Source organism: Papilio machaon, chromosome 25 (genome assembly GCF_912999745.1).
Source record: "Papilio machaon chromosome 25, ilPapMach1.1, whole genome shotgun sequence".
Taxonomy (NCBI): Eukaryota; Metazoa; Arthropoda; class Insecta; order Lepidoptera; family Papilionidae; genus Papilio; species Papilio machaon.
The window spans coordinates 3,249,235-3,321,323 of NC_060010.1; the positions used below are offsets into that span (position 1 = coordinate 3,249,235).

A 72,089-nucleotide genomic window follows, 5' to 3' on the forward strand; every position below is an offset into this window, starting at 1 on the left:
GTGTACTAGGTCCGATAAGATTCAGTAAGGTATACTAGAATCCGTAATAACTTACTCGTTACTACACTTTCTGCGGGAATTCAGAGGTGGTGGTGGAAACTTTAGGCATGGTATCTCCGTCTCTAAAACAATAAAAAATTGTATGTTTAACATTCTCTGTGTAGTGTAATTTTACACATTTATTTTTCTTCATCTTGAAAACTTTAGTTTTTAAGTTGAAGTAAAATTTCTTCCAAACTTCCATTCAATTTTTAAATAACAAAGTTACAAAATAATAAAATGTGAAAATTGTAACGTTATGGTATGTTTTTTTAGTAGTTACTTACGTTTTAAAGATGTCTCATTCCCACTAGACCTAAAAAGTAAAAATAAATTAAATAAGATTGAGAGATGAATGGATGAAATGAAGATTATGGACTACCGATTAAGAGGTCGTTGGTTCGATTTCCACAATTCGACTATCGTGAACAAACTTGGAGCTTAATTGGAACAGTTATCAGACGAATATTAGGAAATTTGAAATAAGTATGTAAGACATGGACATTGTTTCCTTATGAGTTAAGAATAGCATGTGATAATGAAGTTTTTGGTAGGACTTATAAAATATGAACGTACTCGTAATAAATGAAAGTTATCAAAAACAAAAAATGATAGACTACTGAGATTATATAAAGATTGATTAAGAAGAGTGATGCAAAGAAAAGTATCTTACTCTGTTGAAATAAAGGTGGCAGCAGAACTAAGATAAATCCCACACAATAGAACAATCGCGTATAAATACATATTTGTAATCTGTATTACTATAGTGTTCGTCAACTAGAGTTCCAATTAGGTCTGAATCCTCAAGTGTGATTCAGTATTATAAATACTAAATGTTATCTTTATTACGTGTGGATATTCCTACAACCCAATCTTTCCCATAATTGTTGTTATCAACAGTACAGGATTCTTTAATGAATAATTCTGGCATTATCTGTTTGTTTTTAATTTATTTATATTAAACAGGGTACAAAATACAAAGTTGCAATAAAAGTGCCTATAAACCCATCGTGGGTTTGTCCAGATACTTCGGTACTGTCCTGTTTGTAAAGTATAAGATTTTTTTTTCATTCTATATTAGCTTAAATTTAAATAACGAAAGATTTTTAGTTGCTTCTTCTGAAGAAAATACAGTAGAATTCGTTTATTATGACATCGAAAGGAATTGACAAACACGTCATAATAAGCGGACGTCATACAAAGCATTTTATGGAAAAAAAACCGTTTTTATGTAACCCAGGGCAGCTGATAGGTATTCCTTTGTTTCTTATGATTTTAAACCAAAAAATAACTGACATGTCACTGTAAGGAAAGTCATAATATCCGACTTGATTATAAGAATTTTATATGGAAAACAAACTTCCTAGTGCAATTACGTCATAATAATCGGTTGGTCATAATAAACGGATTCTACTGTAGTTGATAGTGACAAAAACGTAGACGATAAAGATATGCCATCGCTGATTGCTGTAAACTTTGCTTCTGTGGAAAGTACTTTAAAATTAATTCTACATCTTTAAACTCTTATTTTACACAAACGAAGTCGCAGGAATAAGTTATCTACAGAAAATTATATCAACATAATTTCTTATCTATTATTTTAATGTAATTGGTATACAGTGATAGTTTTAAAGTTCAAATGTCAAGCAATTGTTGTTTTTATCTTAAACTATACAATAACAACATCGACAGTGGGTACTTGTTTTACCCAAAATAACAGGAAAACCTTTGTTTATATTGTTTTTATAAGGAAATGTTTCGAATGTCGACTCTATAATTAAATTATTTGAATGTCTTTGACTGATTTCTATACACGATTATAATAGAATTTTATTTGGGGTAACAATATGTAGATAAAAAAAGTAGAATTATGGATAGAAACCTGAAGTACTGGAACTTAAATTTTTCGAACAGTAACACTTGTCATATATTGTTGTAAAAAATAAAATGAGCCATGAGAATATTTATTAATATAAGTTTAAAATAAATTATACCCGCTATCGCTTATCAATATAACCTCGGCCTTACGTGTTCTCGCTAAACGACACACAATAGGGATGACCAGGCGTTAAAGTAATATACATTCGTCATAACTGACTCCAGTTACGACTTTGTTTACAAAATATTTTATAAAATACTTTATGATTGTGTTAATTATATTTTTAAGTGTTAAATGAATATTGCAAAGTTGGTTTTTGTTAAATTGTTTGTTAAAATTAAATAAAGTGGAATTTAATTGTGAAATGTAAGGTATTCATTTGTATATTCAACAAAAAAAATCTTCCGATTTACAACTTAATACATATTATTAGGTATGTTTATTTTTAGGATTTGAATTCATATATTTTGATTTTATTCGATTGTAAATTAAAAATATTAATAAGGGAAATGACGAAAAAAAGATATATTCTTTTTCTTGCTAATATTATAAATGAGAATGTTTAGATGGATGGATGTATGTTATAATTTATCTCCAGAACAGATAAACGAATCTTGCTGTAATTTGGCATAGATGTAAAACATACCGTTGGGTCCTGAGAGCAAAATCTTTGCATAAAGTATATCATCTCTGTCATTATCTTTGACAAAACAGAGACATTATGTTTTAAACGGAGATTTTGGTAACAAAAACCCACGGATACTCAGGAAGAACACAAAGGCTTCTGCTGTATTTTCTTTCTTAATTTGGCGCTGAGGGAGTCGCGGATGACATCTTGGAATATGTAATTTTAACAGTAAATTCTTGTCTCTAAATATAGGTTAGAACTATATTACTATGTCAGATTTGATTACAGTTTTAAAGCTTTTGAATTAACCTAAAGGTTATATCACGTCAAAGGCTGTTATTAAATGTCTTGATGGGAAAGGTTAGGGTGTAACTCTATCAAGATCTACCATAGCATAAGGTTTGATGGATCTTTAATTTAATATTAACGCAGATAATTTCTAATTTTGCAATTTCTTATGAGGTTAATCTATTTAGTGATTTAGTAAAAACCATACTAAAATGTAACTTCATAATTATTAAAAAATATATAAAGCCCAAATTACTACAGGAGAGAATATGAATCGAATTACATCTCAATCTTTAACATTGTTTTCATATTAAATAGAATGTAAGCGTAAAATTCCACTGTCGGAAACATGTATAAAAATACACGATTTTAGAGGCAATGCAAAGGATGAAAGTAAGCTTCTCTTACAGGTGTTTGAACGTAAAAGCTCATGGTATTGTTATTCAAAACAAGCAAATGACTTTAGAAAAATACTTCCCGTTTAAAAATAAACATGATCGAACAATAGTAGTCGCAAACTTTTTAATTTACCCTATTATTCGGAATTTTAACAATAGAATGTCATCTCGTCATTGTTTTGTAAGCAGGTGATAATGATTATCCATTATGTTTTTATTGTAAGTTATTTTAAAATTACGAAACTACGTGCGTTTGAGACCTAATTTCTATTAAACAGACATTCCGTTTTATTAGGGTGACAATGTTACTGTCACGGATACTACGACCACGGTAGTTTTTTTTTAAATAAACATATTATTTATGACTGTTACCCAAAGGGGTAGGCAGTTTTTGTTTAAAATAATTAGGTCTCAAATTTTTAAACATTCAATAAAAGTTTCATCAAAATATGTCCAGATTGTACGAGTCATCGTATCATGTTTCGACGTTGCATTAAGTAAATTAGTGCAGGTTAGCCATTCGGCGGAATCAGTCGATTTACATTCAACTTCCTTTCCCCTATATCACGACATTTTTCTATCGTTCTGACATCTATCAACTATCACCTTATCATTAAATGTAGAACACAATACACAGATTTTTAGAGCTTAAGACATAGATACGTTTATTTTTATTTATATAATATATTAGCATTCGTCCGCGACTTCGTCAGAGCAGAATTAAAAAAATTAAGCCTAAATTATTTCCGAACATTAACCTTCCCATCAAAGTCTCGTTAATCTTGGCCCAGCCGTTTTGGACATAGTTTGGAAGAAACGCGGACTTACGTACAGATAAAGATTTTTTTTATAGGTAAAGCAAATACATCTTGTTCAACAGACACATCAATTTTATCAATTGTATAGATAATTAGCTGTCGCCTGCGAATTCGCCTACTTGCTATTATAAAATATAATCTCTCTATCTCTGTCCAAATTCCAGGCAGATTCGTTTTAGCTGTACTGAAGTTACGTGTTAAGAACCATCCATACATCCAAACTATCGATTTTAGTATGATTATTAATGTTTATGGAAAGCTTAATTTAAAGACTAAATACTATTAGCGCATTGATCCAACAAAGCAATTCTCAGATCTTTACAGTGACATGAATATGTTATACGACATGTTAATTGGTTCATGTGTGGCAGACAGTGTGGACCGACCCTTACTTCGTTCCATTTGCACCTTTTTGTGTCGTAAAAATCTTCGAGCGATATTAACGTTATTTAACATCTCCAAAAGCTTGATGTAGTAGCTCAAGTATGGAAAACGTCATTCCATAAAATATCTATTTTACAAAAACTGACTAAAGACTGACAAAGTTATCTGACCCGGGGAGCTTAAGTCAAACTAAGTTATTATAGGGTCTAGTGCCGCCATTTCAATGTCAAAAAAGTGTCACAAGATAGCTGTCTTGTCATGTTGTTCTTTGTCCTTTTCTGTGACAAAGTAGGTTTTATATATCTTCAGGCAGTGAAAAAAATTAAAGATTTTATTTTGACAGGTCAAATTGCATTAGTTTTTAGTTTTCGTTTACTTAATATAGTCTATAGAAAGTTTCTTAACTTTGAAATGTTATTTTCTATAAATTCTACACATCGGTCAATATTATCTATATATAAATAGGAGCAAGCTACAACCGGTCTTGTATCCAATTAGTTGATATTCTAAATTCAATAAATATTTCGGATCAATTAGAACTTGTTTATTTGATTTATCGACAGTTTATATTGTATAGTGAAACAAGCTTAATCGTATCTGGGCCGGTAAAGGGGGCGTTGCTACGCTGTTACTTATATAAGAAATATGTCAAACCTACACAAGCACAAAAAAGGACGTAGAAAACAACGAGACAGTCAGAGTACAATACGAATTTTGGGCATTTTGTTTCATCCGCAGAACCCCAGTGAGCTATCATGATTTAGTTTTTTTTTTTATAAGAGTAAGGAGCAAACGAGCAGCGGGAACACCAAGCTGTTCATCGACGCACATGGACATCTCCAATACCAGAGGAATCGCAGATGCGTTGCCGGCCTTTGAGATGGTGATACGCTCGCTTCTTAAAGGACCCTAAGTCGTAGCGGTTTGGAAATACCGCCGAGGACAGACCATTCCACAACGTGGCGGTACGCGGTAGAAAGCTACGCGAAAACCGCTCGGTTGTGGATTGCCAGGCATCGAGATGGTGTGGATGGAACCTGGCGGTCTGTCGTGTCTTCCGATGACGGAACTCGGCGGCAGGAATTGTTCCAAACAATTCTTCTGAGCACTCCACGTGGTAGATACGGTAAAATGCGGTAAAAAAATTTTGACTGATGTCCACCGGGTCAGATAACTTTGTCGGTCTATAAACAAAATATAATCTTACTGTGGATTTTGCGCGTAGTGATACATATTATTTTTGCCAAATAAAAATGTTCGATGCAAAACGGAGAAAACTAAACACAAATCAAAAAGAAATTATTCTCTCGAGTATTAAGTTGTGATTTATTAATGTAAAATATAATCTTGTATAAAGTTAAAAGCAGGGCTAAGGTAAGCCCACTGGCAACCGGTCGGAAGGCGATCGGACAGACGGACAGACCTTTTAACGGGCCCCCTTTAAATAGCCCACCCATTAAGATGATAGGATTACTTGTGACTTCATATTTTATATTCCGTTTACGCTATTGCGAATAAAATCAGTTAAGTTCGAAGCAAATGGTTTAATAACGCAAATTATTGTTTAAGAAAAACGACTGAACCGGGTTTTGCGAGGCCACATTCTAACCCCAATTTTGGATAAAGTAATAAAAAATATTGTCCTACTTCCAAAATATGTGATTTGTGGCGTTAAAATGTGGCCTGATAATCTCCGAGTAAAAAAATACGAATTGAATAACCGCAAAACCGAGTTCCAAAACTTTTTTTTCTGCACTGAATCTTTTTTTAAAATATTCGTTTTTAAATGCAACCACTAGATTGTTATCTCAGCCATTGAAACCGATATTACTTTTTTTTCCTAAAGGAAGATGTCAATATTGTTGTTATAAAGGTGACGGTGGAAACTGAGTTGTATGGAATTAATTAGTAGATTAGTAGGTTCTATTACATTAGGCATGTACATGTACAATCTGATTATGTTATTTTTCAATAATAATTAATTATAACACTATGGTAGTTAACAATATTTTTCAATTCGGTTAAAAAACTACCTCTTATCGGTTAACAAAGAAAATAAGTATTCGTCACCTGCTTGTTCGACTGGAGTAAAGAGAAATATTAAATAGCTTTTTACATTAACTTCTTTAGTCTTTGTCGGCGTTGACTTCTTGTAAATATTTCCACATGTAAACTCTAACGGCGTGATGACATTTAGTAATTTTCTAGAATTGATCATTTCATTTCTAGAAAATTACTAAATGTCACCGTAAGTTATAAAAAAAGATATTTCGTTAATTAAAGCCGATCCTTTGAGTAAATATAACAATGCTATTTCGTAACCAAAACGGGATATCGTTCTTTATATCTTAACGATATCCGGACCGGATAAGTCCGGTGTAATTATTGCCGGTACGAATGATGTACCTGGAACTGACTTCAATTAAACATAATTATATACTAACAATGTGTAACAGAATAATAAAAAAAATATGATCCTTTTGAATGTAATCACGAATTCGGAGGATGTGTTTATTTCATTGTAGTCTTCTCAGAAGACATACATACAGTTTAGAAATTTTCGTTTTGTTATTTTATTATTTCTTTACTTGTTTATTTGTACTATATTATTTAGTCAAACTTTTTAGCAATTTGGTGGCGATAGATAAATTTACAATTATAGACTTTTTTAATAAGAAATGCTGTACGAAATATTTTGAAAATTTTTACATTTCGATGATTAAAAGTTGATTTTTTAAATTAATTTTTAAGGGCCTAGTAGGAATAATTCCGACACACGCCTTCGTAATATCATCGAAAAAATATATCAGAATTTTTTGAAGATTTTTTTTGGTGTACTTTACGTCCGTTAGAGGCGCTGCACAAATTTTGCCGATGACGTTACGAAAATCCGTGCTAGACCCTCTGCTTGATGATTTAATTCAAATCTGGTTTAATGTCATCCATACATTTTAAGGCCTGGAAGACATCTTTATTTAAAAAAAAAATTAAGATTTCCTGACATGAAAATAGGTATATCATACGTCTTTCGCAGTACCAGCCACCCTAACTAATAAAGCATTGATGGGCAAAGCATACTCTTAAGACGAATCCCACTGTTTGGGGTAAAGTTATGTCTTGGGGTTGTTTTACGATCAATTTTGTTTTACAGTTGGTATAAGAAATGGGGGAGCGTTGGTCAAAGTTTGTTGTGTTCATCTCTACTCGTATTATGATTGTGTTTACTTGTATGCATTTCACATTTTTAAAATTGCGTAATTCAAAAAATTACTACTTATCTTAGAATTATGTTGGATTTGATTGGAATAGCTTATAGCAGAAAAACAAAAAAAAAAATATATAATAAAACAATTTTTATAATTAACAAATTAAACATGTAAAGTAAATGTTTAATTTACCTGGCCTAACCATATAAAGCTTTGACGGTGTCAATTACATTATAGTATATGTAAACCCTTTATCGCACGCTGATATTAGATATTACCAAACTTATCCTACCTTGAAAACCCTTAACAAATCTTGACTACAAACTTTATCATATCTTAACTTTAATTTTGAATGAAAAAACATGTAAGTCGCACGCCCCAACTATTTCCGTTTCACGATTTTATAACATCTCATCAGAATGAGGGTTTGATATTATATCCCAAGGTGTAATTTGTGTGCGCCCCTCATTCAAATATATAGAAATGCAGCAAAAAATAACCACCTACCCAGCCACCGTGTCCAATTTGAACTAGTGAAAAATGAACCTTTATTATCCTTACTAAATTGTAGGACAGACCCCTACCACGATATTCTCATCACGATTTAATGAAGAAGAAATTTTAATGTATTTTCTTAAACTTAGCAGTATTTAAACATCACGAGAAATTCATAAGCGACGGTCAAAAAGAAAACAAGCGACATTTGCAACAAAAAAAAAACATACCATAAATACATAATTAAAATTTTAAAAACATTTTTCTATCGTAGTAAATAGTTTATTGTTCTATTAATATTACTTATGTTGTGTACTGAACTGTATTAAAACAAAACAATAACTTCCACTGAATGTATTGCTCTAGTAACGAATGGAAATTGAATAACTGTTACTTCAAAATCTGTCAAGTCGTTACAGGTAGTAGAAATTGATCCAACCTATATACATATACGTACGCACTCTCGTGTCACTTTTTTTTTTTTTTATGGCACAAGGTAGCAAACGAGCAAACGGCCACCTGGATTCGCCACTATAGCGAGGCGATCGTTGCCCATAGACATCCGTGAATGCAGATGCGTTGCCTACCTTTAATCAACGGAGAAGGGGACGCACAGAAAGAAGATATTTCTCCTTCATTTGTGTCCCCTCTTCCGCCAAATCCACTTTCCCTTCCCATCCTTTCCTAATAAGAAAAGGGTGGGAAGGGAAAGAGGACTAAAATTAGGCCTCCGGTACCACACTCATCAGACGAAACGCGGAATTACTCCCACTTCACGCCTGTCTTCTGTGTGGTCGTGGTATTGCACCGGTCGATCCGGCCAATTCATGCACCCAACAAATATTGTTGTTGCGGGATCTACCACTGTAAAATGCATTTGTTACCACTTAGTTAACAAATGCTCTCATCTAATTCCACTTACGTATTATTCGTGAATTATCCAGAAATGAAACAAATAGTAGGGGTCCCGTGGGGACCAGGGCCAGACATCGTAACTTTACGATTTCAAGTTTACTGCAGCGGCCCTGCAACGGCGGGGAAAAAATAAATTGGAAACCAACGCCCCCATGATAGTGGAGCTACATTTTACGATTCCAAGACTACAGGCCCTTTTGTTGAACTGTAGTCTAATTATAAGCCATGCTCGCATTTCGTCTACAAGACAATAAATAAGACACTTTAAAACAATTAATCACAGTGAAATGAAACACTTTTATTCACTTACTATTTTATACACATTATTGTAAGGACTACAAGTGTACCATAAAATATGTTAAATGTATCTTTTATCCATTATACTAAGCTAATAAATACATGACAAAAATTGTTGGTTCATATTTTTTGCACACTGTACAAAAATTGGTCCCTGGAAGTAATATCATGGCTAATGTGACGTACGAGTCTTACTATTAATTATAAATTAGGTCTTGTGGTGTGTTATATAAGTACATGTAAATAAAAATATTAATACTCTGGTTATTGTACATATTTTGATTTCATAATTAAATAGCTGTCGCCCGCGAGTCCGTCCGCGCGGGATTAAAATAAAACTTAATATGTAGCCTATGTGTTCTTCGAAACTATGTTCTAAATCTGTGCTAAATTTCATCAAGGACCGTTGATTCGTTCCTGAGACACCTTCAAACAAACATCCATCCATCCATTCATCTGAACATTCGCATTTATAATATTAGTATGATTATAGGGTTTGGAAATTACGCTTTTCTTTTATTTTGTACACTGGCGACGAGGTGAAATCTACTAAAGATTCCTACGTATTTTACAATGTAGGTGAAAGGCAAAGGCGCTGCAATCCTTGAGCCTATTTTTAGTCCATACAAAATGGTTGAACATTATAACGTATCATAAAATGGTTTTTAAGTAAAATTTATCTTATAATTTTTAACGTATTTACCGAGCATTCACGATATACTAAGCGGCTTACGGACGCTGAATCGTAAACGGAATTATCGTGTTTTATATATTTTATTGCATAAAAGATTATTTTATAAGCTATCCATTTCTCGCGACCTAATGTCAAGCAGAAAGTTGCAAATCCGATGATGAAACGAAGTAAATAATATTCCGTTTAGCATTTTAAAAAGATTTTCAACAGACTATCAGGTTTCTTGGTATTTAAAGTTAACCATCGTTAAAGAAAAAACATGAATTTTACAAAGAATAATTAAAAAAATGTCTCAATGAAGCACCAGTGTCTGTCTTATACAGCTCATTTAAATTAAAAAAAAAACATGAGATTGGAATTTTTATAACGACATGACAGATTGATGATTGAGTAAAATACTGTACAATCAATGACACAAGTGATTTGAATCACGACAATTTTATTATTATAAGAAATATTATTTTGACTTTTTATGACGTATGGCTTAAAGTGTTGTATCTACAGTGGAGATTAAAAGAATATTAAGGGAAGAAATTTATGTCGCAAAAGTGAGTAGTACAGTGTTGTATGGATTGTCTTAGACCGAGGATGATGAAAGATTACGTAACGACTTGTTTATCAAACAATTTTGATTTTGTGATTTTTGGGAATGTTTGTTAGAAGTACATAATAATTTTTGTGGTCTTGCCAGGTGCCATTGGTTCACCAACCTTGTCCTAAACGAACAAAACCATTATAATTCATTAAAATGTACACCGTTTACTCTTATTCGCTGTCGAAGAATCCACAGAATTTCTTTGCCATGTCATACAAGTGTCATGTCACGGACATGTAGTCCGTCCGCACGGAATTTAAAAAAAAAACTTAATAAGTAGCCTATGTGTTCTACCAGACTATGTTCTACATCTGTGCCAAATTTCATCAAGATCCGTTGAGCCGTTCCTGAGATACCTTCAAACATCCATCCATCCATCTAAACATTCGCATTATAATATTAGTAAGATTGTATTTTGTAGCGATTGTGTGTATTCGTACTAATATTATAGACTAGCTTTTACCCGCGACTCCGTACGCGCGGAATAAAAAAATAGCAAAACGGGGTAAAAATTAACCTATGACCGTTTCCTGGTTCTAAGCTACCTACCCACCAATTTTCAGTCAAATCGATTCAGCCGTTCTTGAGTTATAAATAGTGTAACTAACACGACTTACTTTTATATATATACCTATAGATATAATTAACTGTCACGTAACATAAATAGGCGCCAATAACATAAATTCCAAGCAATCGCCTATTCATTTATAAAGATTAGTCAGTCGAATAGATTATTCTGTAAGATTAAACAATCAATAACAGAAGAACTCAAGTACATTCAAAATCAACATTGTTATAATGCAACTCTACAATATCATGCAGTTACTTTTATTAGACCTCTCTCATTCGAACATCATTTCAGTGCAAATATTATCTGTAATGTTATGTCTTTTTAATAAGTGTGTTGTGATGACAACGACATTTATATTGGCCAGTATTATCTTGATAAACTGGCCGGCTAAATTAAAAACTATTGTGCAAGTATGATTTGTTTTGTTGTATAGTTATTCCAAAATTAAAACAAAAAATTGTAAACAAATAAATAACCAAAATATTTGTATTTGGAATTAACTATAAAACTTGATTATTTGGTCCTTTCCTGAGTTTTAAAAATCGATGAAATTATGTTAGCAATGTAAAGTTTTGAAAAACGAAACAAATGAAGTTCTTTATTTCAAAAAGTGAAATAAAAAGTTAACGTAAAATAAAATTTTAAACATATAATTCAATAGAGTAAAATGCCGTTTATTTATTTAACAATATGAACTATTTAATCGAGTAACATAATAAGCACCGATTTGAATGGAATCCGAACAAATTATGAAATCCGATCTTTTCGTATACAAACGATCCATCAAAATTATGACAGTAGGAATGTCTCGTCGGGTTTGTTTGAATAGTGGGACAAAACAGACGGGAATAAGTTAAAAAAGTTAAGAATTTATTTTCTTGATTCTATTAACTTGAGTCTATTATAACTTTTAAAATGCAGATGCTGCAGATTTAAAGACCTATGATACCAAGCGTGTTGACAAGGATTAAGGTAGAAAATACAAAGACAAAATTTTTGTTATATAGCAAACGAGCAAGCGATTACCTGATTCGCTGAAATAGCGAAGCGACCGCTGCCCGTATGCATCCGTAATTGCAGATCCGTTGCCCATCTTTAATCAACGGAGGAGGGGACACACAGGAAGATAATATTTCCCCTTACTATAAGTCCCTCCTTACGATGGGAAGGGGAAAAGGACTTAAATTAGGCCTCCAGCATCAAACTAATCAGACGAAACGCGGAATTACTTCCACTACTTTGTCTGTCTTCTGTGTGGTTGTGGTATTTCATCGGGTGAGCCGAACCCATTTATGCAACAGATGTTGTTGCTGGCGTCTACCACTGTACCCATACCTAAACGGCTGGACCGATTTTGATTAGTGAGGTAATATTCGATTAGTATACTCTTCCCCTAAATAGTAGTCACCATGACAAAAAGTTTTAAGTAATCAAGTTTTCTAGTACAATAAATTATTACTTTTCAAAAACACACCTATAATCATTTTAAAGCATAAACTTTGTCAGTGAATTCATTCATAACGTACATTGAAAGAAACTTATAATTTTCGCAAAGGAACAGCTATAAATATCAATTTAAGGGGAACAGTAAAATTACACCTTTAGTCACCGGCACTAAAGTGATTTATTAACTTAACTTAGTTTTATGTTTCGACACGACAAATGTACATTTGCGTATTGTAATGGAGTTTTTTCAAACTTCTAAAGATATTTTATTTCTTGTATGAAAATAAATGTATGATTACTTCAATTTAGTTAAGGGTAATAAAATAATTTAACAGTCGTGAACATGTTTTATTTGAAGTAACTGAACATTCGTAAAACGTCTATAAATAATATATGGTACGCTCAATTATTTAAGAACGGCTTAACTCACGTGCGATCATCCGGTGACAGCACCGTCTTCGTTTCGGACCCGTCGGAGGTCCATCTTTAGGGCGAGTGTCGAGGTTGCGAAAACCTCAAAATAAACACTCATCCTGAAGATGGATCCCCGTCGGGTTTGAAACTAGTCGGTACCGGCACCGGAAGATCACACGTGAGTTAAGCCATTCTTGAATAATTTATTATTATGTCTCACGAAAGTTTAAACAATTTATGGTACGCTTAATTGTATTGTGTAGAGCACCGGTTATGCGAATCGGTCGTGAGCTTTCGTTCAGAGCTTTGTTATTTTAACAATTACGTATAAGAGACTCGCATAAAGATGTGCCACTATTCAAACATAAATCAAAGAAGAAAATAAGTTTAGAATAAACTATTTACTGCCACCCTGAGTGGAGACTAAAGGACTGCTTAGATAACCTGTCAAACCCAACTACGTTCATAACTTTTTGTATATTTAATTTATAAAAATACGCTATCAATTCTAGTACATTAGAATAGAAGATTGTAAATTAAAAAGAAGAGTATTTTTTTAATACAAAAAAACGGACAAATAATCGTGGGTTTTTGAGACCATAATCTCTGTATATATTGTTTTCTCTGTCATTATCTTTGATAAAACAGAAATAAAATGTTTTAAATGGAGCTTTTGGTCTTAGAAACCCACTGTAATTGGGTCAGCTGATATTAGATAATCAGCCTTTTCTTACAAAAGCGGTAAGTGGATTTGACGGAGGAGAGAATGCATAGGTTTATCCTCTTTCTGTGTCTATCCTTCGTCGATTGAAGGTAGGCAGCGCATCTGCAATTGCGGATGTTACGGCGAATTCAGGTGGCCACATGATCTAACTTTTTTAGCAACCGTATTATAAAAAAACTACTGAACATAGGCATTTGTAGTTAATTGATTTTACAATTACATATATGCAAATGTATAATTACCTCTCAATTTAATATTGCAAAGTAAAACGCAACAATGTGTAACCGGCTTTATATCGCGCTTCCTATACTTAAGTTGATCAAGAAATAAACTTAAGTACTTAATATAAGTTTATTGCTGTAATTATTATCAATAATCATAGTGTGTTGAAGTTTTAAAGTTATTAATAATGTGCTGGGAAATGAGTTACTGGAATATTTAATATTTAATTAATAAGTTAAGTTGTGTAAATTAAATATGTTAAGATAATTTAAGAACTCATGTGAGGCAAAAATTGTCGGTATAGGGGCGCGGCAGTGCCCCCGCCAAGTTGGCAATATTGTCGTAGTTATCTTATTGCAAAGGTACAGGGTGTTTGGAATATTGTTTTCCGATTTTTCAGATAATTAATAAAACAAATCTATGTTTTTTTTATTAGTTATCTGTTTTTATTCAATTTTATAATAATGTTGTCTTTATAGATCATGTATGACGTTTAATATTTGTTTCTATAAGACCAAGGTATTTTAGAAGTTAGTTTTTATGAATGAGTATTTCAGTCTTCTTGTTAAGGAAGTTCTAATAAAGTTATAGTTGATATTTTTTTTACATTTTTTATCTAATATTTTATATGAATCCAAAACACTTGACTACGAAGTTATCGTAAAATTGTCGTCTAACATTTAATGTGTCTGTAACGCCATATTGCGGCTAGTAGCGATAATAAACTCATGTTATAATATCCCTTTTTAAGTAACCATAAAAATGCTTTCGCGAAGTTTTACTTTTAACAATAAAGTGTTTATTGGCTTTTTACTTTATCACCACGAAGATGGCACATTTTTTTATTTACGCACAACGTTAGTGTTGGAGTACGTAATAAAAGTTTGTACGTAATAACTAAGCTTCTATATATGATTCTCACAAGTACTATAGAAGCTTCAAATTTAAACCACTTATGTATAAGTGAAATCGTTTAATCTTACTAATATTATAAATGCGAATGTTTAGATGTATGGATGTTTGTTTGAAGGTATCTCCAAAACGGCTCAACGGATCTTGATGAAATTTGGCACTGATGTAGAACATAGTCTGGCAGAACATATAGGCTACTTATTTTTTTTTAATTCCGCGCATACGGAGTCGCGGGCAACAGCTAGTACAACATAAATTTAAACGACACATTGGTGATAACAACTAAAAAGATCGTAAAGACCATATTGAATTCATTTTCATTGAATTTTATATAACGCATTAAAAAAAATATATTTAATTAAAAACTACATTTCACGTGTCATTAGTTTGCAAACGCTTATTTATTTGCTGGTGAATACATTCAATTCTTATTGGGTTTTAAAAAAGAAATCTTGCCAAACATTTTCATTGAAGCTTAAACGGAACGTTTGTTCGGGGTAAATAAAAGTGATGAATCATTGTATGACGAATACTTAAACGTTTGCCGAAGGGTCATGGGGAATTGCGATGACCAATTTATTGTCATTATAAAATGAATTCAAAGAATTTACTACAGGTTTGATAAAGTTATTTTATTAACAATTTTGTTCTTGCATTGAGTTTGTATCTAAACCATTTAATTTTTCAGTCGTGATTTATTAAAAAGAAAAATTAAACATTTTTTGAGAAAACATTAGGAACAGATCTAAGGAATGTAGACACATAATTTCTTAGGATTTTCCGTTTCAATTTGACGCATCAAAAATAAGTTCTATAATCTTACTAATATTATAAATGCGAACGTTTAGATTTAGATGGTTGGATGGATGCTTGTTTGAAAGTATCTCCGGAACGGCTCCACGGATCTTGATGAAATTTGACAGATGTAGAACATAGTCTGAAAGAACATATAGGCTACTTAATAAGTTTTTTTTAATTCCGCGCGGACGGAGTCGCGGGTGACAGCTAGTTATATCATAGAAATAATAAATCGTGTGGTCAAACAAAATTAGATTTTAATCCATTGTAACAAAACTTATTTTTCAAGCGCAACGACGCTTGAAAAATAAGTTTTGTTATTTTTTTAGTTTTCGGTATTTTTTTAGTTTCGACATCGCTTTCTTATATCGTCTTCCTGTTTCGATAACGGTATTTAGGCTAATTACCTTTAATTATTGCTTAAGACACATGTTAACTGATTATATATGACTAATAGACTTTTTACAATGCAACTTTGAACGAACTTTTACGAATGATTTCGTATTCGTCGATCGTTTATGTCTTTTTCTAGTCATAACTTAGCGAGGAGTTAAGTTATTTATTTATTCATATTGTATCTCCTTTTTTGAAAGACGATGAGATGGGATGACTATATGTTTAACATTTCAGACGTAGAAACAGTTAGACATAACAAATAAACATAGTAGAGTTAGAACACTATTATTCTGAAGATAATCGGTACTAATAGATCTTTATTATTAATTAAATATTAAATAAAAAAGGAGAAAAATATTATAAACATTCGCATTAACATATAAGGAATCAAATTGTTCATTAAACAAGGGTTGCTAGTATGAAAAAGTTATAAAAAAAAGGTACAACAGTATAGTAGGAGCTCTCAAAGCTTTCCAAGTATACTCGTCTGCGGCTAATTTATATTCTGCGCACACTGGAGTGGGTTGTTGACGTGCTAATTAATAAAGAGGTTACTATATAATAAGCCTCTGAAACTAGTTGATATTTATGTGATCATTTTTTTTTTACATAAATTGTGTCAATAATATCTATACAGCCAGTTTCTTTACTTATAAAATTGCGAATTAAAAAAAAACTTGAAACACTGATGTTATCTGACCAGGCATAAGATATACTAAGCGATAGCTCACTGGCGCCCTCTTGCTAATGTCAAAAAAGTGTTCTTGTCTTACTGTAGCTGTTTGTTATGTTTTTTATTTTATGTAATTTCATATGCTTATGTAGGTTTTATATCTGCTCTGATAGTACTTATCGCGGTAGCAGCGGATTACACCGGCTCAAATAAACTACTACGTGCTATACCTCTATGATTGAAGAAGTTTACGAATCAAACAGTACTTCGCTTTTTGAAATTGGTTAAGTTTTTTAATCTTCTAACATCGTACTATTAAACAGACATACCCTGGAAAACCTTTGGCCTCCTTTCTGACCAGTAGGGTAAAAATATGCATGACTAGATTACCTACTAGATTACCTACTAGATTACCTATGCAAGATTAAAATATCGTATCTACCTTTTTTCATATCTTTGAACAAATTTCCAGTTCCATCTTAATTACATCCACGTTTAAATTCCAGTAAGGTGAACAGATAACCTGGTCAAAGTTTTTGTGGTCCAACATTTTTTTATATGTAACCGTTCGGTAGATTCTTAACCATTTATGTTCTACTGAAATCTTATAATTATCAAACTTCTTCTAATTTTAATAAGATAATAATATGTTAATGCGCATGGTCAAGTCAAATTGAATCATCGTGTAGAACCTGTTTCCATTATATCAGCAGAAAGCGGCCCTTTCACACGTCCGCATCAATATTGACACGACAGATTTTTAAGTAATTGCCGTACCTTAAACAGTCTGTTAGCGTGTGAATGCCTTTAACACTAATATATAAAGCTTAACGGAATTTTTTAAATACGTGATATTTGTTAAGTTTAAAAGACTTTTTATTTTTTCCGGGGAAACATACTTGATGTGCGAAAAAGAAAACATACTATAATACATTTTAAACTGCTTTTAACTCTATCATTCTTTTATATATTACTAGCTGTAGCCCGCAACTCCGTCCGCGCGGAATAAAAAAAACGTAATAAGTAGCTTATGTGTTGTTCCTTCCAGATCTACATCTATGCCAAATTTCATCGAGATCCGGTGAGCTATTCTGGAGATACCTTCAAACCAACATCCATCCAAACATTTGCATTTATAATATTAGTAAGAAGTAAGATATATTATTCTACTAAAATTGTAATTATTCAGAAGCTTCAATAGCCTAAATATTAAGTTTAGGGTTTACGAAGTGGGTTCGAATCCGCCATTCGAATGTCTACTATTAAAAGTCCTTTTCAGTTAACATTCAATAAAAATGCATCTGCATAACTAGAATGAACTACATCCAAAAAAAGTGAAAGCAAAATCGATGGTAAAGTTACAATGAACTTTTAACTGCGTACAATCTCGTATGCAGTTAAAAATGAAAGCGAATACGCTTTGATTAATGAGTTCACTATCACAAGTCTAAAGGTTTTTCAAATCATCAAAGTAGTAGTCGAATGGTTTAATAAAAGATGGATTGAGTACATAAATACTTTTCCTTCAATCGGCCTAATTGTACACTCTTTTGTTTTTAATTTATTGAAAAACATTATAAGATTTGAAATAATGTAATATTTCTTGTGACAATTCCAAAAAAAGCTTAAAACTTGTTTAAAAATATCGTTCACGACGAATGCCAGAATTCGAATTCATGATCGCTAGATTGTTAATAATTAATATCCATAAGTATAAGGCTTTTGGCGCAAAAAAATCGTTTTAAGCAATAGAAATAATATTCTTACTAAAATTGTAGTCTACAAAGTTACTAAATATTGAAACCAAACAATATTAAGTTAAAAAAAATAGTATTACTTTAACTTAAAATCATGCAGCTGTGCAAAGTTACGAAGTTTGCGCGATCTGTACACAACAGTTTATTTTTAAGTTATGCATTGAGGGAAATACTTAGTAAATTATTGTTCAACGAAGAAAAGAACATTTCAATGAAGCAGTTTCCGGTTGTTTGATTTCTCAAGTCGGGATAAATACAAAAGAAAATTATTGATTTTTCGGAAAAAAATAATAACTGTTGGTTTCTGAGACCAAAATGTCTGTATAAAACATTTCATTCCTGTCATCATTATCTTTGACAAAACAGAGATTTTGATCTAAAAAATCCACGATATGACCTTCAAGCCCTACCCTAAAATATATTAAACGTGGATGTGATATATGAATTTTGTTGTCTTTTTACTATTTCTCTCTTCTTACAATAAAAATTAAAAATTATATAACATAAATATCTCAAAGAGCACACTACTCGTATATGGGTTAAATGAATTTCACTTTACGTCCACTTTCATGCTTTACTTTTCCACATTCAGGATGTAAGTACTCCATTATATTATATGCTTTAAAAAATAAAAATGAAACATAAAATTGTAGTTAAAATAAAAGTGATCTTAAGACTTGCTTTTGCAGAGAATTCTTAACATTTTGTTTGCAAAATTAAAAATGAAAAAAATGTAAAACTAAAGAGTCGTTTGTTTGTTTTTGTGTAGCTCGATTGCGACTCAAAGTGACCCACATGATGAATTCTCATAATCCTCTAGCAAGCACTCGTCAGACGTGCTTCATAAGAATTACGCTGTAACCCCCATCTGACAACATGGATGACATAAACAAGGACCCCTTCCCCCCATTTAAACAAGTTGAATGCGCTCCCCGCAGCCTCCTCGCACGTGCACCCGGGACGCAACCCTTTACACGTCCTCTCGTGCTTGCAATTAAAACGAAAACCAGAATGAAACGCGAGAAAGGCGAAACGCGCGGGTGCGAAAGGGACACCCTGCCTCATTTACCGGAGCACTTTTTATTTCCACTTGCACTCGACAGAGGTCGTCGGCCAATCAACGTACTCTGTTTCGCCCGCGCGCATTGGCCGGTTTGAATAGAGAGCGGTTTTTGAAAAATAACAAAAGAGGGTAGGTAATAGCGCGTTTTGTTTGCGACGAGTGGCGTTTTTGATTTGAGTGCCGCAGCTCGCGGGGAGCGGACGTCTTCAGAACTTAATTACTTTAGCGGTTTGCATTGTTGGGCTGCCTGAAGAGCGCTTTTGCTAAGTTGGCACTTCATTTCATTTGTCAGATGATGTTTAACATTGTTATTTATTGCACGCAGCCCGTTCCACGGTTCTCGAGTCGAGATATTGCAAAACAAGCAAATTAACTATGTTTATTTCGCTTTAACAATCGTTGTTGCTACATGATGTAGGAACCGCGCAGTTGGCTGCTGTTTGCTCTCGTAGGGTGCGAGTGCGTTGGCAAAGGCTTGATGTCTTACGATGTATATTATAGAAATCTGTTAGCTTTTGCTAATTACTTACGATCGGTACTTGTGTTTCGTACGCTTATATAGATTTCAAAAAGACATACTAATGAAAAATATTATCATAAAGTGTTTAAAAAATATTATAATTTTTCGGATCAAGGAAAACAATTTAATGCCCTTTTGTCATAACTGAACATGAAGTGAATATCCGGTATCAAAAAAATTAAGTCTTTTTAATACATAATACCTCATAAGTTGAGTGCTTGGAGATATCAGATTTAAAATTGAAGACAATGCATTCGAACAAAGCAGGCAAAAAATAAACACATATATGTTTCTTAGTAAATTTATTAGTAAATTGGAAAGCAACTGCTTACTTTACCAACAAGACTATTTTCGATCTATTTTCCATCTAACTTTAATTGTTTCTCTTCTTTAATTTTTAAGATTCTTTTCAGTAGTTCATCGTTCTTTAGCACTGTAAAAATGCATTTTTGTTAACAGGAACCTGGCGGTACCAAGCGCTCCCGCTCAAGCAGGCAACTCTTCGCTGGAAACCTTTACGACGCTGCAGAAGGAGAGCTGTCATAGGCTGGAATATCTCGTTGAGCGACAAAAACAGCTCTGTCTACTCTCTGATAGAGTGTTACAGGTAATAAATAATTTAGTGTTTAATACTTTAATCGGAGATTATTGTGGTCAAGTGCTAGAATATTCCTTATTTTTTTAAGAATCAGTACAATATAGTGTATAAAAGACTAGTAAACCCAACAAATACTTATGAAATTGGTCAAGATGTTGGAGCTAGTGGAAATTATAATGAAGTTAAATTAGTCGAATAGTAATATTTTTTTATATAACCTAGTTCACACAGGTGACTAAAACTATTATAAGAGTAATCACAGAACCATATAGTATTCATTTTTTTTTAATAATTATAATTTTATGAAGTAAATGAAATTGTACAATTTACTGACGAAACTTCCTTGCCGTACTTAATTATTCGTTATAAATCTCAGTACTTGATGTTGTTGTAAAACAGATTCCTAACGATGAACATAATTATAGATAAAGTTTAAGATACGCTTTAGAAAGGCTTATTACAAATTTAATTAAATTAAGTTACACTGTAAAAAAATACTGTTAGACACTGTTTAGTTAAACACGTTTTTTAACCGTTTTATTACCGCTGATTAATATTATTAACATCAACATGTTTATGTGTTTAACCATAGATATGTACTCAGTAACCATGATTTGTCCATAATCCGCGCTGGGCTCAAGAGTCACGGTATAAAAGGGAAGGTTGACGTGTGTTTAAGGTAAAATATATTTGAAACACTGTATAAGTGTTTTATACTAAGGCCCATAGAGTTTTATTTAGGATATGATGTCATATTAATAATTGAGAATATATAAGTTGTTTTGTACTTTTAGTAGATAAATATTTGGCCATTTATGTAGTATAGGTATGGAGAAATATAAATATTTCAAATGTCTTAGTTACGTAGAATATTATGTGCACATAAAAATTATTTACGATACATAAATAATAAGCTTTTGTTATTGCTATTTTATGATAATAAAGCCTATTTACCACGTTTTTATAAGTGGCAGCTATAATGTGTCATGTATTGTTCCGTTATGCGGGTTACATTTTACTTTACTTGTTGTTGAATATATATCATTTTCCTTTTAATTATCGCCTTACATTATTCGAAAATATTATCGAGTAATTTTATAATATGATCCGTAAAGTTCAGTTCAAATACGATTACTTTACCGTTAGTTTTTGATACTAAAATCTCTGTATAAAACATATCGTCATCCCTGTCATTATCTTATACAAAACAGAGATAACAATATTTTTAAACGGAGATTTTGGTCTCAGAAACCCATGGTTAGTCTTTTGTTTTGTCCTAATTTTTTTTGTTGAAACCTTGACTAAATCTTATAGATATAATCGTGTATGTAAGCTCTGGTGACACAGCCTGAACAAATTAATCGATTTTAATACATAGCGTTAGCGATTGAGTCTCATAGCGATTTTGAAAGTCAAAGAGCGAGTCTGGCAGCTCAGTGTTTAAGTGCAGCAATACAGGTCCCACAAAAGTTGTGTGTGAAGTCAACCAACTCGTACTGGGCTAGAGTGGTTGACTAAGGCCTAGTTCCTAATATAGGGTATACTCGATCACCTCATTGGGGTGTATGATGTGACGACATTACTTATTTTTTTTAAATAAATTATGATGTGGTGGTTACAGGTGCTGCAGACGGGCGCGGGGCAAGCGGTAGAGGAATGTCAGCATCAGTTCCGCCACAGCCGGTGGAATTGTAGTACCGTTGCTAATTCCACTGATATCTTTGGAGGAGTACTTAAATTTAGTAAGTTCTTTAACCTTGTACTTTTTTTCATTGTTCCTATCAGCTGTTTTAATTAAAATAACTCCCTTATTTCATATATTTATCTATTGTCACAAAATCAATACTTTCTTAGGTCTTACTTTACCTTTGTAACTACATTCAAGCCCAATATTTTCGTGTTTTTCTACATTTTAGCAAGTTTTTGTTAGGTTGTAGGTGATGTAGGTGATCTTCTACATATTTCCAAAAACACTCCACAGTTACACATTCAAGGTCATAAATATCGGGAGACGAATTGTGGTGTGATTTCTGTTTTTTTTTTCGAACTTAAATTAACTTCATTATAACTTAATGTAAGCGTACAGAATTAACCGTGGATTTCTGAGACCAAAATCTCAATTTAAAACATATTGTTATCTCTGATTTGTCAAAGATAATAACAGGAGTGACGATATGTTTTATACAGAGATTTTGTTATCAAAAACCCACGGTAAATGTTCTAATAATAGAAGTAAAAAATATAGTTATATAGTTATTGTAATGCACTTCTGTGTTCTGAGCATATGTTCTTTGATGTGGATGTTACTCAGCAATGGAATCAGTCGTCACTCCATACTTGTGTTTATGTTACAATCTGAGGGCATGACAAGCAACGCTACCACAGAACTACAAATATAATTGACCTGGCATTGAGAAACATACACTCCTAAGAGGCAATATTCTTTGAAAGTTACATATAGTATCTTGTCGTATTTATTTCATTGTTTTTTTATAATCGTATTTTACACAAATAGTGAGATTTTTGCAGCTCCTTAATTTTGTAAGAGCAATGTAAGATACCACGTGATAATATTTTGATTCTTTTGATATCATTACGTTGAAATAAAAGTTTAAATCTATCCCGTTGTCTCAAAATGTATTCAACATAAACATTGCACTAAAAATATTTCTGTACCATGATTACCTTAATCTTATTAAATATAACGTTTATCAAAGCGTAAACTTGCAGTTAAAAGAGGTCTTTAAGTACTTAGGAAGATTCCTGTGACGACAAAATATCTTGAATATGTTCTTCGCTTCTCTTGACCACACAAGCTAAAGTACGTCGTAAAATAATAATTAGATTTTCAATTACCTGCAACCACATGATACGCAGTAGCCTTAACTTTTTAATTTAATTTTGAAAGCTGAGGTGGTTTCCAGTCAAGACTATGGTCATAATATATTTACTTTAAATCTTCAACTAGCTTGATCAATTTGTAAGCAAAGTTTTATCCTACTTGAAGGACTAGTTTTTAGTCGGTTAAATACTTTGCTACTTCAGTTTAGAGGCATCCTTGGTAGAATTTTAAATAATAGCTTGTAAATCGTTTTTAAAATACTTTGAAATAACTTCAAATTTATTGGATAATTAGCGCCTGCGACTTCTTCAGCGAAGAAATAATGTTGCCCCATATATGCCCTTATACATCAGATACCTTCCAGTCAAAAATCCGTCAAAATTGGTTCAACTGATCCAGAGATTACAAGGAACAAACTCAACCTTGCAGACAGACACACATTTGACAAAATTATTTTTTCTCATCAGCAACGGAAAAACATATTGTGTTCGGAATATGACTTTCATTTCTAACATTTTATCTTACATTCCAGGATATAAATTAAATGTTGGCGTTTACATTTTCAAATCGACGTTGACTTTATTCTTTTTTTTTTAAATTACAGGTAACATGAAACGGATATTAAATCAAAAGATACTTTATACCAGCCGATTATAAGACTAAAGCGATTTTGATTCAGTCGATAGAGTGAATTTCCGCGAACGAATGTTTATCTAAAATTTGGATATCTTCCATGCATTTCGTATCTTGTTTCAATAAATTGTTTATTACTGTGCATCCTATATATAATTTATGTTTAATATCTTCATGCCAGGTCCATTTCTAGACGTTTTCAAGGAATTTCTTCTGTTCATGTATTTTGTTTATTTTCGAATGTCGATTACTGAGATCACGTGTGGACTTGTCGACGGAGCGGTTCAGTTTGTTTAAAGTATGCCACTAATAAAATAACCATTGTAACGTGACCTCTTATAGCTGATATGAAAAGAGGTTCGTAAAGAAATGCCGAGGTCAATGTCACTGGTTTACTGTATTAACAACGGTCGCTGAACTTACTCTACGTTTGTCTAAGATCCAAGATCCTGATGGTATTCAAAGTTCAAGTTTGTTATCCATAGAATTGATTTGTTCGGAATAACAGTGTAATTATATAAAATGTTATACTTTAGTTTTATAGTCACTGCTCTTGCTCGTTTTAAGAATTGAAAATTTATCTTATTGTAATGGCATGTAATGAAGTAGTAAGTGAAGATCATTTCAGTTTAAAGGTTCTAGAGGAATTTGAAAGTTAATCAAGCTATACGCTCTAAAAAGTAGTCCAGTATGAGAGAGGTTTCGGATTCAATTCAATTTGTTGTTTACGGCTCTCCTTTTGTAGATAGGGCCAGAGTCAATTGTATTTAGTCTTATATTTGTTTGGGAGACTCTGCGATGGTTCTCTTCTATTTTCTAAAGTCCCGCATCGTTATAAATAAATGTTCTTTATGTTCTTTTCTAGAATCTCGTGAGTCAGCATTCGTACATGCTCTCTCATCAGCGGCGCTGGCTCATGCGGTGGCGCGTGCCTGCAGCCGTGGCGAACTTAACGAGTGCTCGTGTGATGCTAGGGTTAGGAAGAGGACGCCCCGGCACTGGCAATGGGGAGGCTGTTCTGAGGTGAGATGAACATTTTGTATTCAATTTTCGAAGTTAATTATAAAAAATCAAATCAGGTAATTTCGATTCCGAAATCTTCGTAGACCAACAACATTAAGATATGCATATTTTAAAATTACGTTAACTTTTCAGGATATAAGATACGGTGAGATGTTCAGCCGAGACTTCGTCGACGCCAAAGAAGATAAAGATACTGACGTGGGTCTCATGAATCTCCACAACAATGAAGCGGGACGAAGGGTAAATTTAATACCTTAATCAGCAATTTTTTTCAAGTTGTGGATCGTCTGCAGAAGAGTCGCAAATCCGCGAAAAATTCTATGACCTTGTTTTTTCGTTACTTTTTTCCTCCTCCATGAGTATTCTAAAGGGGTTGTTTAATTTTTCGTGCTAAAGGGTTTGAGTCTAGTCTAGAAATAACTAATTTATTATATTTGTTGTATTCTAGGCGGTGCGCAGTCGCATGCAGCGCGTGTGCAAGTGTCACGGCATGTCGGGCTCGTGCTCGGTGCGAGTTTGTTGGCGACGTCTGCCGCAGCTGCGACTGGTCGGCGACGCGCTTGCGACGCGTTACGAGGGCGCATCACATGTCAAGGTCATTTCTACAGTACGTGGATACAGGGAGTTTTATTTGATGAAGATAGAAATTGCACTTATTGCGTAGGACACTGAAAGAGTCTTTAAGAGTTGATTGCTCGTACTATATCTACACATAGAGGTTCCCTTAGCAATCACTTAATAGCAGTGCGGTATTTAGTCACTAAAGAAAACTGATCCATAGTAGTAGAACACGAATCTGATAGACTAGTTTCCATAGTTGTAAATAAAAGCCCTCATGACCTAGTAGTAGACACTCAAATTATTAAAATATAAGTGTTAAATATTAATGACACTTGAAGACATAGTCTGCACTAGTCACATTAGAAAAAGAAAAAAATGTATTATGTTAAGACATGCGGAAAGTATAGTTGATTATATACGTAGTAATATTGTAAATGTTCATTCAATTGAAGGTGGTGGAGCGAAAACGTGGTAAGAACATTCGGAAGCTGAGACCATTACACGCGGATATGAAGAAACCAAACAAAACTGATTTGGTCTATCTCGAAGAATCTCCTGACTACTGCGAACCTAACGATGAGTAAGTATGACGTAATGAATACAGTTACGTTCGCTTGGTCCGGTTCATTTGCTGTAGTGGGATATGTGGGATGGAATTAAGAAGCAAAACCCAAACACAGAAATGCTAACAAAGACTTGACTTGAAGCAATGATACATTGGTGACTTTTCTTGTCGTCTGCTCTAAATTATTTCAGGCAATTGCAAATGTTAAGTTATGTGTTGCAGCTTAGATGTCTTCTACGACAGCTAAATTTTTACTGCCTTGGCCTCCAACGATAATAGTTTCTAATTGTCTCTATCCTGCGCCATCTCTACCCAATTCTGATCTCGAAGTTTAATTAGGTCCTTTTCCTATTTATTCAGCAATACTTGGGGCTGTCAACATTAATTGACCACATCTATTTCCTTTGACACTGTTCTGTGTGTTGATTAAACATTTCGTTTTCATTTCTTTCACAGATTAGGTATCCTCGGTACTCGAGGTCGGACTTGCAACAGAACATCAGCAGGTCTCGACGGCTGCCGCCTGCTGTGTTGCGGCCGCGGCTACCAGACCCGAGTGCGCGACCACGAGGAGAAGTGCCGCTGCCGGTTCGTGTGGTGCTGTCGAGTACATTGCGAGATTTGTCGGTACAAACGAGATCATCATGTCTGCAACTAGAACTTGCCCGTCAATGTATAACGTTGTTTTACTAGAGTCGTGTTTTATACCAGTTCCGTGGTACACCTGAATCTCGACAAATCAAGACTAATATAATTTAATCAATGCGTTAGGAAGCTCTACTTAAACTTCGACTCTTTAGCAAACTTTTAATATTAATCTTTTGTACATACATATACGTATGCATAAGGTTTGTGTAAATTTGATCAAATATTTGAGGCTACGTAGTATGTTGTATTCGACCTTTAGAAAAACTCCTAGACATTTATGGCTTTAATCGTTAGTTAGTTTCTTCTTAGATCTCTTCTATAGATTCTTTGCAGTCAATCAATATTTGCAAAGTAAATTGAACATTTGCTAGATCTGAATTTTTAATGTCCATGCCTTTCTCACCTAGAGAACTAAAACAAAGTTTAATATAAACCATTTTTATCACTTTCTGTGAAATAAGATCATTATAATTCAAGCCCAAAAATTTTAGCTTTATTTTCTTTAACAATTTGAAACTGATTTCGGAGTTTTCGTTATTTTTTTTTAAGATTACATTTGAATTTATTATATTTAGTGAAGATGGTTACCTCTTCATTGGCACTTAACGCAGCGAATGGACTGATTATTTTTAAATTATACGAACCAATTTCTTTTTTTATATTCTTTGATGTTAAGCTTTAAAATTATTTACAGTATTATATTAACTTATTTTAATTTCCGTGTACAAAGCTGTAAATATTAAATAATTTTGTTAATATTAGAATTAAGTTATTTTAATAAAAATATTCCCCAAAATTTCAAACATAAGTTATCGGATAATAGAAATGTTTTTTGAACAGTTGTAAATAAAAGCTTGATTTTTGTACTTAATAGAATTTATTTTATTCTACCTCAGAAGCGATATTGTTTCGATTGTTTTCTATGTACATGTACATAATGTACAAGTACACGGTGTACACGAATATGTACACGATGTTAACTAAATGCTTCTTTAATTTAAAAATTGTTTTGTATTTTGATATATTTTGTACATAATGTATTACATAAATGCTTACATTAGTAACTTATTGTATTAGATTGTGATAGATTTTACCCATTTTATAAACAATATCTTAACCCAATGATAAATTGTAGTTCGTGACTCAAATTTTCCAAATCTTTAGAGATAAGTTCTATGTTTCTGTCTGTAAATACTCTCATAGTTATTAATTCAACTGTTGCATTTAGGGCCGTTTAATAGGTCACTAAGGGTCTTCCCCGCATACACTTGTTTCAGTACTTGTTTGACTTTAAGTGCAGGAATTAATCTACGCTAAGGCAGACCTTTTGCGCCCTTTAAAAGTGCGACAGTAAATCTATTATTTTTAGGCCTCATAAATCTTGCCATGTTTAAATTTTTGCAATCGTTAAATTAATTGGAATTCAAATGTTTGTAATAGCAGATAAGAAATTAAATAACTTTGACTCAAACGTTTTGGATTAAAACTTTTTCTAATCTTCTGTATAAGTTGTCCGAAAATGACGTATATAACGTAAGATTATCTATTCCTTTGTGGAAACTATGACCATTTAAAACTACATTGTATCATAAATTTTGGCCTGAAATTGTTTTTTTAAGTTCATTACAGTAATCTATTAAAGATTTTTCGTTTTTTTTTTAATACTATCTTCAAAAACATTTAGTAACCAAAGCAACTTTTGCTTTTGTAAGTTGTCTTTCTTTGTATTCAGAATTTCACAACATCCTGTATATTGTAAAAGATAATTTGAATTATAACATCAGCATAACGTTAGAGTCAAAGAAAAGACTTTTAGGGGATAATTCTTTGAATATGAAATAGTTACTATTCGATGTACATTAAATAAACATGTGTTAGAAAGAATTCAATGTTTTATTTATTACGGTCACAAAAGTATTCAAAACTATTTTGTCTCATTATAAATAAAAATAACACAAGAAATTTTAATTGAATTCATGTATTACTAAAATTTAATGAAAGTGTTAAATTATTCTCCAAGAGGATTTTCCAACCAGGGGTAAACTCTTGGGCAGATGTTGCAAATCTGCATCCAGTAACTCATCTGAAACAAAAAAAAAAAATTGTGAAAAGTCATACTTTGCTTCATAATTCTTTTTTAATATCTACAAAAGTAGGATCTTTTGACAGAGAACACTCATAGTAAGTTAAACATCAGCTAATTTTTCTACTACACATTAATAAGACATTGCTTTTCTTGTATTGTTTTGTTGACTTACCTCAGTATGTGTGGAGGTGAGAGGTCCGCAGCTGGTGCGACGGCAGCTCGTAGACACGAAACTCTTGCATTCTTTCTTCACATACTCGTTCACTGGCACCGGGTTCTCAACCCAGTCGATCACTTCACCCGCGCTTACCTGAAATATGAAAAATATTATATAACAGTAATATGGCGTGGTTTTTCTATTTCTGGTTTTTAGGTTATGTATATCTGATCGATCCTAAATTCCACTTGCTTTTAATTTTATTATCAATAATTTATTCACAAATTATCAATTATTTATTTCGTTGACGTAATGAAAAAAAAAAAAAAATCTCACCATGAAAGCGTCATTAAGACTGTTCACTAGATCTAAAAATCGAACCAAAGCCCTCTTGACACCGGGATAGGCGGAGATGTACCACTCGTGAATGTAGAAGCCGAAGGGAGCGCGGTTGCCGAGGTAATGTCTCTCGAAGTTAGTAAGGATGAACTTAAACCACGCTTCTTCATCATGATGAGGCGGTCTAGAATATTCATTTAATACCATATTTTTTTTTTGGTATATGTACACTATTTTCATATGAATTTATGGGGAACTCCTAATATTTTTTAAATTTAAAAATTTGATTTAGAATATTAGAGGAAAGAGAAGATCATGAGAAAATTGTTACTTAATAATAGAAATGCGGTGACGCATTGGTGAACTTAATTCTAAAAGAGTTCTCTTACCGCTGACCATACCATAAAGAGAGGATGTTTAGTGGATATATCAGAAATCAATTGCTAATAAAAGAACTTACGTTATGCTAGTTTAAAAAGAAGAACTTTTACTTACACAAACACACAAGCATCAACCATAGAACAAGGGAATCCATTGAGATCTCTCCAGCTTATCATCGGGAGCACCCAAACGCCGGGCACTGACGCAGTCGGGCAAGGAGGAACGATGCAGTCTTGTGTTGAAGCGTAGTCCAATGTGTACGGCCACAAGCCAGGGTCTGTGAAGCTGGTGGTTGGCCACGTGGAGTCATATCGGAGACCTGTCGCTGCCATGACTTGGAAACTAGCATTTCCAGTCATTTGAAGGAAGGGAATTCTAATTCCTGAAAAGTACATTATGTTTAGCAAAATCATAACATACGTACCTTAACTGTTTCCTTCGCTACCTGTAATACTTGGCTATCAAAATCCGTGAACTTATAATTATTTTTGTGATTTTCAAAATTTTTGTTGCCGTCTTTTCTTTATAAATTGAATTAAAATCGAATTCATAATCTATAAGTACGATTCCACTAAAATAGTGTGCAATGCATTTGCTTAAAAATATTTAGTGCAAAACTCAAGCAGTGCAGGTACTAAGTTGATATCGCATTTGTCTTCTCCACTAGAAAGGCTGCGCGAATCTTTTGTAATTGTACAGTTCAGCACACTGGTGGAATCGCAATCTTAAAGTTATCAAAAATATAACGAGAGTCCTAAATATTAAAAAACTTACAACTACACTTCCATACCTTGTATGGCATCTGAGGGAATGTTAGCGAAGTGTGACATTTGACGTTTCTGGTCTCCGAATTCTTTCATCATGTTTTCGTAGGTTGCTTCTGCCCAGTACGACTGAGGAGTTTGATGAGAGATAGAGTGTAGAGCGATCTCAAAACCTTGGTTATAGAGCTCATTGACAAGCTGGTAGTCAGTGTACTCGTGGTTAACGAAGAAAGTGGCACTCGCGGGGCAGTTGTTCTTGTTAGTGCGTTGGTAGAGAATTTCACGGTAGGTCTCAATATTGCGAATGTTGACACCATCGTCGAAAGTGAGCGTAATGAACTGTAAAGAGATGCACAGATTTTGTGGAGACAGAGAGAAAGAAGTTATAATCGATTATGTTATGTTACGTACAAAAAATAATCTAAATTCTAATAACTTTAAATTTTTTAATTCGAGCCGAATTAATGTTGTTATTGGTTGATATTTTTCATCACCTTTTTGCCATCGTGCATCAACCGTCTGGTAAGAGGTCACTACATTCGTCTTATGTTTTTAATTACTTTACAATCATTATTTTATTTTTATTTTTTCTAAACGATTTATTTTCTGAAAACAGGAGGCGTTACATGCTGAAAGTGGGAAACTGCTTACTGCAGAAAGCATTTAGAAAAACTTTTGCCCAGTATTGGACTGATACAGGCTGCTGATGATGATATTTATTTTTTACCTGTGGAGTGTCTCTTGGTGCAAGCTCTCCAGGAATGTCGGTGGACGAGCACCTGCATTTCGGCAGTTTGCAAAGTTCCTTGTTACATTCTTCAGCTAATGGCGCCTCGGGTTCCTCAGCAACCGCTAAACCTATTAACACACTTAATAAAATAAACGTCACCGTCTTCATGTTTTCGGCGCTTTTATAAAGACAAGTAAATTGAAACTTGATGTCTATTTTATATACTTACTAATATTATCAACTATTTGATTTCTATCATCAATGATCACAGATTTTAATTGTAAAGATAAAAATAATCTGATAAAAGTACCGGCTCTTTGTGTAATTGTTTCGTTTTTCGCGGGTTTCCTTTAATTTAGTATCAAATATGATCCTTGATTAACAGTTAAACATATTTTTAGAACGAGATAGCGTATTAATTCGTTAAAAATTGTTGATAAAGTTTAGGTTTTCCTAAAATTTAAAGCCACACCTTAAGGAAGTTGGAAATTAAAATTAGGCCAAAAGTCTCTGGCCTTGCCATTGTCACTTGGTCTCACATCAAGTCATGAGTTGCCGTAGCTATCATCATCATCAGCTCACTATACGTCCCCACCGAGGGGCTCGGAGCCTACCCCAAGTTAGGGGTGACTAGGCCATAGTCAACCACGCTGGCCAAGTGTGGGTTGGTTGACTTCACACATATCATTGAATTTCTTCTCAGATATGTGCAGGTAGCATCACGATGTTTTCCTTCACCGTAAGAACATGTACATATGTAAATCGAAAATCGAAAAACACATTGGTAACAAGGGTTGAAAACACACGCCGTAGCTATGCGTATGCCGTATGAGGGGAATTTTTATCGCCCCTGGGTCGTGCATAAGGTCAGTGTAGAGCACTGGTGTGTTTCTTTGGATAACCCGGGACTCTCTTCAATTGCACTAGGGGATGGACACCAAGAGGGGTTTTAGTAAGTTATGTCGCACATAACCCTGTTTTGCTTCAGAAGGCTTGGTATCTTTTGACGATTTCACCTGCCAAAAAAAGTTAAAGTTAGCGAATACGCCGCCTCAATACTAAAGAAATTACGGCGGGCTGAGCAAATACTGCAAAGAGCCAATGCAATGGCCTCAAGGAGCTAAAAATCACAGCGAGCTAGAAGGAAAAGCATGACTTCTGAGACCACCCCTCCGAAGTAACCTGAAGGTAGTCCCGGTAGCGGTACCAAAAAAGTAATAGAGAGCGTTATTATAGTCGAAAACAGGACCCGCCAAAAATAAGATCTAGCACCGACATAAAGGTAGTGTGTAAACTTAAATAAGCCCCATATTTATTTTTGTAGGAAAGAGCTAATATAGAACACAGAGTATTAGTAAACAAGTTTTTACGCACTATTTTTATCTGTAATTACTTTTAGTTAGAACAACAATAAACGATTAGCGGCCATCTCTATCAATCATTAGCTATTATATTACATTTTAATTCTACAAATAAAATCAATTACTGAACAGTTTCTAATATCGGATGTTCTATGATTATCAAATAGTTTCTTATCGATTGCTATAAATCAAATTTCCGACAATAATTAATTCTAATTCCTCATTAAGTAATTATTTTACAGTTTATGCAGTGTTTCCCAAAGTGGGCGATAAGGGGCCCAAAAAAATGGGGGGCATTGAAATTAATTAAAGTAATGAAATTGTGATTTTTAAGTTTTAGGGCTGAATAGAAATTAGGGGGCGCTGAAATATAATTGATTTTCAAAGGGGCGGTGAAAGAAATAAGTTTGACAATCACTGGTTTATAGAATAGAACTGACCGAATGAGATTGTAATTTGTAGAAATGCAACAGATAGTTGACGGGTTTACTTGACTTCCATTAGTGCGTACTAATAATTGAGATTGAACATCTAGAGAAAATATTAGCTATAGTAGAATTTTTAAGATTAAGTTATAATAAGGTAAGACTTTAGAAAATAGTATCGGTCCTTATTAATTCATTCAAGTTCTTAAAACAAAAAGAACAATATTTGAAATTTTCATAAATAAAATATACCACACCAAATATAACAAAAGCCTAGAGTTTAATTGGAACGGTAAGGAGTGTTAGTAAATTGCAAATAATCAGCATTATGTTTTTATATAAAAAAAAAAAGCAGGATATTTTGAAGTTTGATAATATTAATTTTAGGGTAAAAGAAACATTAAAGACAATATAAATATTAACATAACTTTATTTGTTTTTGTGTATACAAAATAATGGTAATAAAATCAATAAAATACTTTCTTTAAAAGCATTTTCGAACATTTGTTTACAATAAATTTATCTTCCAAGAGGGTTTCCAAGCCAGGGGTACACTCGAGGGCAGGTGTTGCAAACTTGCATCCAGTAATCCAACTGAAAACATATTAAGTTAATAAAAAAATTCTTAGTAACTAAGTTGATGAGAAAAAAAAAGTACAGCACAAACCCTGTACCTTCATTGAAGAGTTGTGAGATAGGGAAAAAAGGATACATCGTTTTTTTACGTCCCACGTCAAATATTGTTTTCCTTTATACCACTTTTTTACAAATAACCATACTATACCAACTTCTCGAGGACCTATCCACTTCTTATAAAAGTAAGAGGGAGTTTGTTAAGGATAAGAGTACATTTATTTTGTCTTCATTATAGTTATGAATTACCCCATTGTGTTCGGATCTGAGTGGTCCACAGCTAGTCGCACGGCAAGGAGTCGATGAGAAACGTCTACAAGGTCTTCTGATGTATTCCGAAACCGGTATCGGATTTTGAACCCATTCAATTATTTGGTTGGCGTTTACCTGATAAATATAATAGTATCTGTATTATTCCAAATTTAAGACAATTTGTACATAATTTAAAATCATAACATTCAATTTATTTCTTGCAATTCATATCATCAAAAAGACTGCTCTATTTATAATGGACAGTTGAAGTAGAAGTCGCCAACGACCCCGTCCACACGGAATAAAAAAAACATAATTAGTAGCCTATGTGTTCTTCTAAGCTATGTTGTACATCTATGCCATATTTCAGCGAGATCCATGCAGCCGTTCTAGAGATACCTTCTAAAAAACATTAATCTAACTTTAAAACAAAAACTTTTGCATTTTATAATAGTAGTAAGATAAGGTAAATTGCTTTTGGTTCATTGAAAGACTTAGCGTAAATCGTAGGTAATTTGTCTAAGCCTTTTCCCATTGAAGTTGGTTATTCAATTCTTCAGTCTCTGCTTCAAAAACATCGTTACATTTTAAAAATCAAACTCGGAAATATTTCTCAATCTTACCATGAATGCATCATTCAAATTGTTGACGTAGTTCATAAATCTAACGAGAGCTGCTTTAACGGCAGGGTTAACAGCCAGGTACCATTCGTGAATGTAGAAGCCAAAAGGCGCTCGGTTACCGTGGTAGTGCCTCTCAAAATTGGTAAGGATGAAGTTGTACCAAGCATTCTCATCATCTAGGGGTGGTCTGTAATAAAAATTAATAATCTTCATTGTATCTTACTAAACGAATTACGATGATAATCGTTATAATAGAAAAACGATGAATAAAAACCACAACTATTTCAGCAGTGAATGTTGCAAAGAGTTGCTGCAATAGATATATTTTTAAAGTGACACGTGGAGAACTATAAAAATACGGTCAAGTGATCAGTTGACATTATAGTCTAAACTACAAAGGATTTGAGGTGAATATAAACTATTTGACTGCATGGTGGAGGACCAAAAATCAATAGCCATGAACTAGTAGGTGATGATGTCCTAAATTGTTGGTATTTCTTAAAAATACTATAACTATAACTAAATTTCCACACTGAAAACATCAGTCAATATGGAAAGATCCCACGTGCTTCTTTTCGAAGATGTCAAAGTGAAGCAACTCCATCTACTGAATATCCTTAGTTAACAAGTATCAATATAGTATCAAGGTTTATCCGTTAAAAATAAAATAAATCTTACGTGAAGTAACAGCTGTCTGCCATCGAGCAAGGAGAACCATTTAAATCAGACCAGCTAATCATTGGTATGACCCATGGTCCTGGAATGGACGCAGATGGGCATGGCGGTACAATACAGTCGTGAATTGAAGCATAGTCAAGGGTATAAGGCCAAAGTCCTGGGTTAACGTGGCTAACAGTCGGCCAGGAGTTATCATACACAAGACCAGAATCTGCCATCATTTGGAAGCTTGCATTACCATTCATTTGCAGGAAGGGAAGACGAACACCTAAAATTAACAAATCAAATACTTTTATATGTAAATGAGAGGAAGGAAAATTCGTTTTACGATTTTGCATTAAAATTTATAGTCCAAGCGTTCAAAGAAAAAGAATTGTCGATAGAGATGCAACAAAAAAAAACAAAACAAAGTTTACTTTACTGTATGAAAATAAAAATAAGGTTGTTAACCTCTGATTTCTTGATCCGGTATCAATGCGAAATGCGACATCAGACTCTTTTGGTCTGCAAACTCCTTCACTAAGACATCGTAGTCGGCTTCCGCCCAATACGTTTGCGGAGTTTGATGTGTCATCGAATGAAGGGACACCTCATAACCACGGTTGTACAATTCATTGACAAGAACATAGTTGGTGTACTCATGGCTGACGTAGAATGTAGCACCAGCGGGACAGCCATTAGAATTACTACGGCCGTATAGAACTTCCCGGTATGTTTCTATATTGATAACATTTACTGCATCGTCAAATGTTACAGACACGAACTGAAAAAAAAAAAACACATTCATTAAACAAACATGAACCACGATCTCAACTCATATTTAGTGGTGAAGTGGTTAAAAGATAGTAATGGTTAACTAGTAAGTGTTCAATCATCCTACTATCGAAAACACCAACGTCAAGAAGTGTCGCCTAATTAAAAATAATTTCTTCTCTTGATGGTGGAATCAAAGATAAATTTATTAGTTGTTCAATTGTTATCGATGAAAAAGATATCCATCTATTAATTGTTAAGAACTTATAATTAAGATAAGGTACGATTTGTTTTTGATTTTCATAGAATGATAAGATTTATAAATGCAAAAGTTATGTATCCGTAATTAAATGATTCGTAATACGAGTATCTATGAATCATTACAGTATTCAATAATAAATGCAATTAAACTATGTGGTGTTCAAAATTATACCAAATGAGAATAAATAAAGGGATCATAAATTAAATAATTATTTTAGTTAAATATAAAATTTTCTTTTTAAGAGAAACCATGACCGAATCAAACCGGACAGAATCATCAAAGAAAAAATGAGACAGGCATAAGTGTTGTAAACAAAAAGTTTTAATCTTGGAATAATAACATTGCAAATACAGTTGAGTAAAAATATTTGAATACATTCCATACCTGAGGAACATCTCTAGGTGCTAATCCTCCTGGTATATTAGTAGAAGAGCATCTACATCTTGGCAATAGACATTTAGTTTCATCACACTCTTCGGCTAATGGCAATTCAGCTGCAAAGGCCACCACAAACAAAGACAATAGTAAAATTAAACGCATGTTTTCTTATCAACTACGAATTTTTATATAGCATAGGTTGTCTTTAGCTTCAATATTTATAGGGACTGTTTATCAGATATGTACCGCTTTTAGTCAAATGTTTTCTACATGTGATTACGGATGACACGTTATTTTATCGCAATACCTAGATGTAAGGTTTATTTTTTTGACTGACGTGTCAACAGTGGTGTGTCACATTCGTAAGTATGATTTCAAATGTATTGGTAGCATCAAAAATCTCTTAACTTTATCTTACTTAACTATAATAATGAAGTAAACAAAGTCTGTACAAATTCATTGAATAAATTCTTAATCGGTTTTTGTTTTATTTATAAGTAGTTTTTAATTAATTTAAAATACTCTTCTAATGTTAATCAGTTTACAGAGGAGAAAACATGAATCTAATCCCACCCAGTTCTTAAAAAGAATTCAAACTTAGGCACGTCTGTTAGATAGATCGTGAACTTAAAAATACAATAGTATCCACAAGAGTGGATAGTATTGGCCCAATCACGGTGAAAATAGATGACAGATGGAATAAGCTAAATTAAAGTATGAATGAAATATGGCGTAATGAAAACGGTGTCGAATCCATCAAAGATGGATACGGAAGCAAGATGGTTGATAGAAACAAAATTGTATAAAGACCAGGACAAAGTGCCATAAGACCCCAGGCAGATGTCTCATGTCTGATAGTGCCGTGCCTATTCCGTGCCGTGATAGTCCAGCGCCCACTCAGGATTGAATATCGTACAGTTCACTGATACCATGGGCTCTATAATTTTGCAAGTTTGCATTTTAACAACTAGAAAAACTTTGACCTAATTACATTGTAAGTATTAAATTCCCGAAATGGGATGAAATAAATGTCCTCGTCTGATCATTTATATTGTGTAAAAAAATACCCTTCTGTCAATCGATCGAAAAAAAAAACTTCAATTTTATGCATTTGTGTTGATTGAGATAAGTTAACTGAAATCGTTAAATGCATTTTGATTAACATTTCTGATTTCTTATTACAAAGGAAATTGATCGTGTGATAAAAATTCTTTGAAATATTTGCCGCTGCGTGATTATTATTTTCGTTATCAATTCAGTGCTTTTGTTAGGGAATTTAACATTACTTACTACAAGCGTTCCAAGAAATGTATGATATTTTGTATTGAACGGTTAAAAACTTTCTTTTTTTTTGGGAGAAATTAAATTTTGATTCCATATTTTTAAGCTTACGTATTATTACTTAGGTATTATTATTAAAGCTTAATTTGATGATTTTGTTCGTGCATGCATAAGTATTACCGTTATTTATTATTTATATTATAATTTATATTATGTTTTTCGATCTTTTGCTAAACGAATATGATTGTTTTATATTCGTAATTGTCAGCTAACTAGAACTTTTTACAGAGCCACCTATCGTGGACATCTGTAAACATGACGTTAAGTTTACTTCACAGTTTAAGTTACAAGTTAAGTTAATACAAAACCTGTGTAGATGGCGCTTTGTTAAAAGAGTAACATAATCATGCATATGCAAACTATACTTAAGCAGTGGCTCTAACACAAATATTTGTAACATCCGCCATCATATCGTCGTCGACAAGATTTGCGCCCCCATCGGGCGTATAGTACACCATAAATCTCATACTAAGTTTAACATGATTGACGATGACGATACGAAGTCAATTTTCACCAATATTCGTACTAGGCAAACAGAACACAACATGGTTACGAGATTCATCGCGACAATTTGTTTCTTTACTGATTTAGTTAGCACTTTATCTAAAGAATAAACCAGTCACATTCTACCTGATGTTAAGTGATGACGAAAGATAGTTTAATAAATGCCTTCATCGAAATCTTGCAGGCAATTGAAAAATACTAATAAGTAAATGAAAAATGCAATGAATTGTCTTTAATTATTTATCATTCAATTATGAGAGTTAATAATTTAACTATATTTATTTAGTTAGTAAAAATGTACTAATATTTATTAATTAACTGTAACTCTTCCACTTATAAACTCTATTATACTAAAAATAATTGTAAGTACTTCCTAGCAGTAGTAATAATTCAGTGAGTTGTATAAAGCCAATGAAAAGCAGCTTTTAATTTTAAAGCTTTGCGTCGCCTAATTTGAGAGCTTTTGTGGTGCTTTTCGCTGTTAAGTATAAATGCTATTTAAAATTGTGTTACATTAAAAACAGGATAATATGCATTATTTATATATTACTAACATTTTTGTTGAGATTTTAATTAATATAACCTGTGTTAAAGTATATATTTTTTTAGGTGACACTTTCCACAGAACACCATTACCTATAATATATCAACTCGTTAATGTTCTTTAAATAATAGAGAACAATACGTCTTTGTACATTTTAGCAGTAGAAACCCACGATGTGTATATAAACGCCAATAACCTAATATTTAACGGTACGGATATCCGATCAAGAGATGGAGGGTTTGGAAGCCCCCATTCAACTGACGTGAATCATATTCTAGCATAAAGCTTACAAAAAATTCTTAATTATTCTTAGAACGATTGAAATGTATAATAACATGTTACATTTTAGTTTGCACTAGAAAGGCAACATTAGAAAGTTTACATTATGTGTTTTTCATTTTCTATTACTGATATTTAGTCACGTAAATATATTTTGTGATAGAATTGATATGAGTATTATGTAATATTTAAAAATACAGTATTTTTATTGCATAAAATCGTAAATTTAGAATAGCTATCGAATTCGTTGCGCGACTCATTTGTAGCAGATATTGTCGAAATAAATTGGAACTATCGTATCGCTAACAATACTTAACGAGTTGTGAAGGACGTGAAAATTGGCTTATATACGGGACACGATCACTAGTTATAAATTTTTTAACCATACAAATTTTAAATACTAAGTTAATTTAATTAATAAAATGAATACTGTGAATTATAAGAATTTTAAATTATTTGTCACAATATTTTATGTATAAAAGAAAGTCGTGTTAGTTACATTATTTATAACTCAAGAACGGCGGAATCCATTTGACTGAAAATTGGTGGGCAGGTAGCTTAGAACCAGGAAACGGACATAGGATAATTTTTACCCCGTTTTCTATTTTTTATTCCGCGCGGACGGAGTCGCGGGTAAAAGCTAGTATTTTATATTTGTTTCTTTTATCAGAAGAGATAAAATTAATTCTCTCCGATTCATAGGATCGTAACAATTTGCGGTTGTATAGGTGTGATAATAATCATAAGACATTTTATCCGTTCAAATACATTACAAAACTTAAAATAAAATTAAAAGATTAAAAAAAATTAAACGTTCGCTTATATAATTAAAAAAAAAGGACACGAAAAGTACTGGATATACACATCAACAAAAAAAAAAAATAATAAATCAAATTATAATTAAGCGTTGCAATTCAGAGCAGAACGGGTATGATGTATATATTGATTCAGTTCGCTAAATGAAAAAAATACTTTATTGTTGCGGATATATATTGGAGTTGATAATCCCTTCGATGTTCCTAACGTGATTTTCTCTCCACATATATGTTAAAAAACTTGGTTAACCTATAATTAGGAAGTCCATCCTATCTTACAATATTCATACATTTTAGTTCACAAAACATTGTTTTAGTAACAATAATAAATATGAAGTATAACTTTGTTCAGTTTGTTGTAAAGCTTATAATGTAAGCGAGGGTCGTAGTTAAATGAAAACGTTTAGGATCCTAAGCTAACACAGAGTTGAACAATGTTAACTATTACATCATGCCTTTGTTTTTTTTAATGTTTTGTAAACGAACATTAACAGAATATGTTTAATAGGAGTCATTAAATGGTAATTTCAGCAGAGTTCATTAGCACTTATTAAATAAAGCATTGATTCTTAAATTTTAATAAATACAAGTAATTATGACTCCTTCGACAAATAAGAATTCTAGTTATTTTTTACTTATTTATGTTTGTTTTAATTTTACTAATTAATTTGTGGCAATATTTTATACAAACCACAAATCTTACTAACTTAGAATCTTCGCCGAACACGACGCCTTTAAATATTTACTGAGCAAACTTTGCTTACTTTGTCACTCACTGAGGAATTAAACGGCAATTAACGCTCTAATAAATTTATCAGTAAAGTAGATGTTAGAAATTGGAAGTCGATAGAATTTCTAGTTCACGTTTGTGCATTTGATAGAGAAGGGGACGCTTAGCAAGAGAATATATCTCCTCTTTCTGTGCATCCCCTCCTCTGTTGATAAAAGGTACGTAACGAATTTGCAATTGCGGATGTCTATGGGCAGCGATCGCTTCGCTTTTTGGGCGTATTCGGGTTCGTTTGCTCGTTTGCCACCTTATGTTATAAAAAATTAAATAGCTTCCACAAATTTTATGCAGAAAAGATGTCTGTCATTGTACTAAACTTAAGATCTACGACTTTCTAGATTCTAGATGATAAAAACAATAAACACTTGATGATTATATTTGTTCTGTTGTGTAAAATTAAATGACAAAATAAATACTAATCAAAATGAAACGAATGTATCACGAATTAATTAATTGAGACCACAAAATTGACATAATGACAGAAATACCGATATCTCGACCACAAATATTGACAATGTTGCTTACTATAATTAATAAATTAATGGGTTGAATTAAGAATTGGGGTAAACAAATTACGGATTTTAAGTCTTCATGACCACGCAACGCGCGACAATTTACCAACTTGCTTTTATTTACGTACTTCTATGAACGGACACGTACGGACACAGGCCACATTGTTTACTTTGTGTTCGTCCGAATCGAACCATGCAAACTCATTTACAGAATAACCCCTTTTGATTGATGTTGTAGAATAGTTTATATATATTTATCTTACTAATATTATAAATGCGAAAGTTCAGATGGATGGATGAATGTTTGTTTTTTAGAAGTTATCTTCGGAACGGCTCAACGGATCTTGATGATATTTGGCATAGATATAGAACATAGTCGGGAAGAATAAATAGGCTTCTTACAAAGAGCTAGTAGTTCAATAAAGGAACTTAAAATAACAAAGAACATGATACAAGCTAGGAAATCTGTAATTTGGTTAAAAGAAGTCAGGCTAACAATATAGGTACATATAGAAACAGAAATCAATTCATTACTGCCAGTCGCAGTCGCCAAAACCTGACTTCACTAATGATATGGTTCACCGATCTAATGCGTAGCCACTAGCCACTAATATCCGCTATGGTCTGCTCGTAATAAACGACATGGATTTATAATTGCTGCTTAGTTTGCGGCAATTTGTTAAAGTAGCACTTGCTCGTATTGACTTGTAATTGTTTTATATAGAATGGTATATACAACTTATTTTTTAAATGGTATACTCAATATCTCTATACAAATAGTATGTGTAAAAAAACAAAATAATCCATTCCTGTATAAAAACACTTGAAAGTTGAAGAAAGTATTCGAAGCTAATAATTTTTAATATAACTATTACGGACTTAGGAGCCTTCAAGAAAAGAGCCTATCCCTTCCTTAAAGGCCGGCAAGGTATCTGTGATTCCTCTGGCGTTGATGTCCATGGGCGTCGGATCAAATAATTTTAGGCGGTTCCTTGCTCCTTTGCCCCCATCTCTTACAAGAAAATATAACTGGTCGAATTTATCCTAGAATATTCTTTATGTTATATTATAAATGTGAATGTTTTGATTAATGGATGTATGTTTTTAGAAGGTATCTCCAGAACGGCTCCATTGGATTTCGCTGAAATTTGGGTTGAAGCATACATAACGAACGATTTGCGACTCATGCCTCGCGATGTCTGTACGCGGCTTAACATCATAATTTAATGAATCACATAAAATGGCAAAACTGACGCCCAACCTTACCTTTATAATTTAGTAGTATCATTTATTTAGTCTTTTAATATTTTGTTAGATCATAAATACCAATAAATAAATCCTCAAACGTTCCTTCTTTATCTAATATATAAAATTCTCGTGTCGCGGTGTTTGTGGTTAAACTCCTCCGAAACGGCTTGACCGATTCTCATGAAATTTTGTGAGCATATTCAGTAGGTCTGAGAATCGGACAACATCTATTTTTCATACCGCTATTAAGTTTTTTTTTAACTGCGCGCGGACGGAGTCACGGGCGACAGCTAGTATGAATATAGATCTGATATTTGATAGCACAGTATTATTATTCCAAAGCGTTCTTTTCAAAGTGATCTTTGCAATATTTAAATTCTTAGTATCGCATTACAATTGATTTAATAGGAATTAAGATCAATTCATATTATGATTATGACATTTGAAAATGGAATAAAATTAAACAAAACCCTTTGAAATGTAATTTTCTGATAAATATGATTAACTATCTGTCGACCGCGACTCCGTCCCCGCGGACTTAAAAAAAAAACATAATAAGTAGCCTATGTGTTCTTTCAGACTATGATCTACATCTATGCCAAATTTCATCAAGATCTGTTGAGCCGTTCTGGAGATACCTTCAAACAAATATCCATACAAACATTCGCATTTATAATATTAGTAAGAAGTGAGATTATATGAAGTGATCGAAGTTCTTAATAATAGTAATTAAAAAAACAAGATTTATATTAATATAAACTTGATTCAAATACTGAATTGAAATGAAACGATTGGAAAATCATTCCGTGATGTACACAAGTATTTATTTCTGCTCTGCGAGCGAGCGGATACGAAGCAGAATGCATTCCAAACAAAATTGCTAGTATTAGAAACGTGGTGTGGAATTCAAGATTAAAGCTCGTCCGTGAATTCTTGTGATATAGAGAAATGATATTTTTGATTATTCAAACAATGTACAATGTACTAGATGTAAATTATATGACACTATCAGTCAGTCAGTCACACTGTCAGTCAGCCAGCGACTCCGTCCGCGCAGAATTTAAAAAAAAAACCCCAAGGGGTCGATATCGACCACTTTTTGGTAATCCCTCATCTAAAAATTCGCATTTATGATATAGGTTTAGGTTTAGGTTTAAAGAATTTATTCTCAAAAAGACAAACAAAAAGTCACTTACATGAGAACAATATAGCACACTATACATAATGCAATATGATATTATTAAGATGAAATTATTTAATATAGTCCCAACTTTAATAAGGTCATATATTTATGTAAATATGTTGTGCTTAGCTTAGTTTTTGTAGGAAGAAGGTGAAAATTGATTTGAATGTATATGTGAAAGGTGAAACATAGAAGCTTATTTTAAATCAGAGCGAACATGAATAAAAATCATAAGAATAAAATTATCAGATAATAAAAATCAACTATGAACTCGGCTTTCTATACGGACTAACCTCCACGAAAGAATGCATTGAATGACTCTTCAAAATTACTCCTGCGGTAACAGCTGCAACCTAAAGTCTACATAAATTTGAAAGGACATACAAACATAAAAGAAAAAGCATTACTTTCCTGTCAACTTATTTATCATTATATTTAAAATGGAGGCATAAAATCGTAAGGCTTTTAGCATTTACGTAACATGTAACATGTGTTACAAAATGGAGCGACATAAAGGTTGTTCTCACTGAATTATCAAATCCTGTTTTCAAGGTTTACTTAAAAGCATCGATGTCATTTATCATTCACCTTTGGTTAACAGCGACCGCGACAAAAGGACACATCAATCTACGTCCACGGTCGCTACTGATGCTACAAACTTTTGCTTCAAATCTTAACCACACATTAAATATATTTTGGTTACTAAATATTTAATTTAGCTTAATGTAATTAGTACCGGAATATAAATACAAAAGCAGAACTAAAAATCCTATCAATTATTTTTTTTCAAGTAAATATGTAGATTGCTATTTGAAACTTACTAATATTGATTGTAATAATTCTAAGTTTTAGACTTCATAGGATGTGGTTTACGATAATAGACAAACTAGCTGTCGCTCGCGACTCCGTCCGCGCGGAATTAAAAAAAAATTAATAAGTAGCCTATGTGTTCTTCCAGAATATGTTCTAAATCATCAAATTTCATCAAGATCCGTTCAGCCGTTCCAGAGATACCTTCAAACAAACATCCATCCATCCATCTAAGCGTACGCATTTATAATATTAGTAAGATTGAACTCACGCTCACTGGATCGGATCTCTGTAACTATAACCATTATTCTACTGGCACATTCGACCGAGGATTTTTTTATATTGTGGCCGCAAATGTTGAACCTTTGTCTTATATAATGAAGTTAAAAAAAAACGATTCAAATCCATTAGATTGAAAAATAAAAAGAACACCTTTTTTAAAACGATCAAATCCAATTTTCTAGATAAATATTTTGAAATCATCACTGTTTTTTTATCATCGTGTTGTTTTTAAATTAACGTTTGTCGTTGTAACAACTTTATTTCGCTGTTACGGGATAAAAATACAGCGATAAAGCGTAACGATCGTAAACAACGCATGAAATTTTAAATGCCACTTTTATCGAAACTAAAATATGCCGATAACGAAAAAACATTGATGTTTTTTTGGAATTTTACATACACGACAACTATTGTTTGTTTAGCTATATACAGTCGAACCTGGATAAGCTAGAAAACTGTACAAGGGAGAATCATTGTCCGGTAGCGACGGACGACCTCCATATACGAGAATTCGGGCTATAGAGGAACCTGTATAAGCAAGAAAAAATCACGGTCCCATGGACTCTCTTCTTCTTCTTCTTCGTCAGTCTAGAAGCAAACTTGACGATTATTAATCTTGGTTTTCCTTGGACTTTGGTTCTTCTTTTTCTTCTTCTTAGTCGTATTGGTGAATATTGTGATAGCTAAGAGCTTCGACCAACATCTTAAAAAGCTCTCGCTAAAAACAGTTGTATTAAGGACCTGATACAAAAGGCAGTTATTTTAGAAACCGCGCGCATAGTGAGGAGGTTCCTGTCTGTAGCCCTCACCACTATCTAATCTTATCGTAATTCTTTATGTAACCTCAAAAGAAAAGATATTTCATATATTAAGGTACCATTTTGCTTGTACTCCGTTATCGATTGCGCTAAACAAAGGCAATTCATAAATAAAGGAACATGCTCTGAATTGTAAAGGAACATAATAAGATCGTTATGTGCCTTCAACAAAGCGAATTGTCCTTATACAATTTCGATTACAAATGTATCAACATTGTGTTTTTCATAGGGAAGCGATGTACAACCTTTACATATTAATGAAATTGGAGTGTCTTTATGTAACATCGAAAAAAAAAATGTATGATGCATTTGCGTTGCTGATAACGAAAAATCTATATATATAAAATTATTGTCTGTCTGTATGTCCGGATGACCGCGTTTGTTCCGGATGACTTCTGGAACAGCTGGACCGAATGATGGGAAGATAGTTGATGCATGCGAGCATATTACAGGCTACTCAATATGTAAGTGGATTTGCGTAAGGAGGTAGTGAATATAATAGCTGATAGAAATATACGGATAAGAAGTACATACTTTACAAACGGGCAGGATAATAATGATTTTTACTTTGAATTTTATATTTATTTAATTAACTTGTATTTTTCCTTAGTTTAAAAAAATGTTTTTTTTTTTTTTTTTTTTCATTAAAATGTCTAATTTTTTCTTTCTATTTTTTATACTTGTCATTTGTTAATATTTAAATATTCCCAAGAGTAATCTTGTAATCGCTCTTAATAAATAGACAGACTTGTTGAACTGTTCAAAAGTAAATTTGATGAAAGACTAAATACAGTTTAAAGTTAAATAATTTAACTTGATAATTATTGGTTCTCTTCTTGCTTAGTTCTCGTGTTGTTCGTAGGCAAGGCAAGTAATTAGGTTACTAAATAAATTAAACACTTTTAAGTATTGCTGAGAGCGTCAGTGGCGCAGTTGTGTCACGTCTTAAGACAATGGACCGAAATCTACACTTCAAGGTACGGTCACTGCCATGTTATAATATGTTATTCGATTTTAAAATTACATGTCAAAATTTATCATACATTTATACAGTTATGGAAACCATTGTGCAACCTGCACATATCAGCGAAGAAATTAAATGATATGTGTGAAGTTAACCTGCATTGGGTTTGCTTTGATGTTTCACAACATCTTGATATGACTTAACTTCATTAAGATGAATATTGTATATTAAATAAGTTTTTTGATAACTATTAATCCGTAAGTTTAAAAGTTACCCTCGGCTTAGCCAACTTACTTAAGTACAAGGTGGTCGAGAGGTTTTGCTCGTAAAAATAACTTAATCCTTTATCACGTACACTAAGTTACGAGCATAAATTTCATATACAGCCATTATGATATACACATTTTGCACAAAATATAACACTTTAAATGTCACAATTTTATGAAGTAATGTATACTTATATTATGGTTAACTCCTTTACTTTAAATTCGCTTTGATATTACCTTGACTTACATTCGAACTGCACCTGACATAAACGCTACGAAATATTTGCCTAGGAATATTGATTGTACACGGAGTGTAGAAAACCTAACAGTCTACACGTAGCGAAAGCGCTGTATTTGACTCCTCAAAAGCAGTCATATTTTTGCACAACATGAAAGTTTACAAGTGAAACGTCTACATAAGTATTTTCTTAGATGAGAGGAGAGTAATGTTTTTACATTATACAGTACAATCTCACTAATCCGGCACTATTAAAAACCGGAGGGTGCCGGATTATTGGAATGTTCGGATTACTGGGTTATACTGAAAAAGTCATCGGTAATAAATAAAATAAAGCATTTCATAGAGAGAATAAATGTATGTAATGTATTATTATGGAACAATTGAATTAACATGTAGGCACATATGTAATTAACTAGTTTTGAAATAATTACGGGCACCCTCCGCCCACGCCTCCCTTTCCCCTCTATACCTGTGCGACCAAAGCGCAAAGGGAAAGGGAGGCGTGGGCGGAAGGTCCCGGATTATTGGACGTGCCGATCTATCGAAGTGCCGGATTACTGTACTTATGTATATATGACTTACGACTGATGAAAAGTGAAATGTAATTAGATTTTTTTATTCGCAGAGTGTTTAAGAATTCAACCCGTAAACTTCTATAGCCAAATGGGTCAGTTCGATAGGATTAATATTTCACAGAAGATAGGCGTGAATGTATTCTGCTTTTCATCTGATGAGTGAATCCTAGTTAACGCTAGTTATCTCTACCTATATTTGTAAAAGTAAAAAGTGTTGTACTTTAATGTTTCGAATGATATAAGAACGAAGTTATGTTCTAATATTTGTTTATCTTATACGCTGTATAAAAATCTGGCATAACAATCTACACGTTTCAAGGGTAACGTAAGTGTGTAAGCACATTCCCCAAGTTCACGCCACCCTTGGGGTGACCCGCATTACCTTAACATGCTTTGCTTATTATAATAAACTCACTAAACTTCCGCTACGCATGATGAATATTGAAGATACAGTTTTAGGAAGAATTTTTAAACAATTTTGAGAGTTAATCCTAAATTCCACGTCAAAGGTAAGAGTTTACTTGAATTTTGAGGTACGCGCATACTTTTATTACGATTTTCTTGCAATTGACAATATTTAAAAAAAATTAAAAAATGATAATCTTGAATCGAACGAAGGCCCCTTTAGTAAAAGTAAATTTTTATTGCGTTTAGAGATTGCTTTATTGAAATTGTGTGAGAAAATATCAAATAGTTTTAAGTTTCGACGTTCGCTTAGAGATCAAAGTAATTAACGAACGAATGTGGGGACACTTTGGTTATCGAATATTGAACATCGATTACTTTACGTTTTGTTTTTCTTTACACCAGGAATGGTTATATTTAAAATGATTACGTAACGTCGTTGATTATTTTCATTTATTAAAAACAAGTGGTCGCCCGGGACTCCGTCCGCTCGGAAAAAAAAAAGACTTAATATGTAGCCTATGTGTTCTTCCAGACTATGCTCTACATCTATGCCAAATTTGATCTAGATCCATTTAGCTGTTTTGGAGATACCTTCAAACGAACATTCATCCATCCATCCAAACATTCGCATTTATTATATTAGTAAGATTACTAGTTGTGAATTAAAAAAAAACTTAATAAGTAGCCTATGTTTTCTTCCAGTCTATATTCTACTAGTATATCTATGCCAATCTAAACTTTCGTATTTATCATTTAGTAAGATAGTAAGATATCTAAAGGTTACTATTGATTTTATGACGAGTCCTTTTTATATATAAACTCAAAATGTTCGTTTGTATAACAAACGAGTAACAATAAAAAAAAAATTGTTTACATTTTAATCGGTAGAATTTCCAACGCGAAACGCCTTTGAGAACTTATTTTAGGTTTCGACTACATTCGCGCCGCCGTGGGTGACGCGTTCGGATTTATATTTTGAAAAACAAAGGCTTTCCATTGTATTCCGATACTAGCTGTCGCCCGTGACTCTGTCCGCACGGAATTAAAAAAAACTTTGTATGTAGCCCATATGTTCTTTCAGACTATGCTCTCTGCGTTCCGAAGATACCTTCAAAGAAACATCCATCTAAACATTCGCATTTATAATATTAGTAATATTGATAGGACATTGTTACGATGAACTGTCGTAAAACAATTTTAAAACGACTCGAGTCAAGATTTAGTAATATGGATTTTGATTTACTGAGGAGAAATAAATATCCATCCATCCATCCATCCATCCATCTATCCATAGTTAAAAATATAATATGAAAACTAAAACATATCATTAAAAGGAGTCCCCCCTTTAGGCAAGGATCCGAAGATACTAGCAACGTGCCCCCTTTCAATAGATAGACTTATTCTTTGTCCGAGGTAGCCAGTTCTTTGGTTTTCTGTGATGTGTGTACTTCTAGTATACATAATAAGAGAGATTGTAATCAAGAGCACATGTTGAGAATATTATTTTGAAATACAAGCACGTTCATGAAATAGTCCCAGCGGCGCGCTGTTGATAATCTCTTTCCTAGCAAACTACTTAAACGAGTTTCTTCAGTTCGTACTAATTTTTTGGACGAAAGCGTCTTTTAATATATTTTAAACTTCCTATCAATGCAATGCAAACAGTGCAAGAGTACGTTTTTGAACTATAAATAATTTGTTTTACAACGAAATTGAGAAATGTATGTTCTAAGATTCAAATTATGATAATAACACCCTATGTGATTATATTTATTTGCGTTATAATCCCACTTTTACTTTCAAACCCACACAGAGTGAAGATATTTGAAACTAAGGGTTGACGCTGAATCGTTAACTACTCGTCCACCCGGCACCGCCCCGTGTTGTGATCGCCGCGGCATCCACTCGTCGCCGCCTCGACGTCGCCGATGTAGCGGGATAAAGATATGAATTTGTTAGTAAAACGTTATATCCTTCTCGCTTATACGAGTGAACGGCGCGTGATCCGCGATGTATCGCGATATTACATACTATTTATTCAGATTATTATTATCAGATAGATTATATTTACTAATACTCGATCAGCGGCGTCGAGGGGGCGGCGTGTGAACCCCCGCGCCGCGCCGCCGTGATCGCGAGGCGATGCCGTGTGGACTAGGAGTACTTGCGTAACCTTAATATTGACAAATCCTTCACCAACACCACCTGTGTAGAATTAAGTGTCTGTCATCAGTCTAAGTTAAGAGTTTTATTACATTTTTGAATCACGCTACTTTAATCTATTTTTCCTATCGAGCGAATAAAAAAGTGATTTGAAAGAGCTTAGTGTATTTGAATAAGGCAATAATGGGAATAACCCCAGTGGAATGTTCAACAAAATTACCAGCATGAAACGGCTTTTAAAAACGAATAGTCCGGAAAGCCCGCTCGGACTTTTGTAAACAGAAAAACTGACGCTATCGTAGATTGCTTTTTATTCGTTTGCGGATTGTCAAATGATAGCATTTAATGAAACGTTTTCAATGAACATTGGGTGTGAGTACCAGACGTACTTTTTTATATCACCAAATCATTTAAAACAATATTCCTGAGTAATATTTTAATAATCATAGCATTCATTCTGTTGAAGAATAGACGAATACTCGACAGTAATGAAACAGTTTATCTGCACTAATGCACTATTAAGAAAGGTTACAGACGATTTAACGCTACGCGAAGAGATAAACATTAGTCTTGAAAGTGGAATCCGTCTCGAAAAGCTAGTCTAGCATAAATAAATAAAGAGATAGAAATTATAGATAAGATGATTATAATTGTCAGCATTTTCAATATGCAAAGAATCGTAAGATACCTTCAAAGTTTTATCTTAACTCGCTTTGTGGACATCATAAGTCAGAGCTAGTACATTGCTGGACATATGCCACATGTGTTTCATCCAGCGACTACCTGACTGGCTTTCACGACGTCATCGGTTCATTGTAAAATACAGTCGAACCTACAGATTTCTCGCTTATGGATCGCTCTCGCTTATCAAGGCTGGACAATGACTCTTGCTTATTAGGTTTCTCGCTTATCTAGGTTTGATTGTACATTATCTAAATATTATTCTTCCGTTTATTCTAATGTTCATAAATAATATTGTTATCTCGTGGTATCTGTACGGATTATACTGTGAAATGATACTGGATTTTACGACTTTCCTGTTACGAATACAGATGAGTTTTGTCGCAATTGCCTTTTTTGAGCTACGAACGTTCGTAATAAAGTTCACACGTTTGCGTTTACGTCTGCTAGTTATTCAAGTAGCGGTTCGCATAAATTTATGTTTTTTCATATACAAATACATTTTTAGATTTTCTTATGTGGAACAAATTCATTAAGCTAATGTAATTTCAATATATATATATTTTTACATTTTACAATTGATAAAAAATAAAAATTAACAAAAAACTTTATCGATTTGCCGTTGCAATGTTGTGAAGAATATGTACCCAGGCACCTAAACCGTATATTTTATTTAGTGTTTCCTTCCTTTCGTCTGTTTTAGATTAAAAAAAAACAATCAATTATTTCTTTATTATGTTAATATTCTAAATTTAAGATGACAAAAATAATAACAAAAGACTGACTAAACTAGTTTTATTAGGAATGATAACAACAGCTATAAAGCAAATTTCTTGTCAACTTTATCAGTTATTTTTAAATGTCAACTTTTAGTAAGTTGAAATTTAAATGATCAAATATTTAAATGATTTAAAAGTTTTACAGAACATTTTACAGAAAGCTTTCTTTATTCTTGCTTATACTGTAGCGTTCCAATTCATTCCGTTAAGCCATCCTGAATATCGCTTCGGTTGAATATTTGAAAAGAGGCTTTGTTAAAAAATTTAAGTCAGCTTTTTTGACGGACAGAGATGTGAGCTTGAAATTTGTTGGAAAAGAATTTTTTTTCTATGTCCTTTTTGTAGTTGGGTTGTCGTTTTTTATTTCTTTATTAACCGTGAAATTTACTGTGCGCAGTATAATGCAGTATACGACAAAATAGTTGAGTTATTTGTGTTGATGTTGACGAAACTTTTAATTTTTTTTTATTATAAGTTTGCAAACGTACATACGGCAACCTCAATTCGCACAGTCATCAGACGAAACGCGGAATTGCTTCCATTTTACGCCAGTCTTCTGTGTGGTCATGATAATTCACCGGTCGACCCGGCCCATTCTTGCAACCAACAAATAAAAGCCGTAAACCGTATCCCAAGCACAAGCTTGGAGCTCTTTTGCATTATTTATAATATTTCCTATTTTATTAAATTAAAAAAAAAATAAAAAAATAAGTTAACAGTGTCGGTAATTTAGATTGGCGACATATAAAAAGGTCATATTTTTTTTCATACACTCGTTAAAATAAGCTAGTGCAACTATGTCAAGTGGCGACGCAGCCTGCCGTAAGCGTACTCGAATGCATGTGACGGTTAATGCCAACTTTGTTACGTTATTTCTCTACTGCAGCAACTAAGCATTTAGTTTATACTAATTAAAAATTTAATTCTGTATGACGGTAATATGCTTGACCATTTATATCTGTACGATATAAGAGCAATATTAATCAAGGGTAAAATATCACCCTGCCCTTATCCCTTGGAAGAATCGGCACAGTATGGTCAACTCTCCCACACAACTCTATCAGAATTTACGCATATCCTTTTTCACATAACTCATCCATGCTTTCTTCCCTCTTCTTCTATCTTTATAGCCACTGTAGTTTATGAAGCTAGCCTATGTATAAAGTTCTGTTTATACCTTGACTGGTGTTGAAACGTTGTAAATTTTATTTAAAAAATGTGTTAAAATTATTTTACTTTTTCGCGTCTCACTTTATTCTCTTCAATTAAAAATAAATTATTCATTCCAACTATTTGTGTAATATGTGTTAATTAAAACACCAATATTTTACACATTATAAAATATGTTTTTGTATTCATTGTATAAACACAATATGGGCGTAAATTACAGAGCTATTGGTTTCGCTTTACATTTATCCAATAGCTTTTGATATGAATAAGGTATTGTGTTCGTAGCTTTATTTCTCTATTATTAACGTGTTATAATCAGAATTTTTTATTTATTAAGAACCTTTCAGTAATACATAGAACCTAAAAAAATAACTCAGAATTGTAAGAAATATATTAACTTTCATTTATTTATACTTTTAACTAGCGATTGATCGTGAATTCCTCAGCATAGGGTTAAAATAAACGTACCCTAAAACATTCTCCCGCGATAAAGCTACCTTCTCGTCAAGGTCCTGTCAAAATCAGTCCAGCCGTTCCGGAGATAACACGAAACAAACGCGGCCTTGCGAACCGACAGACGGGCAGCCAAAAATTATGAAAATCGTTTTTTTCTGTAATCTACGCAAATGGTATTAATAACATGTATGAAATACGACTTTTTTTGATAATACATACAAATACTATATTATAACTATCTATATCTATATATACCTATATATAAAAGAAAGTCGTGTTAGTTACACTATTTATAACTCAAGATCGGTCGAACTGATTTAGCTGAAAATTTATGGGGAGGTAGCTTAGAACTAGGAGACGGACATAAGAACTTTTTTATCTTGTGTGTATTTTTTTTTTATTCCGCGCGGACAGAGTCGCGGGTAAAATCTAGTAGTTTATAAAAATGTATAGGAAAGACATACATTTTTATCGACTCATTCCTGTTGCGTGTATTACTGTTGTATGTAATTACTTCATATTATCATATGAAAGGATATAATCTTGTCGCACAACTGTACTGACCGAACGAGGCACTACGAGTATCTCTTTAAGCTTACGAGTATCTCTTTAAGCTTACGAGCTTTTATCAAAGCGTTTGATTTGAGCGGATATTAAGTTCAGCTCAAAGATCGAAACTTCGTTATAAAGCTTCTGGTATTTTAAACAACTATGAAATGTCGCTTTAGTAGTTTTATTTACAAGTAAGAATTTATTACTTTTTTTGGATTTAAAAAACCTTAGCGTGATATTTTTTTAAAGTTATAAATAAATATATAATAACATAAGTTACATATATCAGAGTATGTCGATACGTATGTATGTATATTTCAGAGATATAATTTTATTTTAAAAAATCTAGAATATATATTTTATTGGAAAATAATTTGCTCCTAACGAACACAATTCTGGAAATCCTATATTTAACAATCAATTAACAGTAACCGTATTCATAGTTCAGTCTCACAATTTTACTTATATTATAAATGGGAAAGATTGGGACGTTTCTTAGAAATTTAGAAAGTATCTCTAAGAACGGCTTGACGAATTTCTCTGAAATGTGGCATAGAATAAATAGGCTATACATTTTTATCTTTAATCACATTTGATTCATTGCCGTTATAGTAATGTGATCCAGAAAAATATCTTCTTTCGGGAAATTTTCATAAAAAGAACACGTTTTCGATTCACGTATTAATTAATGTTAGTAATTTGTTAGAGGTGTACGTGCAAAAAAAGAATAAATATTTAGTAAGGCTCGTTAATTAGCTACAGATTCCGAATGTTGACCGAATTGTTTTTATTTCGTGTTATTGAGGAAGACACGGCTAATTTAATTCGGATTCAGTTCCTATTCGTATAATTGATTTATCTTTTTTGGGTACATAAGTAATTCGTGCGTGTTTAGTAACATTACTACTAGAAGTAGAATGTGGAGGGCGCCTCAGTAAGGTTTTTTTTTTTATAAAAAAAAAGTTGGTAAACGAGAAAGCAGTTTTCCTAATATCAAGTATAGTGTCATTCAAACTTTATGGCGGATCGCATTTTCTAACGAAATGCTGCGACAAATGCCTATATTTCAGCCTAATTTCGCTGTAGAACTGACGTGCAACTTTTATTTATACATATTATAGACCCTGTTTTATCTAAAAACAATGTATGGGACAATATGTGTTAAAATAAGTGTAACGCCAGTCGAAATCCACTGTTAGTTATTGGCGGTACTCAGAGATATACTTGCAGCTAACGACGAGCCAGTATAAATTTTGAATCGTATAATACTTGTATGCTACAAGTGATGTACATTGTGTTTTTAATTTTTTACTCTAGATTTTATTCTTTTCTGCAATAATTTTGTTACTAGGGTATACAGTTACTGTAAATATCATATTAGTAAAACTTTACTTAAGTTATACAATAAAAGATGTAAGATATGATTGTGTTATGAAAGTTTCTCTTTGTTGAGGTTTCCTTTGAGTATTATCTTAATCCTATTATCGATATCTGTTATATTGGATCGAGTAAAGGGATATGTTTTGTAGTCTAGGTATGTATAATACAAATTATTTGATTATGTTTTTAATACTTAAATTATGAGTATTATTTTAAACCAGACAATACGGAGTTTGATTTAACTTATTTTTTTTTTCAAAACAAGCGGACTAAGTAATCTGGAATTAGTAAGAAGGTTGCATATTTGAAATTGGATTTTCAGTCTTTGTTTTTGAAAAACAATAGATTAAGTCTAATCTGACTATATTTGGTTGATTGTTTTAGAAAGATTTCATTAAGGACGTGGATGATAATGTAATGAATGTAAATAGAAATAAACCAGCGAAAAAGTAACCCTGATACAATCCAGGTAAAATATTTTTGTTTACGTTCAAAGACGGGGAAAAATGTAAATATTTTTAAGAAGCTTACTTTATGTATGCAACTTAACAAATGGCCTCGCGTACGCTCACGAAAATTTTCACTCAACGAATTTCACTGGAAATTTGTGACCATTAACACTGAAACTGTTTCGTGAAAGGGATCGCGTAAGTACCTTTAAGCCTTAGTTATGTAATGTTGCGTCACGTACACTAAATATTAGTCACAGTCTCACACTTATTAAATGGTTACTTAACCAGTCCTTCGGTGAAGATATACTAAATCTACATTAAGGGTCAGTTTTAGTGTTGGTTTAGCGTCTCTGGGTCAGTCATTGAATTTACGCCTAGAATTGAAAACATAATTTTGTCTTCTTATAAGTTTCTATCTCTCTTATTATTCTGCGGCAGATTAAAATGTTTTATTCAAAGAAACGTTGACCTTTTATAGATATATTTATTGATGACAGGCAGTTCGTATTATCATTAAATTATTCTTTATATTATGGAAATTAGATTATTAGATGATTTTGTTATCTGGATGGATGTTTCTTATTACGTATCTAAAGAAGTAGTAAACGGATCTCGATGAAATTTGGTATAAAGTAAAACTTACTCTGGTAGAACATGTAGGCTACTTACCAAGTTTTTTTTTTATTCCACAAGAACGAAGTCGCGGGTAAAATCTAGTTATCAATATGTCCTTGATAATTCGCACATATAATATTTTTTTTATTTCTCAAATTCAAAACATAACTTTAACATTTTAAATGCCATAAGAATTACATAGTTGTGGATGATAAATATTAGTATTACTAACCTTAGTACAAACTGAAAAATAATGTCCTTGATATTAAAATACTTTTATAACAAACCGACTTATCCGTTGCTCTCGCGGCCGTATGCCCGCTCTGTACAAGTAGTTTTAATCTATGTCCAGTTTTTGACACTTCTTACTCTTTGAATATTTCTACCCAAATGGTTTTTGTTCTGGATGTTTTTTAAATGTAGTAAATCACAGTTTTTTTTTTCGATTAAATAATTGTATTCGGTAAAATAATGTTTTTTGTAACTTAATTTATTAACTTTTTGTGATTCATATAAAGTAATAGTCGACATACGAACACTACTATACTTTATTATTATATTTTTCTATGTGAAGAATGAAATCTTTTGCTTCGAAACAAATGATTAATGTTTCGGATCCTAAGAATGAGCAGATATTTATAGCCTACCATAAAGATCAGAAACCTAATATATATAACAAATTTATTTAGATATTATAGTATCTAATATCATTTAATATACATTATGTTCTAGCTTACGTAACTAAAGTACAAAGTAAATCCGAAATCCACAACTAAATATTATTTCTAACACAGATTTCTAATGACATTCAATCTCATGACATCGCAATATGATTTAGCCACTACATATAAAATTCTGTAAACTCGATTGTCAAATCTACATAGCCATACGATTGTTTCGAAATGAGAACACGAAACGTAAGGGGAAAAAAACTAGGACATCAAAAAATCTTTTTCATCAAGTACCCAAGCCTAAAACTCGGTGCGTCAAAAATCCTCAGTTAAATTCCCGAACAAAGCATCCATTCAAATATTCAACTGAAACGGTATTCAGGATGGCTCATAGAATTGAAACGGTAAAGTATAAGCATGAGTAAATAAAGTATTGTAGAGAATGTCAAATCATTAAAATTATTTAAAACTAGCTGAACATACTTTGACTATAAAGAAATGGACTAAGCACAGTCACCGATGTACTTAATAAATTTTGTCAGGATTGAGGTAAAGATGACAAGCATATGTGCATATTATTCTAATAATAACACAAAACTAGCACATTGATGGTAAAAAAGTTACATTCCTAAACTATTTTACTATCAAATGCAAAACAAATTATTCAAATCCAGTTGCCAGCTGAAAACCAGCACAGGGGCAGTTTTGTCTGTCCCTGCTTCGCTGATCTGGCTCCCTTTTGCCATACTTTGTGCCTTGTATGTGTGTGTTTTTTTCTTTTTCTTTTTTGATTGTATTTTTGAGTGGCAATAAATATTTTTTCTTTCTATTTTTTTTACTTTCAAAAATCTGATTTGTAAGTACTGTGCGTGCAAATAAACTACAAGTATTTCTCTTTATCATATGCGAATTATTTTTTTAATTAAATCATTAAAGCTTTCGTGAGACATTATCATTAACTAATAAAGAAACGGCTAAAACATTCACGTACATTTGTCCGGTGTCGGCACCGACTAGTCTCGAGCCCATCGGGGTACACCGCACCCACCACCCCCTCAAGACGCGCCCTAAGAGCGCAGGCGCACAGTGAGCGACGGGACGCGTCCGCGAAATAATACCAGTCCCACTCACCCTGATGAAGGGCCCCCGAAGGGCTCGAAACTAGTCGGTGCCGACACCGGACAAATGTACGTGAGTATCTTTTTAATCTCCATTTAAGTAATGATAACAAATTCAAATATTTACGAAACAAAAGCTTTTTCTAAAATTCCAAAAAAAGTACACGTACACGAAACACTACGTTTGTGTGATGAAACAAAGGTGTTGGTGGACAAAAGGCGAATATAAGTGGCTGAGTGACAATTCATTTCCCGCCAATTTCGCACACAGTTCGACACCGCTTTTGTGAATTTAAAGTCTTTAATTAAACGAAATAGACCGAAGTAAAAGTAATATTTTTTTTGTTGCTCCAACAAACAAAAGCTTTTAGCAGTTTTCTGTTTTATTTGAATGTACAAAACAGCATAATCAAGTTTTAGATAAGATTTTTTAATCTTTCACAATTTTAATGTGTGATCAAATGCCTATACGAGGTAACAATTGGTAGGAGGTAGAGATTGTATTTGCACTGCGGAAACATTTGTACAAGAACGTTCTTTTCTTTTTTTTTTAAAGATAATTAGAGTATTTAAATTTTGAAATATGACATGTTCAAATTTAAGTCCTGATTAATGTAAGTAAACGAAAAATTTTGTATGTTATATAGTGTAATATACAAGTAAATAAATAGCAGTTGTTTCACAGTTTGGTAACGGATCTTTTCTTTAAGCAGGACACGTTAGTTAACTTTTGTATTAATCAAAATTAGTGTTACCGTGTACAGTGGATTTACATGTTTAATAAAAGTTTCTTACAGGTTGTTTTGCTATTTAATATTAAGTTAAAATTAACAAGGAATAGATTTTTAATACCAAGATCAATATTAAAAGAGATTTTTAATGGAGAGTACACATATCTAACCATTAAATTAGATAGGCTATGAGTCCCTCGATGGTGGGACGATCACACAGACCTTTGTATTTAATCTGTTATGACTTCATTCCTGTTGATTTTTTACAAAATATAATTAAACAGATATGTATAAAGCTTTAGACGTCCTAAAGCTTAAATAAAAGCCAATGTCAATTATTTCGATGACTTTATCGACGATTTTAACGAAGATCTGAAACTGAATTTTTAATAGACGAAACGAGCTTCAGTTTCTATATCATAAATACTATCCACAATTTCAACCGCTTGGCTTGCATTCTGACCTCAGAAAATATCTTAAAATGAAACGAAATTACTTTGATAATGACCATTTTTAACACCCTGTAACTAATAACTTAATGGACCAAATAAAGGACATTTTTGATCCCAACAATCGTCCATTTAACGAGCATCAATCTAAAATTGTATACTCGATACTTTACTCGGTCTCTCGAATTACCTAAAACACTGGATTTATTTTCCCCAATCATAAAAATACTGTCCCCTAGATAATTGGTCAGACTATCTAATTGTTATATCGACATCAAATATCTCATGACAGTCAGTAATCAAATAAGGAAAATTACTGATTTATATTACGGAAGGGTTATTTCCAGCTTGGGTTATTATGTTTTGAAACAGATTTATTTATCTTGATTTGATTATTTTTATTTGTTTGTTGTAATTTTAATTGCACCCACTTCCTGTTTGTACATTAACACAACTTTAGTTCCGATTTCAAGTCTTAAGAAAAAAACCTTTGATTTTTTAATTTTTTTAACGAATTTGACGTGTGTTCTAAATAGTTACAATGCCAACTGTTTTATTGATTTTGTAATTTGTTCTGAAATTTTTTGTAAGCTAATTCATTGTTTCGTAAACTCCATTTATTTTATATTTATGACTTACGTGTAAAACGTCTGCATTTGATTTAGGTTGGACGTTCATCGGACCCAAAGTTAACAAAAAGGTTAATGTTCGCCTAAAATTGTGGCAATTAATTAAAGTAACAAAAGAGGAGTAAAAGAGCAAAAGGGTTATACGAGGTTAAGTGAATGAGATACATGGATGACCTTGAGAACAAAGACTTTCTTCAATGTTAAAAATAGTAAAGAAAATTTTCGTGTTTGTGAATTCACGACCAAACCCAATAAACATTTTTACCCAAATAACATTTTGCTTTACTGTTTTAAATATTTCAACAATATCAGCAATACGTAGGTATTTGAATATTCATTTGATTTTCATTTATAGATATGAAGGGGCAGGAGGGCCTTCATCAGAAATCATCTTGTGCGGGTAGAAAAGCGGGTATGTCGGCAGGTGGGCGTGAGCAGATCACAAGTCCTTGTTGCAATCGCAGTTGATTAATAAGGGTTAAGTAATCAAAAATACACAGTGGAATGAATACTGTAGTGTCTAAGCAATGCGACACCAACTTAATTAAGCGCTAGATTTAATTGTTAATTAGATGCTAAGCGATTCGTCACAAGCGTGGTGCGCGGGCGCCGTCTCGAACAACACTGTGTAAAGATGGCCGCCCTCACAACCATCGACAATGACGCTTCGCTTGGCTGACTTTTGACAGCTAAATGTCAACCAGACATTTGACTTTGACGGATGCGCCGTCAGATACAATTTCACAAGTACACAAGTAGTTGTCAAAAAAAGTATTTTAATATTAAAGTATGTATAATATTTATTTTAATTCCAACCTCAATTTCCATTCTACGGATATAAACATCTATATATGGTTCTTAATAATTATATTTAAATTAATTTGATTTGAGTAAATACAAATCTTGATTATAACTGTTTGAGAGATATTACGTTACACAATTAAACTTGAGTCCAATTAAACAGTCTGTAGATTAATTTACATCAGAACTAAATTGATTTTGCAAGTTATAAATTCTGGCCAAGAATATTAAATTCAATATAGAAATGAATAAGATTAAATTTTAAGACAAAGCTGATTTATTTATTTATTTACAAGCTGTCGCCTACGCAGAATTTAAAAAATCTTAATAAGTAGCCTATGTGTTCTTTTAGACTATAATCTACATCTATACCAAATTTCATCAAGATCCATTGAGCCGTTCAGGAAATACCTTCAAACAAATATCCATCCATCCATCCATCTAAACATTCGCATTTATAATATTAGTAAGATGGGGTTATGTATGACATATCATCACTAAAGATCTTTTTTTAATGATAGAGAATAACTAAGTTTGTGGGAACACAATTGCTAACACTTTTGGAGTAAACCTCTAATTTTTACGGGTGTGTTTAATATTTCTGTAACACTATGATTCCATTGTACTGATTCTACCATTAATATATACTACCATCTCATTGATTCTCTTTAATAAAACAGAGACATTAATATGTGTTAATAAAAGTGCCACTTTAGTCAAAACCCTCTCTCTCTGTCTAGCTCGTATCCCACATGGTGGTGGGGTCGGCTTTTCTAATTAGTTTCTTCCAATTTGCTCTGTCCTCGACATTTTCGTCTGAGTCGTTGCACTCACTCATGTCATTTAGCACTACATGTTTCCATCTAGTTTTGGTCTGCCTAGTTTGATCTTTTGGTATCTCTGGATCTACGGCCGGGAAGGGAAAGAAGGGATGTAGTGCTAAATTACAAAACCCACTTTGATTTGTAAATAAACAAAAACGTTTAAAATGCCACATTTATGCCAAAGAATAATAATAGAACGATCAGTTACGCATAATTTACTTTATTTGAGGGTTACATACGGGATTTGAGGAACGATTTCAAAGAAAGATGAACCGTGTTATACTTGAAAGAAATAGACCTTTGAAAGGAATAAAACTGCGTTCAACATGTAAACTTCAAAGAGTGATAAATACAATTTATCTTGGAAAGGAAGTTACGTAAATTGTATTCAAAAATACGTATTACACAAAATATATTTCTGATAAGCAATTTTTTTTAATATTCGTTGTTTACATTTCTGTTACAATCCCCCTTCTTGATCTTCTTTCTTATCTACTCTATGGACTTCTCTGCGTGAATGGATTGTATTATGCAACATATGTTCAAGTGTAGAACTTATATCTTACTAGCTGTCGCCCGCGACTCCGTCAGCGCGCAGTTTAAAATGGGGGGGGGGTATGAAAAATAGATGTTGGCCGATTCTCAGACCTACTGAATATGCTCACAAAATTTCATGAGAATCGGTCAAGCCGTTTCGGAGGAGTACGGGAACGAAATCTGTGACACGAGAATTTTATATATGAGATGTAGATGTCAATGGCCATACTAAGAATCGTTAATTAAGTCCTTAGTATTAATCAACTGAGAGAAATCTACCCCAAGGTAAGTATTAAATGACTACATCTGTGGCAGTATTTTACTGTTTATTTGTTATGGATGTTATATAATTTAAAGGTAAAAATTGCAAATTGCGCTCTGTCTATCCTTACCTATGTTAATTAGTTTCATTAGTTCATATAATAGTACCTAATATGTACAAAATATTATACGCTAGCTGTAGCCCGCGACTCTGTCCATGTGGCATTAAAAAAAAGCTTAAAAAGTTGCCTATATGTTCTTCCAGACTTTGTTCTACATCTGTGCCAATTTTGATCAAGGTCCATTAAACCGTTTCGGAGATAACTTCAAACAAACATACATACATCCATCCATCTAAACATTCATCTATATATATAAAAGAAAGTCGTGTTAGTTACACTATTTATAACTCAAGAACGGCTGAATCGATTTGACTGAAAATTGGTGGGCAGATAGCTTAGAACCAGGAATAGGACATAGGATAATTTTTACCCCGTTTTCTATTTTTTATTTCGCGCGGACGGAGTCGCGGGTAAAAGCTAGTTTATAATATTAATAAGATAGATAAAACAGTACACAATATTATAATGCAATAATACTAATTGCATATACGAAAAGAATGTATCTAAAAGTGAGTCAAGGCGAATGAATACTTATAAGAAATAAGCTTAACTCGGTTTTACAACGTCAAAGCTTTGAGGCCGCAGTTGCGGAGAACTGTGTTAAAAATCTTGACTCGTTTCTTTCCCATCTCTTTATTTAAGAGCCTCTCTACAATGCCTATTTTCATCTTTACGTGTTACATAAGAATTGTGTTACATTCTTCACACTATCTTGACAAAACTCAAAGCATTTTAAAGCCTTAAGTGTGTGGTAATCAAATAATATGCAGTTTTTATCCGTTATGAAATACATTTACGTTAACGACTGTGAAGTTAATGAGCTATATTTTAAGTTATTTGACTATCACATTTCTTTGTACTGTACTGTAATCGGTACATCTGAGTAAGTAAGTTACCTAAAGGAGTTTAGGAAAAAAATATATTCAAATTTAGGAGTTAAAAAAGCGATAAATTCGAATTTGAGTTCAATTTTTTCCTTAGCTCTAAAAACCCGATGGTATTTGGAACAATGCTCCGACTCAAATATTCATTTAAGCGCATCTCGCTTCCGCAGAATATATTCCCCGAAATAAATTGAAGCGCTGCGGTATAGCTGATATACGAAAGACTAGAACGATGAAAAAATCAACTCTATTTTGTGCTTTTTTTTAATTTTAAAGTCATTAAATCTGAATAGACGACAACTTGACGTAATTAAAAACAAATTGTTTTCGAATCTAGAATTGGTAAAGTCCGATAGACGCCTTAAGTAGTAACTGTACAGTTGAACTATACAAGTTGAACTGTACAGTTGAACTGGATACTTGAACTATATAGTTGAACTGTACAATCTAGCTAACATTTCAAATTTTGCCTACACATGTACGATTTAATTGTACAATTAAAACTGATTGTTTTTAGAGGGCTTAAGTATGACTTACAAAGAAGCAAGAGAATAAAGACTCAATTAATATCACCAATAAAATATTGTTAGCATATTACTTTCTCTGTATGAGTAAGAAATGTATGTGAGTGAGAGAGACAGAGAGAAGTAAGACATTATGTAAATACAAGAAAATGTTTTATATTTGTAGTATAAGAATTATTAAATTAGCCTTCGTTTTAAATTAAAATAAAACTCCTACTGGCTGTTAACTAATAACATACGAAACATTTATATGGAACTCTTTAGTATGCGTACTTGTATGTCCCTTTAGAAATACGATAAGGTAGTAAGATAAGGTTACGCAATGAAATGAGAAAAGCAAGTTCGGTATGTACACATATTATATGAAGCCTTAATTTAAAGTTAAGGCATTTAACGAAATTGAATCTTTTCTCTTCATTGAACGAAAGGTAAATAATATTTTCGTCATTCTCAAGTAAATGAATAAAAGCTGGAAATGTAACATAAAATAATTACATGGAGGATAAAATCTCGTTAGCTGCCATTTTGAAAGCGTACACGTATTGAAAACTTACTTCAAGAAATAGGCAATATTTTCTTAAGAGTGTTATTGCTATTTTTTTTATAAGATAAAAAAAAAATTATAAGGTAAACTAATTTTTGCTTGTAAATTATTTTTTTTTTTGAAAACATGACAAGAAATACTTATCTCGGGTGAGCTATAAACAAACAACTGAATTGATACTCGTGTTAATGTCATATGAAAATAATTTTGGAAAAAATAGAAAAGAATTTATAACAAAAAAATTAATCTTTTATTTCGAAATTATCAAAATTAGTGTTTGGTTTACATCCAAACATTAGTTAAAAATAAAATGTTAAGACTGATTGAAGTTAAGTCATTCAAGATAACTTATTTGAAATTTCACAATTTCATTGAAAATAATAAGTCGATTTACTTTTAAGTTATTCATTATTTCAACAAAAGTTTAATTTAAATTTTATCGAGTCTTTAACCTTTGAAAATACGTCGTATTATTAAAACAGTTTCAGTTTTTAAAACTGCATAAAAAATAGAACATCCATGAGTAGGTATGACATTATGCATAAATTTATATAAAAATATCAACTAGTATAACCTCTATAATGTGGTATTCTTTGGTTTGATGTAATTTATAAAGTTTTAATGGCCGGGTATACTAAAGAAAAATTTAAAATAAACATAGTGATAGACTATCTATAGGTCTTTTTTTATTAATACTATCAGTATATTTATTGTAAACATTGATACGACGTGTACGTAGGCGCCAGGAAGTCTGCGACGTGTGCGGTCAATACAATGCCAGATTAAATACCTACGAGGCATTAACTTGTTATCTAAAGTATCAATCATACGGACGTTCATATCTACATTTTATATACCTATGACTATATATCGTTCCAATCGTCAATCATTTCCCAGCCCCAAAACGAAATATATCTTGTTCGAAAGACAACATATCGACGCCCCCACCCAATAACTACGGTTAATTTGATTTTTCAGGAGAAGCAAAAAACCGTATTTCTTTAATACCTTCATCAATAATTATTGTATGAGAATCTTTTAGATACCAAAACAAAGCTAATTTTTATAGCTTCATTGTATTTAATTTTCATTCATATATTCCGGGCGTATTCTGTGCTATGTAGGAAAAATAATACCGGAAATTAAAAAAAAATCTGTTTCAATAATGACTTTTTATCTCCGTAATTAACATTAAGAAAAATATAACAAAAAATCACAACGTGTAATAGGACCTTTAGTTGCCGAATTCGACGGAAAAGCAAAAATCCGGTAAGAGTGCATTACGGGATTATTCAATGGGGGCGTCGATATAGTAGTCACCTAATCAGATTCATCAAACTCAAAAAATCCTAAACTAAACTAGGCGTCGTAAATTACTAATTCGAGCGTTAAATCTTAATCATGCTGGACATGTCGTTTTTGTAACTTTCACAATTATAGACTTGGCCTAGTGATTACAGCTAATATTTAAGACTTTTTGTTATCAAATTTATAAATCGCTTTGTAAATTGTACTAAGATAGCACATAAATCTCTATATTTTAGCCATAGAAAAACTGCTAATTTTTCGCTAAAAATATGCTCCCGTACGTCTACCGCTTGAAGGAATATATGCCTATTTAACACTTCGGTTACGGGAATATTTTGCCGCCGAACAACATGTGCAGCGGGCGGTTTTGTCACAGTGGCTCATTTTATCAATTTTGCAATCAATAACAAAAAAAAACTAGCTTCAAATTGACAAAACACGGCTAATACGCTCTGCAGCTACGAATTCGATTGAAGACGAAATAACTCACCGAAAGACTGAGTAACTGGACAATCAGAGATTATGGAAAGTAAAAATGCAAAGCGTTGCCTAGCAACATAAACAACACGCATATAATGTCACAAATACAAGTTGTACGTATTTCATAGATATGTGGTAGTTAGCGGATGTCCAATATATATATATATATATCTACTAAATACGTATTTTTACTTGACCCGCGCTCTAGTGACGGACTGTACAAAACGTAAAAATACATTGTACGCATGCCAAGTGTTAACAGTCCGTGTATGGCAGAATTAACGTAAACACACATTTAACTTTAGGTACCTACTAGCTTGCTAATGTTGTTATTCCGTTGTAATTACTGCTACTTAACCTCGCGAGGACGAAGTGATTAATGATTTTAAAGGCAAAGTTTAACGAAAATTGCTGGATATTTATATCCATTACGTTTAACAATGCAAAATTATAAAGGTCACAATATATAATAGTTACAAGACATGAATATGTATATTACACATTTTTATTTCGCCGACTTATATCAACCAAACATATTAGATGAAATTATAACTTGATCAACTTATAACCTGACCAATCATTACTTTAAAAGAAAAATAATAATCAAATTAAAATAAATCAATTTAGTTGTAGAACATTAGGTACTATGGTCCTATGGTAAAAATGTAAAGACTCACCATTTGACGTCCGTTGCATCTTCTAAAGTATTTAATTTTCCAAGGTCAAAATTAAATGAGAGAGTCTATCACGAGCTCAATTCTTTTCATACTATTAACAAAAATGCACTCAATTCACAACACAGTCACATAAAACTGTCGTCTTTTAAATGTAATTAATTTAATAACCGAGAAAAATAGTTTTTATAACCGAAATGATTGTATTTGATGTAATTTTGAAATACCGTCTTGCACGAAAATATTTATATCGGTATAAAAATCTAAATAACAACGAAACAGATTGTATGTGATAAATTTTAGAAAACCAATATAGATAATAAATAAATACACGATATATATTAATTTTATCTAAATAAACTAGAGACAGATATTTTGGTATTAATTTTTATTTGGTATTATTTTGATTTTTTTTTCCGCCCATGGCGCAGGCTATAGTCTTTCGACCATACTGCCTAGGGTATAATTTTGATTTTTTTACTGGTATTTTAAACAATTTTTTCTAATTCGTAATAACACAGACTATATAATTTCTACCTAGAAGTTTTACATACCATAGATTTTGTAATTTGTGCATATTTATCGAAACGTATATTTTAAATTTCCTAAAATAAAAAAATGAGAATTTTTTTAAATTGGTGTTTTTTTTTAAATTTAAATTATATTCTTATGATAACATGATATTGTTCTACTTTTTTTGTTTTGTTTTGTTCTTTGCAGTTTGATTATTCAACTATGTTTATTGTAAGCTGATTGTATTTGTATTTTTTTATTTATTAATAATTAACAAAATCGGATAAATACTTATATAAACTATGATAAGGTTAGCAAGTTTGCAGTTTCGCTATTAGGCTCTGTTTAAAATTTATAAAAATAACCCCAATTGAAATATTGAAAATAAAATTGCATGTAAATACTACGTTTAATATGTCGAACTGGCCACTCATACGCGACGCTGTAAAATTAAACGCTATGTAGGTTAAAAAAAAAACATCGATAGGAGGAAAACGGCGCGTACAGGAATTTTGGCGGGATTTGATATGTTTTTCAAAAAAAGAAATAAAGTTGTAAAAATAGTTCTATTTTTAAGTTGCAAAAATTGTTTTTTTAGTGATCTAAATTTTGAATAGTAAAAATATTTCGTTTTTTTCCTTATATTTATCATTTAAAATAAGAAATTACTGATTTATATAGCAAGTTATTTATTTATTATTTTATATGGCAATTTATTCAAACCCATGTACTACGCACTTTCGAACAGACATTTTCTCAAGTGAAAGTTTCAATTTAACTTATTTATGTTCAAGAATTTTTGACTAGTAAAAAAGTAAGACCGAATTATAGTGTAGTTATTAAAGAGTAAGTGTAACTGTGTTAAGACAAATGTGATGTGTTGTGAAATGTACAAAAGTGTTGAAATGGTGGTTAGTGTATGATGCAGGTGTGAGCTTAACTTGAAGATTTTAAGGTATTTAAAATTATACATCTTTAGTTAACATGTGCATTTAGATTTAAAAAAAAATATTATTTTTATGTTATCAATATAAATTATATATTGTAAAGTCCGTCTGTCATCAAAGTAGAAACTGGCGTGAACAAAATTATAAAATTGCTTTAATATAATTGTGAGTTTCCACTGTCAGACAACTTGTATAAAAACGTGTTGTCATCCTTCTATTTGAAATAAACAGCGATAACATGTTTTAAATTAATAATTGTGCGGTGGAATTTTACGGTCAAGAAAACGTGATCGAGAATAATTCATTGCAAGGTAATTGTAAAATGTATGCGACGTTGCAAGAATATTGTTCGAAATTCAAATTTATTTAAAGAACCTTTCTTGTATCGACTCGTATTGTTATATTTGTTTTTTTCAAAGAGAAAGTAAGGGAAGACTATATGTGTACAAGTTTCACTGCAGCGAAAATTGGAATGTATGAATATGATTTTCATTTGTTTTCGGTCAATCGTTTTCTGCTCGCTAACATCAGGTAAGTGACGTCATTGCCGCCTTCCTGGAACCAGACTGCCGCTAATGTGAGTAATATTATTTTACTTTTTATATTTTTACTTTTGAATGTGTGTATTTTTATACTTATTATTATAGGTGTATATAAAGTAACTACATGGGAGGGTCCTCAAGGTAAGCGGCGCGTCGGTAGACCATACACGCGCTGGGAGGACGACATTAAAAAAGTCGCTGGATCGCACTGGATAAATACCGCCAGAGACAGACACAAATGGGAATCTTTGGAGGAGGCCTTCACCTGAGAGGGGTCCATGCATTTAAATATTATAAATTAAATTGAAAAATCTTAAAAATAGCTGTTAAATATACATATAATAATATTTGTTTTTTTGTAATGCATGGAATAAAAGGCTTTTTTATTTTTTTATTTTATTTTTATTTATTTATTTATTATTATAGGTGTATACAATGTTCTTTAAATATTCAGAAATGAAGCTACCGTGATGTTTATCGTAACACAAATTTTTAGGCTAACAAATTCAAAAGGAATTCATGGAATTTCTTCGTCGGTTCTTTAGATGATCGCGCTCAAACTCTTTTCTTTTTATGATATGTTAAGGGTAAATTTAAACGAATAATTAAATATGAATTCTAATATATTATCTTTGTTAACTTAGTCAAAGTTAATAGAAGTTAGGAAGTGGGTACGCTAGCTCGGCACACGTCGGAAGCGCACTAACCACGACCACGTCTTTTGGTAGCATCCGCAGCTTTACATGTTAGCAATAAACGGAAATTAAACTAAAAGCAACGGCTTGAAATTCTCTTTATAAAGTAACTTACTAATGAGCGTTTAAGATGGCTTTTTAGTCATTTTTTTTTAATTTGAATATTTTGAGCAAGTTTTTTTTACAACCCATAGAAGAAAAATAACTAACATTTTTTTATTAGAGTTACGCTAAACATATTTTGTAGGGTAGGGTAGGGTATTGTTTGAAATTTTTTTTACGACACACATAAAGTCACTGCAATTTTATCAACATTTATAGATATTGTTGAATCTAGACTTGGTGAAATCTTCTAGTTATTATTCTTACCTTTTGTATTTGTTCCATTTTTTCAGCCATTTCTTTCAACTGAAAAAAATCTGTAATCAGGGTCGCCAGATTTTGAAATAACTAAAATAAAACACTTTTTCTTGTCCTTGATCCAATTCAGACTGTCTTTTTTTACATATTTCAATTTTGAGTTTATTTTTAACATCAAAAATAGAATTGTCAAAAAAAAGTAAAAATATAAGATGTGCAAAATTTGGTTATATTATTTACGGCCAACCTTTAACAGATATAATATATTATAACCTAATACTTTTAAGGGCGTAACATATAGTTTGATAACACCAGGCAGTTAGCGTCCGTAATATAGAGTTATTACTCTTATTTCGCGTGCCCAGCATTTGTTGTTTTCGTTTAGAAAATCGTTCATATATGATGCTTTTTGCTTATTATCTTTGATACTGCGACTCGTACGATGTTCAGAGCCGTAGTTTACTGGAGATTAAGTTAAGATCAATAACTCATTGTATTGTTGATCTAAGGCGATAACAATCTTCCTGAAGTTAGGTATTCAAGTAAATTCAAGAATTACTCGTCAAAATTAACTCATCATGTTAAAATTATAATTAAATTTGTTACAAAGTTTGATTAAAAGCAAACTTCCGTCGTTTATAATATTTGCGATGGCCGGACAGGGCTAAGGTCTATTAATTTATACAAGTTATTAAAACCACTAAGTTTACGCCAGTATTAACAATACCCGTTATTGCAGTAAATGAAATTAAAGTGGTTGGATAAAATATCAAACACAAAGTGAATTGTTGCGGACCTCTTTGCTATTTTGATACCTGATGTAGTTTTTTATTCTTGACTTTTGACGTTGTCTGTTCTATATTACCTATTTCTTTCTGTTTGCTTGATTTTCTGTTTTATATTAAAAACTAGCTTTTACCCGCGACTCCGTCCGCGCGGAATAAAAAATAGAAAACGGGGTAAAAATTATCCTATGTCCTTTTCCTGGTTCTAAGCTACCTGCCCACCAATTTTCAGTCAAATCGATTCAGCCGTTCTTGAGTTATAAATAGTGTAACTAACACGACTTTCTTTTATATATATAGATAATCATTCTTCAACTTGTCCTTTTATCATTTGCAGAGATCACTTCTACTCCGTTGACTTTTAAGTGTTGAGACTGGGAAAATGTAAGTATGTAAATTTTTATTTATTTCCAGAATATGTTTATTAAAAGATACAACTGAAAAAACTATTAAATATTAACTATACAACTAATTAAATGTAATCAACTATCTTAAATATAATATAAAAGCTAAAATATATCATTAAAAGGAGTCCCTTTAGGCAAGGTTCCGAAGATACTGGCAGCATTCCCCCTTTGAATAGCTAAACTAATTCTTTGTCCGAGGTAGCTGCCAGCTCTTCGGTCTCCTGTGATGAACTATATATTGAACATTTATTTTATAATACCATTCCATTTTTATTTTATTTTAGAAATGTTAAAAGAATTTAGCGTTTAGGTTTTAGAGAGATAAAATCAATCTTGCGTAAGAAAGTGAATGGAAGATTAGACGAGGGGCGTCCCGGGCGATCGTTTCTCGAACATTTCGGCAGAGTTCTAGAAAGCGTGGGAATTGTTGAAGAGATCATTATACTTATTACTTCGTAGGGCTCAAAACTTTTAGTTTGTTTCTAATTTTCGGCTACAAAGTCGTAAATTGAGAACTATTTTAATATATTATAATAGTTATATTGATAAGGTATTTGTGTTTTTTAAGTTCACTGACCTGAAGTTGATATTCATACAAGATTAATTATTTATATTAATCAGTTTAGACGAG

General features: G+C 32.4%; 4 protein-coding genes across 4 annotated transcripts in view; 1 reads left to right on the forward strand and 3 right to left on the reverse strand.

Annotated features, from left to right (window-relative positions):
- Positions 1–890, reverse strand: part of LOC106716330 (von Willebrand factor D and EGF domain-containing protein) — a 2,779-nt gene extending 1,889 nt beyond the window's left edge. Inside the window, exons 1-3 of the mRNA XM_014509837.2 lie at positions 713–890; positions 327–355; positions 56–122 (exon numbers count right to left, since the gene is read on the reverse strand). Coding sequence (XP_014365323.2) covers positions 56–122; positions 327–355; positions 713–783 — 167 coding nt within the window. The 5' untranslated portion in view covers positions 784–890. The remainder of the gene's footprint in view (positions 1–55; positions 123–326; positions 356–712) is intronic.
- A 19,392-nt stretch (positions 891–20,282) lies between these two features.
- On the forward strand, positions 20,283–27,336 carry LOC106716318 (protein Wnt-4). The gene is made up of 8 exons (XM_045684121.1): positions 20,283–20,287; positions 20,592–20,739; positions 22,352–22,472; positions 25,071–25,228; positions 25,361–25,468; positions 25,677–25,823; positions 26,242–26,369; positions 26,811–27,336. Exons 1-8 carry the CDS (start codon positions 20,283–20,285, stop codon positions 27,010–27,012), a joined length of 1,017 nt encoding a protein of 338 aa, XP_045540077.1. The 3' UTR covers positions 27,013–27,336.
- Positions 27,337–28,963: 1,627 nt separating this feature from the next.
- LOC106716323 (chitin deacetylase 8) lies at positions 28,964–31,652 on the reverse strand. Its single transcript, XM_014509828.2, has 6 exons — positions 31,457–31,652; positions 30,756–31,068; positions 30,080–30,347; positions 29,582–29,768; positions 29,261–29,398; positions 28,964–29,085 (listed from the first exon to the last, which is right to left on the reverse strand). Exons 1-6 carry the CDS (start codon positions 31,625–31,627, stop codon positions 29,011–29,013), a joined length of 1,152 nt encoding a protein of 383 aa, XP_014365314.2. The 5' UTR covers positions 31,628–31,652; the 3' UTR covers positions 28,964–29,010.
- A 2,089-nt stretch (positions 31,653–33,741) lies between these two features.
- On the reverse strand, positions 33,742–37,023 carry LOC106716319 (chitin deacetylase 8). Its single transcript, XM_045684291.1, has 6 exons — positions 36,831–37,023; positions 35,882–36,194; positions 35,432–35,699; positions 34,754–34,940; positions 34,128–34,265; positions 33,742–33,839 (listed from the first exon to the last, which is right to left on the reverse strand). Exons 1-6 carry the CDS (start codon positions 36,984–36,986, stop codon positions 33,765–33,767), a joined length of 1,137 nt encoding a protein of 378 aa, XP_045540247.1. The 5' UTR covers positions 36,987–37,023; the 3' UTR covers positions 33,742–33,764.
- Between the last annotated feature and the right edge of the window lie 35,066 nt (positions 37,024–72,089).

Bases quoted from the DNA above. Each gene is read 5' to 3' on its own strand.
- LOC106716323 (XM_014509828.2), bottom strand. From the start codon at position 31,627: ATGAAGACGGTGACGTTTATTTTATTAAGTGTGTTAATAGGTTTAGCG. The intron at 30,348-30,755 runs GTATGGAAGTGT...TGTACTTTTCAG, and splicing joins TCCCTCAGATGCCATACAAG to GAATTAGAATTCCCTTCCTT. The intron at 29,086-29,260 runs GTAAGTCAACAA...TTTTTGTTTCAG, and splicing joins TCACCTCCACACATACTGAG to ATGAGTTACTGGATGCAGAT.
- LOC106716319 (XM_045684291.1), bottom strand. From the start codon at position 36,986: ATGCGTTTAATTTTACTATTGTCTTTGTTTGTGGTGGCCTTTGCAGCT. The intron at 36,195-36,830 runs GTATGGAATGTA...TTTTTTTTTCAG, and splicing joins CACCTAGAGATGTTCCTCAG to TTCGTGTCTGTAACATTTGA. The intron at 34,941-35,431 runs GTAAGATTTATT...TTTTTATTACAG, and splicing joins GCAGACAGCTGTTACTTCAC to ACCACCCCTAGATGATGAGA.
- LOC106716318 (XM_045684121.1), top strand. The intron at 25,229-25,360 runs GTGAGATGAACA...TTAACTTTTCAG, and splicing joins AATGGGGAGGCTGTTCTGAG to GATATAAGATACGGTGAGAT. The intron at 25,824-26,241 runs GTCATTTCTACA...ATTCAATTGAAG, and splicing joins AGGGCGCATCACATGTCAAG to GTGGTGGAGCGAAAACGTGG.